General features: G+C 31.3%; 3 long non-coding RNA genes across 3 annotated transcripts; 2 read left to right on the top strand and 1 right to left on the bottom strand.

Moving 5' to 3' along the window:
* Positions 1 to 33,887: 33,887 nt before the first annotated feature.
* On the top strand, positions 33,888 to 36,060 carry LOC115697152 (uncharacterized). Its single transcript, XR_009688758.1, has 3 exons — positions 33,888 to 34,133; positions 34,264 to 34,340; positions 35,633 to 36,060. It is a non-coding gene; the product is annotated as an uncharacterized LOC115697152 (long non-coding RNA).
* A 769-nt stretch (positions 36,061 to 36,829) lies between these two features.
* On the bottom strand, positions 36,830 to 53,000 carry LOC133039830 (uncharacterized). Its single transcript, XR_009688760.1, has 3 exons — positions 52,817 to 53,000; positions 52,587 to 52,674; positions 36,830 to 36,968 (listed from the first exon to the last, which is right to left on the bottom strand). It is a non-coding gene; the product is annotated as an uncharacterized LOC133039830 (long non-coding RNA).
* On the top strand, positions 46,115 to 48,829 carry LOC133039829 (uncharacterized). The gene is made up of 2 exons (XR_009688759.1): positions 46,115 to 46,284; positions 48,604 to 48,829. It is a non-coding gene; the product is annotated as an uncharacterized LOC133039829 (long non-coding RNA).
* Positions 53,001 to 72,089: the final 19,089 nt, after the last annotated feature.

The raw sequence follows: 72,089 nt of genomic DNA, 5'->3' as shown, positions 1-72,089 counted from the left end.
AACATGATAGGATCCATCCAAATCTGTGTACCTGTGTGAGCCTATATGTTTACTTTATATTTATATGCATATAGGTTGTTGCTAAATAAAATGTCACACCATGATAGATTTTATTTAGGCCCATTTAGTTTTTGGGCCTATTCAATTAATAACAGTTGTTCATTTTAAGGTTAAATTCCTCTCTTTTGGGCCTTGTGTGAGAGTTGGGGGCCAATAGAAGTGGGTACGACATACTGAACCCAGCTCCCCCTCACATGAACTACCCCAACTTTGAAGGCCCATTTGCCTGATTTGAATAACTGTACTAGGTTAATTAAATTAGTTTAACCTAATAAAATTGATTAGGAACATAATTAATTTCAAAGTTTTTTTTTTAAATTAATTTAAGAAAAACACATTTAGTTTAATGAATTAATTTCTAGATAAACTATTTGTATTTTTCTTGTATTCAATTAAATAAAGAATTTTAACTAACTAGATTCTTCATGAAACTTACTTTAATTATTTCATTAAATATTCCTATTTAAGTTATAAATTAGTTATTTCTAACTAATTTTCCTTATTAATTTAAATTTGAATATCTTTTGAATTTAATATTAAGTTGAGGAATTCTAAGAATTGGTTATTGAAGATTCTTAAGATATTTTTTAAGTTGATTATTATAGATTCTTTCTACAACAACTTAAATTGGATATTTTCCAAATCTTGAAAAGATACTTAGTTAAATTAATGATATATATTCTAGATAGTTATTTCTAGTACTAATTATATTTTTCTAATATTTAATTAGGAAAATATCATAGATTGTGAAATTAATTGTTCAATAATTAATTTTGGTACAATCTAAGTTAAGTATATTTTTTCTAGTATTAAACTAGAATTAATAATTAAGTCTCCTCTATACTTAATTATTTATTCTTGAATTTAATACATTTAATTAAATTGAAAATTTCAATATCTAAGTTGATTTTCATCATGATACTTAAATATTGTTATTTTCATGATATTTAAATAAATAAAAAATTATTTTAAGTTGGAAATTTTTCTTTAAAATTTCAGAATAACTTAAATTTGAATAATTTTCCAAATATATTTTATTTTATTTTATTAATCTTTTTCCCAAAATTTCGAAATTGCATTTCTTTGATCCAGAAATTTCGAATTTTATTTGAAAAATAGATTAAAGTTGAAAATTGTTTATTTTAATGTTGGACCAACTTAAATCAATGATTTTTTTCATTTAATGATTAATTAAAATAAATGAACTAAAATATATTATAATTAGAAAATAAATTAATTAGTCAATGAAAGTCTAGATAGATATTATATGTTTTGCTTGAAGTATTTTTCTAGTGATATTTAATTAAATAGAAAACTAATATTTAAGTTGATTCTTAATCATGATACTTAAATATTTGAAATTTTTCTTAAATATTTAATTAAATAGGAAAATTATAGTTTTGTTGTAAATTAATTTTATTAATTAATTTTGGGCCAACATAAAATTAGAATAATTTTTTTCAGGATTTATTTTTATTTTATTTTAAAGCATTTTTTGAAAATTGTATTCTTATATACTTCAATTTTCGAAATGTAATATATATTTATAGAAAATTAAATTTGAGTTGTAAATTAATTTAAATTAATTTTGAAACAACTTAAATTGAATATTTTTCTAAATATTTATTGGAATTTATTACTAAGATGGAAATAATTCACGTTATTTTCATATCCATCTAAGTATAATTTCTAAATATTAAATTAAAAATTTATATTTAGAATTTTTCATTATGAATTGGAAATTTTAATTAAATAAATATATATATTTGAAATAAATATTAGAAGAAAATACAACTTTCTTTAAATAATGAGCTTTATTATTATTAGGACATTTGATCTCCATTGTTGGTTCTACATAGTTCTTATATTAGTGAGTAATCCTCCCTAATGGAGGAACGTTCATTAGCAATTTAACGCCATAGAATCTCGAAAGATAATATTATTTGTAAGTGTTTTGTATAGTATTGATCACCCTAATGGTGGCGATTGTATTTGACTTACAAAAGTATGAAACAATGGTAGAAGCTCATAAGATAGAATAGCCTTGACTCTCGCCTAAACGGGACAACGCTGGATTCCAATCTTGATCAAATAAAAGGTTGCTAGAATGTTTATCATTTTAGATGAGCTGACAACTCTATTCAATGAAAGGTATCACTAACTCTCGCCTAAACGGGACACTGATATCAGTTTGTTGAAAACCTTGGAAATTACTTAGGATTGTTTGTTTTAGTATTTTCACTTGTCATTCCTACTTGCTATGTGTTTAATAATTTCTGAATTGTGTATGAATTTATATTGAACCATGTTATTTTTTGTTATTAAATTGTAGTTTAATTGCGAATCTTCATTGTTGGTCTAACTTGGTTTGTTGTTCTAATGGGACAAATCCCTAATGGATTGTCAACATTAGACAAACATAATAGTGTTAGATCTCGAAAGATAAATATTGTAAATGCAACATCTAGTTGTTCATCAATTGATGACACCTTAGACTAGTATTTACAATATGAAACAAGAAGATTGTATAAATAAGATTACTTTGACTCTCGCTAATCGGAGCATCGTTGGATTCTTATTTAAAAACGAAATTATCCTAATTCGTCTTAGCTTATTCATTTCGAATTAGCTCAATAACATATCATTGGATGAATGGTCTATAAATCATTTCATGTCATTCTATATTTTCTCTTAAGAAATTAAATGACGCATATGATTATATTCCCGAAATTCTATCCTAAAATGATATAAATCCTCAATCTTACAAATCTCCTACTTATATGGCAAATCAGACTTAGAGTTAAATTAATAGTGGTGGTTCAAGAACGAATTACTCATTATACAGTTACACTTTCACAAGTGTTTAATAACAATTTTCTATCAATGGATTCAAACTGTATATTAGTATGGAATATGATTTTAGTATTCTGTGACCAGAATCCACTTGCACTATTCTAAGAACTCTTCGATGTAACTAAACCTAAGTCATAAAAAGATACAACCACATATTTTTTAAATCTATGGCATTTGTATCTTGTTCATAGTGGTTTTGACAAGATCAATCTCTGCAAAGAGTTAATATGCCTACATCCACTGAAAATAAGTTCATCTCATTCGCAGATGGATGTACATTCAGGGGTGGATATGAGTTTTTCGTTATATTCTTAAAACGATCACTCTAGATTTTACCTTAAACAAAAGAAATTTGAAATGTTTGAAAAATTTCATGAATTTCTAGTAATGGTGAAAAACCATTAAGGTAAGTGGTTAAAGATCTTGCGAACTGATAGGGGTGGAGAAATAGTTAGTAGATATGCAGTTCAAAGATCATTAAGTTGATTTTTGAATTATATCAAGACTTACCTCCCCAGAAATTTGAGTTGCATATTGATTAGTTACTAGTCGTTACCTAAGTCCTTCTATGGTAATACAATTTCAGAATGATGCAATGGTTGTGTACTTAGTGTAAACTATTACTAGATTCATGGATGACCTGATCGAAATCTTAAGAAAAGCTAGAACTGTTAACCATGGTTTGCATGTTTGTTAGCTATTCTAAGTGATTACGGGTGGACCATCCCATAGTCATTAGATAAGAAAGTTTTTGGTTAAACAAATACAACTCTTCTAAGAAAATGACTAAGTCTGAAAATAAAGTAGCAAATAAAGGAGATATTTTTTTTTTTTAATTCCAAAAGTGTTCTATCATCTTTACATGATGATCCCACTGCCTCTTTTGTCTTGACACAACCGAAGAGGTCAATACCATTTTGTTTTCTTAGACACAATACACGGTACCTTGTCGTAGTGGGAGGATTTCTAGGAACTCACCTTCTTATGACTTGGAAGAAACTAGTGATTAAAATCCATTGTGAGTTTAAACAAGTAATGGATTGTCAAGATAAGAAACTAAGAAGAAACGCCAAGAGAACTATGGTTTGATCCATTCACATGGAGTAACCTAAATTTTTCTATTACAAGGACGTAAAAGGAAATTTTTGTTAATAAGTCTATTCAATGGACTTAACAAAACTTCCTGTTCCTAGTATTATAGGTTTGAGTTTATTTAAACCTATGGCTTATGGTATACCTGGTATTTACTTACTCTAATGCAAGCAACTTACTTTAGTAAGATGCTGAAACATTTTCTTTTTAATGGCAATCTATAGAAGCTTCTCGACTTCTTAGACACAAATTTTATCTAAGGAAAAGTCTCAACTATTCTAGAAAAGATAAAGCCATGAAAGGATTTCTTGAATCAACAGTGAGAGGTCTCAGATATGCTTTAGTATGCCTTAGACCAGACACCTACTGTTGAGTGGGAGTAATGAGTAGGTATCAGATTTATCCAGGAAAGGAACATTGGAAGACAATCAAGTAAATCTTAAGATTAAGAAGAGGAACTATATGTTAGTCGATAAGGGTGTGTTTAAAACTCTTAGACTACACCACATTAGATTTCGAGACTTGCCTTTGTGCTAGAAAGTCTGCTGATAAGATGTTGATTACTCTGGGGGTGGAGTAGTTATTTTGGAGAAGTGTAAAAACCTATCTGAAGTCTCTAGGTCTACCAGAGAGAGACTGAATATTAAAGATGCAGGAAAGGTACTTATACAGTCTAAGAAAAGTTCTATACATTTGTGGTACCGTTCCAACCTGTCTTAACTACTAGTGTTATTTCCTGATTAACCAAAAAGTAGTTGCCAAAAGTATAGAATCCAGTATCCCAAGAGAGTAGACATATAGTGAGGAATTTCACAATATCAAGGATTTTGTGATTAAGGAAGAGTAATGGTGGAGAGAAGGTTGTGTTTAATTCAACCCGTCAGATCCTATTACGAGGAGTATACTACTACTACACTTGATTTGTATATCAAGGTGTTGAGATTATTTGAAATGAACATTTTGTTTTATATTAGTGCACGTGGGAGTTTGCTGGGTTTTGCGCCCTAAATAAAACCCATTTCAATAGAATCAGATTTACTTATTAATAAAGATCAGAAATAACATTTTATGTTGCATGGTTCACATGATTTATTTCATGATTATATACATATGATGTATGAATTCTATTTAAGTCCAGAACATATGAATTTGTTAATGATTATAGTGTTGTCAGCACAGTGGAATATAATCTCAATTATATGTTCCAAAGTTTATTCCCTGATTTGTCAGTTCACTGGATTTAGACTGACATGATAATCAGCAATAGGTACTCTTACACCTTGGATAAGTGTTATGTCCTTTCCAGGGCATTGGCAAAGTTTACCAGTATCGGATGTATGGAGTATACATCGAAAGGGACCGATATTGAACTTTGATTAGATATACTAAAATTTACCGTAATATCTATTCAATTCAATATCACCTGTTGATCCTAGATCAAATGATCTTAATCCTGATATTGTTAGGTTCGATCTCAAGAGTATTATACATGTTCTTTGATTTGTTAGTTAAGCCTACTTTTGGGTCAGGGTGATACGTACATTTTGGGAACATGATAGTATAATTGAGTGGGAGCGCTAACATAAATATGGAGTCTATAACTTCTATAGGAATTTAGAAGTGAAACGATGATATCCTTGGAGCTTGCCTAAACAGAGATAAATGGTGGAGATCTCATTTCACTTCGCTGAAATATCATTTATACGGAGCTAAGTGTTTTAAGGATAAAATACATTGAAGGTGTAACGGTAATTTAGTGCCTATTCAATGTGATCATCTATTAGAGGGTCATTGATCAAATTAGGATTATAACAATGGATAAATAATAGCGTATCTATATCGTGGAACATATAGAGCGTTCTATATGACTGAGAGTGCAATTCCAAGTTCTAAGTGTGGATTCCATAAGGAATTAATAAGTTAGGGAATTTACTTGGTAAATTCGGTTCGACTTATTGGAAGCTCGGTTAATATAGGCTCATGGTCCTCATACTAGTTGAGACCATACTGCTTGTAAGACTCAGTTAATTGATTTTAATTAATCAATTATAATTCTAAAGTTAGACTATGTCTACTTTATGAATTTTCACTAAGTAAGGGCGAAATTGTAAAGAAAAGAGATTCTAGGTTTATTTATTAATTAAGAGACTTTATATGTCTAAATTAATAAATATATTAAATTACAATATTATTTAATAATTATTTTTAAGTTATTAAATAATTATAATTGGCATTTAAATGGTTAAAATTGGAAAATTGGTATTTTTGAGAAAAAGGGATTGAGAAATGACAAAATGGGAAAGTTGCAAAAGTGAGGCCTTTTTCCATAAGTCTTGGTCGGCCACATGCATTTAGTGATGGAGTAGTGCCCACACACATCAAGTGGTATCTCAATGATAGTGTGTAAGACTATGAAGAATCCAAACATCAAGAAGGAGAATCAGCATCAAAGGAAGGAGAGAAAGAGATCCAGGTTCAGATCTTGATTATGTTCTACTACAGAAAGGAATCAAGGGCTAGAGATCTGAATGGAAGGAGTCATTATATTCCGCTGCACTCAATGTAAGGTTTACTAAACTTTATATGTGTTTATTTCATTGTTTTAGAATTCATATTAGGATGTTAATGAAACATACATAGTGGTAAATCTAGATCTTGGTAAAATATTTCCAACAATTTTTTTGACCCTCTGCCCATTGAGAATAGATCAATATTTATAGGGCTTTTGTGGTTGAGGTAAAGTTTTCCTTTTATTTACAATGTCTATAATTGTTAAGATTACACATTAAATACAAAATACAGTGATTGGGGGATTTGGACAGCTTGCCATATCTTTGTGATATGATCCCAGAGTTATAGGGATTGCCTCTGTGATTCACGATGCAAGTGCTGAAGTTGCTAAGTGTTGGCATGCTGTTCGGATTGTCCACTGTTCGGCTAGGAAGACTTTGTCCGTGCAGATATGTGTGGTGTTCTGTTCGAAACATCTTTTTCAGGAAAATATGCGCAGTTGATTCTGTTGGGATTTTATGCCCTAAATAAAACTCATTTCAATACAATCTGATTTGTTATCAATAGAAGATTAGAAGTTATTTGTGTTTACATGTAGTTTTCATGTTTATGGTTTAATGTGTACAAAAAATGTAAAGTCCAGAACATATAGTTATTCACAATTACAGTGATGTCAACACAGTGGAATGTAATTGTGATTATATGCTTCAAAAGATAATGTCCCTTGATTCATCAGTGCACTGGATTTACACTGATGTGATAATTAGCAATAAAGTATACTTACACCTTGGATAAGTGTTACGTTCTTTCTAGAACATTGGCAAAGTATGCTAGTTTCGGATGTATGGAGTATACATTGGACTGGGAACAATATTGATCTTAGTAAAGATATTATAATCTTACCTTTGTATCTTTCTAAGTCAATATCACTGGTTGATCTTAGATCAACAGATCTTAATCCTGACATGCTTAGGTTCAATCTCAAGAGTATTATTTGTGTTCTTTGATTTGTTAGTTAAGCCTTGTTAGCCCAAGATATGTTTCCAAGAGGGGGGGTGAATTGGAAATTTAAACTAATTTCGGAAAATTAAAACTTTTAACACAAAATTATGCAATTAGTCAATTAATCAAGTAAAAGCAAGTAGTATGGCAAGCAATATATTAAGACAAATAACTAAACTTGTAAAGTAAAGAGTTTAAGGATTAGAAAATGCAAACTCTCGATTTTTACAAGGTTCGGTAGAACTATGCCACCTACGTCCTTGGTCTTCAAAGCTATGGACCTAGCTTTGAGTTCCAATATCGAGCCAAGTTAACGGGCTTGACTAACCCTTACAACCGGGAAATTTTCACCAAGGTATTTCCAAACCTCTTACAATAGTTTCGCACCCCCGAGGACTATTAACCTCTTTCTCGGATTGTTAAAGTGCCAATCTCACTATTTCCGGGTTGTTTACAAAACCGGTGCCAACCTCACCTCAATCACAATATGGAAATGTGTTTGATATACAAGCTAAAATCACTCTAGAAATATGATGATACAATGGAAACCTAGAGTGAAAAGCAAGCACACTTAAGATGAATAAAATCAAATTTTGGCTCAAAGTGTGTGAAATGTGTTGGTTTGGATTTCAAACTTAGAAGCTCCTTAATCTCACTTAGATAGGTTAGATATATGTAATAAATGCTCAACCAACTGCTTTTTTGAAAGAAAAATCGAGTTTATATAGTGTTTGATAAAAAACTAGCCGTTTATAGCCGTTAGCACGTTTCCCGAGGTGGGGTCAGCCATGAACCGGAAGTCCGGATGGGAACCGGAATTCCGGATTGATTGCAACCGGAATTTTCCGGATGACTGACCAGTGGCAAAAGTGCCATTTTTCGGGACTTAAACGCGCATAACTTCTTACTCGATTATCCGATTTCAGAAATTCCAACTTTGTTCTCTTAGTTAAACAAAATGTAATTTAGAAATTCAATCAAAAAAAATTTTGAACTATCGTGTGAGAAAACTTGTTGCACAAGTTAGTGAATGGGCCAAAATTCAAATTTATAAAAACTTAGTGTGCTATGCAAATCACTTTAACAAGACTAAAGTAGATTTATACCATTTAATTTTGAGTAGTCTTGATGTATAAGAGCCTCCTAGCTTGATTTGCATGTTTTTGATCCCAAGTTGATTTTTCCCGAGAGTTGACCTTGACTTTGACTTTGACTTTGACTTTCGGGTTGACTTTTTGACTTTGGGATTTTGAAGACCTCTTTTGAATAGGGTCTTGAGTTGTTGATCCCTTGATGAATCTTTTGCTCTTGATATGCTTGTTGAGTCCATTTAGTGTTGCTTTTAAAAGTTTGGTAAAAATACCAAAATATTTATTTTCTCTTTTAAATTTGCTACAAAATCAATAAATCATTAGTAACAAATAATAATCAAATATTTGCTAATCATCAAAACAAGGAGATCTAAAAGTTTGAGTTAACAATCTCCCCCTTTTTGATGATATCAAATATTTGATTATTTTGAAAGGGAAAAAAAAAATTTAAGCAAAGTAAGTTGGATTAGCTCCCCCTTAATGTGTGCAAGAAAAAAAATTTACCTTTTAATTTTACCTTGCATGAATTTGTAAACTCCCCCTCAATTTTTACTTATGATAAAAGGATTAGATACCAAAAAAAAAATTTGAGGTGATGCCAAAAATTAATCAATTGTTGTTCTCCCCCTTTTGATTCATCAAAAAGGGTGGCAAGGAATTCACAAAAAAAATAAAAGAAAAGAGAAAAAAAAAATAATAAAAAATAAAAACAAAGCAACAAGCCAATGCATTAAAAAAAAAAACATAACATCCAAAATAACATTCATCACACCAAACAAACAACAAAAAAAATACCAACTAACACAAAGTCAAAAGGCATGAAGCCTTTGCACACAACCAAAAAAAAATAAATAAAATAAAATAAAAGGAAACTAAATAAGCCAAAAAAAAAAAAATAATGCAAGAACTAGTTTGGTGGGGGGCCAAAGCGATCCATGTATGCCCTCCATTGTGCCATCTCCTCTTGCACATTAGCAAACCCATGAACCATGTCATTCCTCATGGTGTTAATGTCATTGTTGAGGTTGGTGAGTTGTGAGTTGAGATCATTTCGCAAGGTTTGAAATTGGTTGCCAACCGAAGTGTGAAGACGAGTAAACGCTTCCTCAAGGTTGAATTGGGGAAAAGTAGGCATGGGAGGAGCTTGAGGAGGCATCTCTTCTTCTTCTTCTTCTTCTTCTTCTTCACTTTCACTTGCGGGCAAATTAATTTCTTCATCATCACTTTCCAAATCAATTTGCATTCTTTGCCCTCTTTTGGGTGTGAACACCCACTCATTGTTAAGGAATTTGTAACCCATAGCCTTGAAAGTTTTGGATCCTAGAATGTCACTAGAGGTAGGATCATTTTTCTTTTCATGTAGGGTAGGAATTCCTAAGAGAGGAAAAAGGTAGCTAAGAAGAAAACCAAAGGGAAGTGCCTTAATCATATTAGGCTTGTCCACATCAAGTATGAATTTTAAAATAAGATAGCCTAGGTTGATGGGTGTGGTTTTGGCTATAATGAGATGCATGAGTAATTGATCAATGGAATTGATCTCATCTTGGTGGCCACTTCTAGGAGCAAGATTTGCAACAATAAATTTGTGGAGGATTTTAGCCTCTAAAGTGAGTTGGTGTCTTTTTGGTCTCATAATAAAAGGGCCATCACCACAAATATTCCTAGAACACTCATCAAAGTTAAAAATGGCATCATTTTTGAGAGAAAGTTTGGGTTCAAGTAATATGCCACTATTTGGTGCTCCTAACATGTCATTAAGAGATGCTACATTGAGTTCAAAAGCTACTCCTCTAAGGGTTCCTCTAACACCTAAAGGTTCTAATGTAGGTTTAATACAAGCATAAAAACCTTGAACTAGCCTAGGATACAATGGAGTATTAATTTGAATAAAAGATGTCCATCCTAGGGTATCAAAATGATGACTAAAATCAACACAATCAAGGCTAGGGAGATCACAAATTTTACCTTGGAGAATTTTCCTAGAGGAGAAATCATTGACAAACTTGTTGTGATCTTCATCATTGAAGAAGAGAGTGGGCTCTTGCCTTGCTTTTGCCCTTATTTCCCTTTGTTGAATTGCACTAGCCATTCTCTTGGGAGCTCTTGATGAGGAAGCCATTGAAGAACACACTTCTTTTTTTTTTTTAAATTATTTGGAAGATGAGAATGAGGCTTTGAAAGAGAGAAGTTTAGAGAGAAAAAGATGATGGCTGCTGTATTAGGGTTGAAAAAACTGAATGGGGGAAGAAAAATTCGGTGGTAGGGTTTAAAAAGGGAAAAAATCGAATGAAAATGACAAAACTGCCCCCTTTGCTGATCCTGTGCCATCCGGAATTCCGGATGGTACAACCGGAATTCCGGTTGGTACAGGACCAGCAAAAAAAAATTTCGAAAAGTGGGCTAAAAAATCCAATTTTGACCGAAATGACCCCAAACCAATTCTAATACCTTTAATATGATAAAACAAAATTGCTCAAACAAGAAAATCTGAAAAATAATGAAAAATGACGATTTACGGTAAGTTTTTCGAAAATTGCCAAGAAAACTAGAACCGTACCAAAAATGAGTTTTATGCAACGAAATTGAAAAATTCTTTTTCCAGCAGTTTTATAAAATAAAATGTGAGGTGTACAAACTTACGGAATCGAAAGATGTTGAAAAATGAGAGAGTTTGGCGAAAAACACTCTTTTAGGCCTAAAAAGCTAAAAATTCAACAAGTGAGGTACCAAAAATTTGTTTCATGCAAATTTCAATCAAGGCAAACCTATAGGCATACTAAATACACTCTATTTCACATATTCAAGCATATAGACACACAAGAAAATCAAATATGCAAAAATTCACATGTTCACTTGTTTAAAAAAACAAGTCCAAAGTTCACCAAAAATCCACATTTTGACCTATAATTTTAAGTTTTTCAACAAGGATAGTTCATATAGGTCAAGTATCAATAAATTTTCACATCTATGCATATAAATCTCATTAATATCATATTTGGAACAATTATGCATAAATAAGTAAGTAAAGAGATATGAAATTTTTTTCATAGCTAGCAAACCTTATATTTCATCTAAGTTGGTCATTCCTAGCTCTCTTCTAATGAAACTAAATCTCTCATCACTAAGAGGCTTGGTGAATATATCCGCTAATTGGAATTCGGTGCTTACAAAGTCTAGCATAATATCACCTCTTTGGATATGATCTCTAAGGAAGTGGTGCCTTATGTCAATATGCTTGGCTCTAGAATGCAATATTGGATTCTTAAAGAGGTTAATGGCACTAGTGTTATCACACTTTATGGGTGTACATTCAAAATCAATATCAAAATCCTTAAGAGTTTGTTTCATCCAAAGTATTTGTGCACAACAACTACCCGCGGCTATATATTCGGCTTCGGTTGTGGATAGAGCTACCGAGTTTTGTTTCTTGCTAAACCATGACACTAAGGAATTTCCTAAAAAGTGACAAGTTCCACTAGTACTTTTTCTATCCGTCTTACAACCGGCAAAGTCGGCATCCGAGTAGCTAACTATTTCAAAGTTTGAGTTCTTGGGGTACCAAAGTCCTAGATTCATTGTGCCTATCAAGTATCTAAATATTCTTTTAACGGCACTTAAGTGGGATTCTTTAGGACAAGATTGGTACCTAGCACAAAGACCAACACTAAACAAAATATCCGGTCTACTAGCGGTTAAATATAATAAAGAGCCAATCATACCTCGATACTTGGTGATGTCCACATTCTTACCGCTTTCATCTTTGTCCATCTTTATGGATGTGCTCATGGGTGTATTCATGGACTTTGCATTTGCCAAGTCAAACTTTTGAAGAAGATCCTTGATGTACTTAGTTTGACCTATGAATATGCCATCCTTTTGTTGCTTGATTTGAAGTCCAAGAAAGAAATTGAGTTCTCCCATCATGCTCATCTCAAACTCACTATGCATACACTTAGAAAATTCTTCACAAAGAGCATCATTAGTAGCACCAAAAATAATATCATCAACATAAATTTGTACTATAATAATGTCTTTGGATTTTCTTTTTATAAAAAGTGTATTATTGTTGGAATTATTTTACCAGGATCTTAGATCTACTCACAAGTATGTTTATTAACATCCTAAATATGAACTTTCTAAAACGATGAAATAAACACATATAAAGTTTAGGAAACCTTACATTGGGTGCAGCGGAATAATATGACTCCTTCCGTTCAGATATCTAGCCCTTGATTCCTTTCTGTAGCAGAGCATTATCAATATCTGAACCTGGATCTCTTTCTCTGAATCTTTGATGCTGAATCTCCTTTGCTGATGATCTTTCTTCACGATCTTCCTCACTATGATTGAGGTATCACTTGATGTGTGTGGGCACTACTCTAATCACTAAGAGAGGTTCGAAATATTGAGGAAGAAAAGAGAGAGAGAGTGGCGGCTAGAGAAGAGAGTGGAGGCTCAGTTTTTTTCTGATTCAGAAAGTGTAATTTTCCTGAAGCCTTCACTATCTATTTATAGCATTCCTCTAGGGCTTGATTTGAATTATATGGCATTAAAATAATGAAAAAATCATTTAAAAAAGATGACATAAGTGGCCGGCCCTAGGCTAGGTGGACTGGGCCTTGATTTTTGCAATTTTGCAATTTTACCACTTTTGTATCTGTTTTTCTCAAAAATGCCAATTTCCTAATTCAATCATTTAAATGTCAATTCTAACTATTTAATAACTATAAATAATTATTAAATAATATTGTCATTTATCATATTTATTAATTGCACCATACAAAGTATCATAATTAACAAATATGCCCCTATAAACTCTTTCTTTACAATTTCGCCCTTACTTAGTGAAAAATTCACAAATAGACATAGTCTAATTTGAGAATTATAATTGATTAATCAAAACCAATTACATGAGTCTTACAAGCAATATTATCTCAACTAGTGGGGGGACCATGGGTCTATATAACCGAGCTTCCAATAAGTAGATCAAGAATTTAGCACTAAAATTCACTAACTTATTAATTCTTCGTTGAATCCACGCATAGAACTTAGAATTGCACTCTCAGTATATAGAATGCTCTATATGTTCCACCATATAGACACATCATTAGTTATCCATTGTTATAATCCTAATGTGATCAATGATCCTCTATATGAATGATCTACACTGTAAAGGGATTAAATTACCGTTACACCCTACAATGTATTTATTCCTTAAAACACTTGACCCCGTATAAATGATATTTCAGCTTATGTGAAATGAGTACTCCACCATTTATGTTCGTTTGGTCAAGCTCGAAGGAGATCATCCTTTGCTTACTATTCGCCAGATAGAAGCTATAGATTCCATGTTTATGATAGCGCTCCCACTCAATTGCACTACCGTGTTCCCAAAATGTACGTATCACCCTGACCTAAAAGTAGGCTTAACTAACAAATCAAAGAACACGAATAGCCTTTCAAGATTGAGCCTAATCATATCAGGATTAAGATCATTTGATCAAGGATCAACTAGGCGATATTGACTTAAATAGATATTACGGTAAGTTTAATAAATCTAAGTCAAAGTTCAATATCGGTCCCTTCCGATGCATACTCCATGCATCCAACCTGAGCTTTACTTTAACCAATGTTATGGAAAGAACATAGTATTTCTCCAAATACAAGTAAACTCTTGTTGTAGATTATCATATCAGTAAAACCCTGTGTCTGATAAATCTAGGAAACTTTATTCACATAGTCATGTTTACTTTCCAATGTGTTGACGGCACAATAAACAGGATCAAGTATGTGAAAAGGGTTTCAGATGAATTTATACATTATGTACATATAATCATGAAATAAATCATGTGAACCATGCAACATTAAATGTTATTTATGATCTATATTAATAAGTAAATCTGATTATATTGAAATGAGTTTTATTTAGGGCATAAAACCCAACAAACTCCCACTTGCACTAATATAAAACAAAAAGTGCGTTTCAAATAATCTCAACACCTTGATATACAAATCAAGTGTAGTAGTAGTAAACTCCTCGTAATAGGATCTGAAAGGTTGAATTAACCACAACCTTTTCTCCACCATTACTCTTCCTTTAATCACAAAATCATTGATAATGTGAAATTCCTCTCTATATGTCTACTCTCTTGGGATACTGGATTCTATACCTTTGGCAACTACTTTTGGTTAATCATGAAATTAACACTAGTAGTTTAAGGCAATTTTGAATGGTGCTAAAGATGTATAGAACTTTCCTTAGAACGAATAAGTACCTTTCCTGCAACTTTAACATTCGGTCCACTTTACGGTAGACCTAGAGACTTCGGATAGGTTTTTACACTTCTCCAAAATCACTATTCCACCCCGAGTAACCACCATCTTATCGAAAGATTTACTAGCACATAGGCAAATTTCGAAATCTGATATGGTGTAGTCTAAGAGTTTTAAACACACCCTTATAGACTAACATATAGTTCCTCTTCTTTATCTTAAGATTTACTTGATTGTCTTCCAATGTTCTTCTCTGGATTAATTCGATACCTACTCATTACTCCCACTCAACAGCAGTGTCCGGTCTAAGGCATACAAAAGCATATCTAAGACCTCTTACTGTTGATATAAGAAATTTTTCCATGGCTTTATCTTTTACGGAATAGTTGAGACTTTTCCTTAGATAAATAAAATCTATGCCTAAGAAGTTGTGAAGCTTCTATAGATTGCCATTAGAAAGAAAATGCTTCATCATCTTACTAAAGTAAGTTGCTTGCATTAGAGTAAGTAATTACCAGGTATACCACAAGCCATAGGTTTAGATAAACTCAAACCTATAATACTAGGAACAGGAAGTTTTGTTAAGTCCATTGAATGGACTTATAAACGAAAATTTCCTTTTATGTCCTTGTAATAGAAAACTTTAGGTTACTCCATGTGAATGGATTAAACCATAGTTCTATTGGCTTTCTTCTTAGTTTCTTATCTTGACAATCCATTACTTGTTTAAACTCACAATGGATTTTAATCACTAGTGTCTCCCAAGTCATAAGAAGGTGAGTTCCTAGAAACTCTCCCACTACGACAAGGTACCGTGAATTATGTCTAAGAAAACTAAATGGTATTGATCTCTTCGGTTGTGACAAGACAACAGAGGCAGTGGGATCATCATATGTCATATAAGATGATAGAACACTTTTGGAATCAAGAATTAAGTATCTCCTTTATTTGCTACTTGTTTTTCGGACTTAGTCATTTTCTTAGAAAAGTAGTATTTGTTTGAACAAACACTTTCTTATCTATTGACAATGGGATGGTCCACCCCTAATCACTTAGAATAGCTAAGAAACCATGGTTAACAGTTCTAGCTTTTCTTAAGATTTTGATTAGGTCATCCATGAATCTAGTAATGATTTACATTAAGTATACAACCATTACATCATTCTGAAATTGCATTACCATAGAAGGATTTAGGCAACGACTAGTAACTAATCATCAACATGCAACTCGAAATTTCTGGGGAGGTAAGTTTGGATATAATTCAAAAATCAATTTAATGATCTTTGAACTGCATATCTACTAACTATTTCTCCACCCCTATCAGTTCGCAAGATCTTTAACCACTTACCTTAATGGTGTTTAACCATTGCTAGAAATTAATGAAATTTTTCAAACATTTCAAATTTCTTTGCATAAGGTATAATCTAGAGTTATCGTTTTAAGAATACAACGAAAAACTCATATCCACCCCTGAATGTACATTCATCTGCGAATGAGATGAACTACTTTCAGTGGATATAGGCATATTAACTCTTTGCAGAGATTGATCTTGTCAAATCCACTATGAACAAGATACAAATGCCATAGATTAAGAAAATGTGGTAGTGTCTATGGATGATATAGGTTTAGTTACATCAAAGAGTTCTTAGAATACTTCAAGTGGATCCTGGTCACAGAATACCTAACTCACATTCCATACAGTTTTAATCCATTAATAAAAGATGGATATTAAACACTTGAGAAAGTGTAACTGTATTGTATTCTGGAATTAGAAATTTAAGAAAATTTCTATTTGGAATCTAAAATTAAAGTCAAAGACTTAAATTTATACCAAATATAATGAGTAATTCTATCTTGGACCAAAGACTACTAATACAAACTCTAAGTCAGATTTGCCCATACAAGTAGGAGATTTCTAAGATTGAGGATTTATATCAATTGGGAATAGAATTTCGGGATTATAATCATATGCGTCATATAAAATGACATGAAATGATTTATAGACCATTCATCCAATGATATGTTTTTAAAGCTAATTCGAAATGAATAAGCTAAGAGGAATTAGGATAATTTCGTTTAAAATAAGAATCCAACGATGCTTCGATTAGCGAAAGTCAAAGTAATCTTATTTATATAATCTTCTTGTTTCATATCGTAAAAATACTAGTCTAAGGTGTCATCAATTGATGAACAGCTAGATGTCGCATGTACAATATTTATCTTTCGAAATCTAACACTATTATGTATGTCTAATGGTGAAAATCCACTAGGGATTTATCTCATTAGATAAACAAGCCAAGTTAGACCAACAATGAAGATTCGAAATTAAACTACAACTTAATAACAGAAAATAACAAGGTTCAATATAAATTCATACACAATTCAGAAATTATAAGCATATAGCAAGTAGGAATGACTAGTGAAAATACTAAAACATACAATCCTAAATAATTTCCAAGGTTTTCAACAAACTGATACAAAGTGTCCGTAGGCGAGAGTCAAAGCATCATTTATTGAATAGAGTTGTCAGCTCATCTAAAATAGAAACCATTCTAGCAACCTTTTATTCGATCAAAATAAGAATCCAACGTTGTCCCGGTAGGCGAGAGTCAAGGTTATTCTCATTTTATGAGCTTCCACCATTGTTTCATGTTTCATAAGTTTATCTCTAAGTAGTCACCGTAGGGGAGAGTCTAATAGAGACGAAAACTTACAAAACACTTATCAAATGAAATCTTACGGTGTTAAATGCGTTCAACGAATAACCATCCATAGGGGGACGAAGTCTAGCGTCTCGAGGTTATATTGAAAACATTTAACTTTTGTAAGACCAACAATGGAGATCGAATATCTTAATAATAATCAAGCTCATTATTTAAAGTGAGTTGTATTTTCTTTGATTCTCTTTATTTAATCTATTTATTTTAAATATATATTTATTTAAAATTTCCAATTTAGAATGAAAAATTCTAAATATAAATTTTAATTTAATATTTATAAATTTTACTTAGATGGATATGAAAATAACATGAATTATTTCCATCTTAGTAATAATTTCCAATAAATATTTAGAAAAAAATATTTAAGTTGTTACAAAATTAATTTAAATTAATTTACAACTCAAATTTAATTTTCTATAAATATATATTGCATTTCGAAAAATTAAAGTATATAAGAATACAATTTTCGAAAAATGCATATTAAAATAAAAAATAAATCTGGAAAAATTATTCTAATTTAATGTTAGCCCAAAATTAATTAATAAAATTAATTTACAACAAAAAATATAATTTTCCTATTTAATTAAATATATAAGAAAAATTACAAATATTTAAGTATGATGATAAAAATCAACTTAAATATTAATTTTCTATTTAATTAAATACACTAGAAAAATACTTCAAGCAAAAATATCACCTATCTAGATTTTCCTTTGACTAATTAATTCAATTTCTAATAATATACTTTAATTCAATTTATTTTAAATTAATCAATAAATGAAAAAATCATTGATTTAAGTTGATCCAAGAATTAATGAAAATAAATAATTAATTTACAACTTAATCTATTTTTCAAGATAAAATTCGAAATTCTAGCATTTAAGAAATGCAATTTCGAAAATTGATTAATAAAATAAAGAAAAAAATATATTTTGAAAATTATTTAAATTTAGTTGAAAAAATAAATTTCAACTAAAAATAATTTTCTATTTAATTAAATGTCATGAAAAAGAAATATTTAAGTATCATGATGAAAATCAACTTAGATATTTAATTTTTCAAATTAATTAAATGTATTAAATTCAAGAAATAAATAATTAAGTGTAGAGAAGGCTTAATTATTAATCTCTAGTTTAATACTAGGAAAAATATACTTAAAATAAATTGTACCAAAATTAATTATTTAAATAATTAATTTCACAATGTATAATATTTTCCTATTTAATATTAGAAATAATAAGTAGTCTAGAAATAACTATCTAGAAAATATCTTATTTGACTAAGTATCTTTTCCACAAATTTTGAAAAAAATATCTAATTTAAGTTATACTAGAAAAAATCTAGAACTTAAATATTTTCAAATTTAAATTTAATTAAATATCAAAAAATTAAGTTGTAACCACTTAATTCAAAAATATTCCATTTTAAGTTAATATTCGAAAAGATATTAACTTAAAAAATATCTTAAGAATCTTAATAACCAATGCCTAAAATTCCTCAACTTAATTTTGAAATTTGAAATTCAAAAGATATTCAGATTTAAGTTGGTTAGTTGTAGATAACTAAATATCAACTTAAATAAGAATATTTAATGAAAAATTTAAATTAAGTTCCAGAAAGAATCTAGATGGTTATAATTCTATATTTAATTAAATACAAGAAAATACATATAGTTTAGCTTAGAATATAAAATTCCTTAAACTATATTTTTCTTAAATTAATTTCAAAATAAATAAAATTAATTATGTTGCTAATCAATTTTATTAGGTTAAACTAGTTTAATTAACCTAGTACAGTCATTCAAATCAGGCAAATGGGCCTTCACAATTGGGGTGGTTTGTGTGAGGGGGTCTTTGGGTTCAGTATGTCGTACCCACTTCTATGGCTCCCAACTCTCACACAAGGCCCAAAAGAGAGGAATTTAACCTTAATAAGAACAACTGTTATTAATTGAATAAGCCCAAAACTAAATGGGCCTAAATAAAATCTATCAATGACTATGACATTTTATTTAGCAACATTAACCTATATGCATCTATAATAAAATTAAACACATAGGCTCACACAGGCACACTTTGGATGGGTCCTATCATGTTGCTAGGTCATACACAGATGAAAGAAGATTGTAAATATACCTGTTACAAATTATTATCTTGACCAAGGGAGCCATCAGATCATTAGATCTGGCAAAAAGTAACCATGGCTATTTGCAATCAAGTAATAATAGGTTTTAAAAACTTACACATAAGCTAAAACACATACTCCTGCAACAAGGTTAGCTGGATAGTTGGATGTAGGATTTATTTAATTTTAAATAAATATTTAATTTCGAAAATAATTAATTAAATAAAAAAAAAATAAAAAATTTCGAAAATTTTTAAAAAATTTAAAAAAATTCGAAATTTAAAAAAAATTTTAAAATTAAACCTACAATTTTTGAAAAATTAGGTTTCAACCAACCTAAATATCATTTCAAAAATTTGCTAACTACTTTTAAATTTTAAATGTTATTTTATAAATAAAAATTAAATAAAAAATTAGAAAAGATAAATAAATATCTTTTTCAAATTTTTAAATGTAATTTAAATAAATAAAATAACAAAATTTAAAAAATTAGCAAAATATCTTATATCTATTTAAAATTACATGATTATAAATATCTTATTTTAAATTTAAATATGGTCAAAATATCTAAAAAGATTTAATTAAAAAATCTTAAAAGATAAGATATTTTTAAAATATCTTAAAAGATATTATAAATATCTTAAAATATCTGACCTTAAATTTAAAAAAAATATAATCAAATTTAAAAATAAGATAGATTTTTAAGCAAAAAGATAAATACTAATTCTATTCAAATTCAAATTACACTAATATCTTGAATTAAATTAAAAAAAATTTAAATTAATTCAAAATGATAATTAGAATTGAATTAGGAATAGTAATAGTATATATACAAAACCATACAAAAAATTGGAAGTTAATTCCATGAAAAAGTATGAAAAATTGAAGAAAATTGAAAAAATTCGAAACTGTACGGACAGTAGCGATCATGAGGAAACTATCAAGACAAACGGCCGATTTTGTCAAATCTTCAAAAAATCATAACTAATTCAAATAAAATCCAAATTGAGTTCTGTAAAAGGCTAACTTGCTTAATTTTTTCCATACTATCCAATAAAAATAATGCCAGAACCGAAAAAACAATTATTTTTCACGAAAATTTCACAATCATCAATCAATCATCAAATAACACTCAATACAACATGATACCATCCAAAGAACATACAAACAATCGTTTTAAAGTCCAAATTACATGTAAGTAAATCAATTACCATGGCTCTGAGGCCAGTTGTTGGAATTATTTTACCAGGATCTTAGATCTACTCACAAGTATGTTTATTAACATCCTAAATATGAACTTTCTAAAACGATGAAATAAACACATATAAAGTTTAGGAAACCTTACATTGGGTGCAGCGGAATAATATGACTCCTTCCGTTCAGATATCTAGCCCTTGATTCCTTTCTGTAGCAGAGCATTATCAATATCTGAACCTGGATCTCTTTCTCTGAATCTTTGATGCTGAATCTCCTTTGCTGATGATCTTTCTTCACGATCTTCCTCACTATGATTGAGGTATCACTTGATGTGTGTGGGCACTACTCTAATCACTAAGAGAGGTTCGAAATATTGAGGAAGAAAAGAGAGAGAGAGTGGCGGCTAGAGAAGAGAGTGGAGGCTCAGTTTTTTCTGATTCAGAAAGTGTAATTTTCCTGAAGCCTTCACTATCTATTTATAGCATTCCTCTAGGGCTTGATTTGAATTATATGGCATTAAAATAATGAAAAAATCATTTAAAAAAGATGACATAAGTGGCCGGCCCTAGGCTAGGTGGACTGGGCCTTGATTTTTGCAATTTTGCAATTTTACCACTTTTGTATCTGTTTTTCTCAAAAATGCCAATTTCCTAATTCAATCATTTAAATGTCAATTCTAACTATTTAATAACTATAAATAATTATTAAATAATATTGTCATTTATCATATTTATTAATTGCACCATACAAAGTATCATAATTAACAAATATGCCCCTATAAACTCTTTCTTTACAATTTCGCCCTTACTTAGTGAAAAATTCACAAATAGACATAGTCTAATTTGAGAATTATAATTGATTAATCAAAACCAATTACATGAGTCTTACAAGCAATATTATCTCAACTAGTGGGGGGACCATGGGTCTATATAACCGAGCTTCCAATAAGTAGATCAAGAATTTAGCACTAAAATTCACTAACTTATTAATTCTTCGTTGAATCCACGCATAGAACTTAGAATTGCACTCTCAGTATATAGAATGCTCTATATGTTCCACCATATAGACACATCATTAGTTATCCATTGTTATAATCCTAATGTGATCAATGATCCTCTATATGAATGATCTACACTGTAAAGGGATTAAATTACCGTTACACCCTACAATGTATTTATTCCTTAAAACACTTGACCCCGTATAAATGATATTTCAGCTTATGTGAAATGAGTACTCCACCATTTATGTTCGTTTGGTCAAGCTCGAAGGAGATCATCCTTTGCTTACTATTCGCCAGATAGAAGCTATAGATTCCATGTTTATGATAGCGCTCCCACTCAATTGCACTACCGTGTTCCCAAAATGTACGTATCACCCTGACCTAAAAGTAGGCTTAACTAACAAATCAAAGAACACGAATAGCCTTTCAAGATTGAGCCTAATCATATCAGGATTAAGATCATTTGATCAAGGATCAACTAGGCGATATTGACTTAAATAGATATTACGGTAAGTTTAATAAATCTAAGTCAAAGTTCAATATCGGTCCCTTCCGATGCATACTCCATGCATCCAACCTGAGCTTTACTTTAACCAATGTTCTGGAAAGAACATAGTATTTCTCCAAATACAAGTAAACTCTTGTTGTAGATTATCATATCAGTAAAACCCTGTGTCTGATAAATCTAGGAAACTTTATTCACATAGTCATGTTTACTTTCCAATGTGTTGACGGCACAATAAACAGGATCAAGTATGTGAAAAGGGTTTCAGATGAATTTATACATTATGTACATATAATCATGAAATAAATCATGTGAACCATGCAACATTAAATGTTATTTCTGATCTATATTAATAAGTAAATCTGATTATATTGAAATGAGTTTTATTTAGGGCATAAAACCCAACAATTATCCGCTTTACCCATTGAAAAACCATTTGAAATAAGAAAGGTGCTTAATCTTTCATACCAAGCTCTAGGAGCTTGCTTTAAACCATATAAAGCCTTTTTCAATTTGTAAACATGGTTAGGGTATTTATGATTTTGAAAACCGGGTGGTTGAGAGACATAAACCTCTTCCATAATGTACCCATTTAAGAATGCACTTTTTACATCCATTTGATACAAGATAAAATTCTTGTGGCATGCAAAAGCTAACAACATTCTAATGGACTCAAGTCTTGCTACCGGGGCAAAGGTTTCCTCATAATCAATTCCTTCTTCTTGATTGTAACCTTGGGCCACTAATCTAGCCTTGTTACGCACAATGACCCCATGCTCATCTACCTTATTTCTATAGACCCATTTTGTTCCAATCACCGATTGATGTGACGGTCTTGGAACTAACTCCCAAACATTATTTCTTATAAATTGATTTATTTCTTCTTGCATAGCTAGAAGCCAAAATTCATCAACTTCGGCCTCTTTAAAATTCTTTGGTTCAATTTGAGAAATAAAAGCAATAAAATTACACAAGTTTCTAAGGGAGTTTCTAGTAGTGACACCTTGAGAAGGATCACCTAGAATTTGGTCTATAGGATGAGCACTTTTGAATTTCCACTCATGTGGAAGGTTAGAGTTCATACCTTGGCTTTCATTTTCCTTTTCCACGGGTGGTTCCTCTTTGGGAGTTTGTGAAGGAGCATTGGAAGTCTCTCCTATTTCGAGATTTTGAACTTCATCTCCCAAACCTACAACATCATCATCTAAACTTTTGCTCGTAGGCGGGTTAGTCTCATCAAAAGCAACATGAATAGATTCTTCAACAACATTAGTTCTTTTGTTATAAATTCTATAAGCTTTACTATGTGTTGAATACCCTATAAAAATTCCAACATCGGATTTAGCATCAAATTTTCCAAGGTTGTCCTTGGTGTTTAAAATGTAACATTTGCATCCAAAAACTTTAAAATAGCCAATGTTGGGTTTTCTTCCTTTCCAAAGCTCATAAGGGGTTTTATTCATGTTGGGCCTAATGAAAACACGATTCAAAATATAACAAGAAGTATTGACGGCCTCGGCCCAAAAATATTTTGGTAATGAAATTTCATTTAGCATTGACCTAGCCATTTCTTGAATTGTTCTATTCTTCCTTTCGACAACTCCATTTTGTTGTGGAGTTCTTGGTGCCGAAAAGTTATGGTTAAAACCATGATCTTCACAAAACAATTCTAAGGCATCATTGTCAAACTCACCACCATGGTCACTCCTAACGGAGGTAATAGAATATCCTTTTTCATTTTGCACATTTTTACAAAATTTGACAAAGTTTTCCAAAACATCACTTTTAAGAGTCAAGAAAATAACCCAAGTAAATCTTGAAAAATCATCAACAATTACAAATGCATAGTATTTACCACCAAGACTAGCAATTCTAGAAGGACCAAATAAATCAATATGAAGCAATTGCAAAGGTCTAGTAGTTGAAATTTCTTTCTTGGAATGAAAAGATGTTTTAATTTGTTTTCCAAATTGGCATGCATCACAAAGTTTATCTTTAACAAACGGAATAGATGGCAAACCACTAACAAGATCTTTTCTAACCAATTTTGAAATAGAATCCATACTAGCATGTCCTAATCTTCTATGCCACAACCAAGAATTATCATTCATAACGGTTAAACATTTATTTTTACTATCAAAAGAATCAACATCAATAACATACACATTATCCTTCCTTACTCCAAGGAAAATAACTTCATTGGTTGAAACATTTTCAATGGAGCATTTTGAGGATTCAAACACAACACGAAAACCTATATCACATAATTGACTAATACTAAGCAAGTTATGTTTAAGATTATCAACAAGAAGCACATTTTTAATACATGGAGAGTATATGTTACCGATATCACCAATGCCCAAGATTTTTCCTTTTGAATTGTCTCCAAAAGTGACAAAGCCACTTTCCTTGCTTTTAAAGCTTGAAAATCTTGATGGATCACCGGTCATATGCTTTGAACATCCACTATCCAAGAACCATAAGCTTTGGCTCTTTCTTGTTGATTCCTACAAAAACAAATTCATTTGTTGGCTTTTGGTACCCATATAACTTTGGGTCCATTCATGTTAGTTCTAGAACCCTTTGGTACCCATTTAGTCTTGCCTAGATATGAAAATTTCTTTACATGACAATAGGAAATAGTATGACCATCTCGGTTACAATATGTGCATGTAAAGTGAGGTAGACTAGATGATTTCACAAAAAAGTTTCTCAAAAATTTTTGTTTCTTACTAGGATCATAGCCAATACCATTTTTTGAAAAACCACATGATTGGTTTCCCACCATGAGATCATAGCCTTCCTTACCTCTAGTGAAGGTATATATGTCATTTTTTAGGCTTCTCACATGGGCTTTCAAATCAATAATTTCTTTCTTATGTGAAGCACATGTAGCACATTGAGATTTAGCTATAAGTTATTTTTCATTTATTTTCAAAATCTCAATTTCTTTTAAAAGCATGTTGGTCTTCTCTCTAAGGGTTTGATTTTTAACAAGCAATTTACCAAAATCATCAAATAGTTCCTTAAATGAATTAGACAACTCATCATATGACATATCTAAGTTATCATCATCATTTTAACTATCACAATCATTTTGGTTAGAAATGCTTACCCCATCATCAAGTGCCATCATGCACATGTTTGCCACTTCATTCTTTCCTTCTTCTTCGGAGTCCTCTTCGTCACTATTGAGCCAATCCGCCAACATTGCCCTTCCTTTGTATTTGTTCTTCTTTCTCATTGGACAATCCATCTTCATATGTCCGGGCTTCTTGCACTCAAAGCAAATTGGTGGATCATCTTTGCTTTTTCTTTCTTTTGAGTCACTCCCTCTTTGTGGCCTCTTCCCAAAGTTCTTTTTGAATTTCATGAACTTTTTGTATTTCTTAGAGAAGAGTGCCAAGTCCTCCATGTCACTACATAAGCTTTCCTCATCTTCTTCACTAATGGCATGGGAGGAGGAAGACTTGAATGCAATAGTTTTCTTTTTCTTCTCAACTTCCTCTTCTTCTTGAGCACTCATGAAAATTTCATGGTTCATGAGTGAGCCAATTAGTTCTTCCAAGGGAAGTGTTGAGAGATCCTTGGCTTCTTGAATGGCAACCACCTTTCCTTGATAAGCCTTGGTGAGACTTCTCAAAATCTTGGTCACCATATCCTTTTGAGTAAGTACCTTGCCAAGAGAGTTCAAACCATTAGTAATTGTAGTGAAGCGAGTATACATATTAGCAATGGTTTCATCCGATTTCATCTTAAAGTTCTCATATTGAGTGGAATAAATTTGAATTTTAGTTTCCTTCATAGCATTAGTTCCTTGATGAGTAACTTCAAGCATTTTCCACATATCATAAGCGGTAGAGGCTTGTTCAATATTTTTAAAAATATCTCTATCCAAACCACATATAAGAGCATATTTAGCTTTAGCATTTTTAGAAAGCATTTTCTTATCATTTTCATCATATGCTTCATAAGTCTTAATTACTTCAACACCATTTATGACATGTTTAGCAACATAAGGACCACTAGACACAATATGCCACAGATCATAGTCAATAGATTGAAGGTAAGTTTCCATTCTAATTTTCCAATAAGGAAAATCTACTCCATTGAAGTATGGTGCTCTATTTGTGCTAAAACCTTCTAACATGTTATTTTGTGAATTACTTGGAAACGCCATGCTCTAGATTGTGAAATCTAATCAAATAATTTGAGCCCTTGCTCTGATACCAATTGTTAGCCCAAGATATGTTTCCAAGAGGGGGGTGAATTGGAAATTTAAACTAATTTCGGAAAATTAAAACTTTTAACACAAAATTATGCAATTAGTCAATTAATCAAGTAAAAGCAAGTAGTATGGCAAGCAATATATTAAGACAAATAACTAAACTTGTAAAGTAAAGAGTTTAAGGATTAGAAAATGCAAACTCTCGATTTTTACAAGGTTCGGTAGAACTATGCCACCTACGTCCTTGGTCTTCAAAGCTATGGACCTAGCTTTGAGTTCCAATATCGAGCCAAGTTAACGGGCTTGACTAACCCTTACAACCGGGAAATTTTCACCAAGGTATTTCCAAACCTCTTACAATAGTTTCGCACCCCCGAGGACTATTAACCTCTTTCTCGGATTGTTAAAGTGCCAATCTCACTATTTCCGGGTTGTTTACAAAACCGGTGCCAACCTCACCTCAATCACAATATGGAAATGTGTTTGATATACAAGCTAAAATCACTCTAGAAATATGATGATACAATGGAAACCTAGAGTGAAAAGCAAGCACACTTAAGATGAATAAAATCAAATTTTGGCTCAAAGTGTGTGAAATGTGTTGGTTTGGATTTCAAACTTAGAAGCTCCTTAATCTCACTTAGATAGGTTAGATATATGTAATAAATGCTCAACCAACTGCTTTTTTGAAAGAAAAATCGAGTTTATATAGTGTTTGATAAAAAACTAGCCGTTTATAGCCGTTAGCACGTTTCCCGAGGTGGGGTCAGCCATGAACCGGAAGTCCGGATGGGAACCGGAATTCCAGATTGATTGCAACCGGAATTCCGGTTGCCATCCGGAATTCCGGATGACTGACCAGTGGCAAAAGTGCCATTTTTCGGGACTTAAACGCGCATAACTTCTTACTCGATTATCCGATTTCAGAAATTCCAACTTTGTTCTCTTAGTTAAACAAAATGTAATTTAGAAATTCAATCAAAAAAATTTTTGAACTATCGTGTGAGAAAACTTGTTGCACAAGTTAGTGAATGGGCCAAAATTCAAATTTATAAAAACTTAGTGTGCTATGCAAATCACTTTAACAAGACTAAAGTAGATTTATACCATTTAATTTTGAGTAGTCTTGATGTAGAAGAGCCTCCTAGCTTTATTTGCATGTTTTTGATCCCAAGTTGATTTTTCCCGAGAGTTGACCTTGACTTTGACTTTGACTTTGACTTTCGGGTTGACTTTTTGACTTTGGGATTTTGAAGACCTCTTTTGAATAGGGTCTTGAGTTGTTGATCCCTTGATGAATCTTTTGCTCTTGATATGCTTGTTGAGTCCATTTAGTGTTGCTTTTAAAAGTTTGGTAAAAATACCAAAATATTTATTTTCTCTTTTAAATTTGCTACAAAATCAATAAATCATTAGTAACAAATAATAATCAAATATTTGCTAATCATCAAAACAAGGAGATCTAAAAGTTTGAGTTAACAAGCCTAACTTTTGGTCTGGGTGATACGTACATTTTGGGAACATGATAGTACAATTGAGTGGGAGCGCTAAACATACATTTGGAATCTATAGCTTCTATTTGGACATAGAAGTGAAACGATAATTTCCTTCGAGCTTGGCTTAATAGAAATAAATGGAAGAGCTCTTATATCTGTGATTATATTAGTTTACTGAAATATCATTTATAGGAAGCTAAGTGTTTTAAGGATAAAATACATTGAGGGGTGAAACGGTAAATTTGTTTCACTCGGTGTAAATCATCTATAGAGGATTTTTTATTATTTGGATTAGAACGATGGTTAAATGTTTATAGCGTATTTATATCGTGGAACATATAGAGCGTTCTATATAACTGAGAATGCAATTCCAAGTTCTATGGTGGATGTAATAAGGAATTAATAAGTTAGGGAATTTACTTGATAAATTCTAGTTCTGCTTATTGGAAGCTCGGTTGTATAGGCCCATGGTCCCCATACTAGTTGAGAAAATACTGCTTGTAAGACTCAGTTAATTGATTTTAATTAATCGATTATAATTCTAAAATTAGACTATGTCTAGTTTATGAATTTTCACTAAGCTAGGGCTTAATTGTGAAGAAAAGAGATTCTATGGTTTATTTGTTAATTAAGAGACATTATTAAGTCTAATTAATAAATATGTTAAATGGAAATTTTATGTGATAATTAATTTTAATTATTAAATAAATAGTTTTGGCATTTAAGTGGTTGAATTGGAAAAATAACATTTTTGAAAAAAATAAGATAAATAGTTGAAAAATGGCAAAATTGCAAAGTGGTGGCCCACATCCATGGCCGACCACTTATGGGGTATTTTACCATTTATTTTATCAATTTTTTAATTCCAAATAATTCAAACCTAAACCTAGTTGGTTTCCTATAAATAGATAGTGATGGCCTCAAATTAAATATGATGAAAACACTTGCTTTCAGTAAAAATTTTGAGCCATCTTCTCTATGCCATTCGAACCCTTCCTCACTCTTTCTCTCTTCATTATTTCGAACCCTATAGTGATAGAGTAAGTGTCCACACACATCAAGTGGTACTCAATCATAGTGTGTAAGGCTATGAAGAATCCAATTCAAGAGAAGGAGAACCGGGCTCAGATTTTGGTGATACTCTATTACAGAAGGACACAAGGGTTAGAGATCTGAGCAGAAGGAGTCATTTAATTTTGCTGCACCCAATGTAAGGTTTCTCAAACTTTATATGTGTTTAATTCACATTGTTTTAGAACTTTATATTTAGGATGTTAAACAACATACATGGTAGTAAATCTAGATCCTCGTAAAACAAATTCTAACAACTGGCCTCAGAGCCATGGTAATGATTTACTTTCATGAAATATGGATTTAACCGATGTTTGTGTTGATTTGGATGGTTTCATGATGGTTTATGTGTATATTTGATAATTGTATGGAAATCGCAATGTATGTTGTAAAATATTTATTTTTTTTCGTTCTGAAAATATTTTTACTGGAAAGTAGACAAAAAATTAATAAATTTAGGCTTTTAGAGAATTCAATTTGGATTTTTTATGAATTAGTTATGATTTTTTTGAATTCGGATGAAAATATTTGAAACCGAGCAACATGCTGTGCGTGCACGAATAGGGTCTGACACGGCTTCAGACACGCCCTTGTCCGAATTCACTCAGACAAGGGTTGTCCTAAGCCCCTCCTGACCGAGGTTTGCCCCCCAAGAGGCTGCTAGCAGCCCTTTTCTCGCCCAAATGCAGCCTTGTGTGCGCATAATGAAATCTTGTTTTGGTGATATCTTTTGATTCAAAAATTATTTTTCATTGAACAAAATTCAAAATTTGGTAGAATTTTGTGTAGAATCTAAATTTTCAATTAAAAATTTAATTATCAGAATAAAATTAATTTTTATTAATTTTTTAATTAATTAAAATTAGTTTTAGATATTAGTAGCCTTTGAATTTGAATTTTTGTTTCCACAAAAATAGCCTTATGGTTAATTTTGAAATTTTAATTATTTTATTAATTTTAATTATAAGATCAGATATTACTTATTTTATTATTAAAATTTGAAATGATCTTATTTTAATATTAAAATATTAATAAATTTTAGAAATAATTTAGTTTAAATTTCAAAATTTGTTAACCATATTAGTTTTTCAAAATTAGTTATTTTTGAAATATATTTTATTAAATTAAATTATAAGATTTGAAAAATGTTTTTTTTTTTTTTGACATTTTATCTTATTAGATATTTTTTTTAATTAAAATTAATTTTTGGCAAAATAACATGAAATTTTAAAAAAGTTTGTTAATTTAGGTTTGAATCGAAATTTTAGGGTTTCTAACCATAAAATTTTCAAACTTAGGATATTTTGTTTTATTTAATTATTAAATAAAATTAATAATATCCTAACCATCAAACATCTTATTTTTTCAAATTGTTTATTTTGTTATATTTAATTTATTAAATTATAAGATTAAGAATATAATATTATAAATATCTAAATTTTAAATTCAAGATATTATATTATATTATCTTATTAGATATTTAATTAATTTAAATTATTTAAATAAACTAATAATTTGAAAATTGGTTAGATATTTGAATTTAAGTTAGAATTTAGGATATTTGTTAGATTTTAAATATTTTTTTCAAATATTCTCTAACAACTTAAATTTTAAATTCTAGTTAAGATATATTTTAAATATTTTAATTTTAAATAGAAATATCTTAACCTACTTTCCAGTTATCTGTTACATGTTTGTTTATCTATTTATTTATTTATTCAATATTTTTTTTTGACAAACCTATTATTTATTTAATCTAAATTGCTATGATTAACTCATTGACAGATCCAATGATCTGATTTTAATCATAGTCCAATTGTCAATAGATCTTATAAATAATTTGTAACAAGTAAATTTTGCAATTTCTTTCATCTGTGTAAGCCTAGTAACATGATAGGGCCCATCCAAATCATTTGACCTGTGTGAGCCTATATGTTTGCTTTTGGGCTTAGATCCATATAGGATGCCCATTTAAGTTAATTTAATTAATTAAATGGACTAGGTTACTAAAATAAAATTTTACAAGTAATTTTATTTAGGCCCAATTAGTATTGAGCTTATTCAATGAATAACAATTATTTATTTAATGGTTAAATTTCTCTCTTTTGGGCCTTGTGTGAGAGTTAGGGGGCCAATAGTAGTGGGTACGACATACTAAACCCTGCCCTCCCTCACACGAACCACCCCAAATTGTGAAGACCCATTTGCCTTATTTAAATAATTGTATTAGGTTAATTACATTAGTCTAAGCTAATTAAAATTGAATTAGCAACATAATTAGCTTTAAAATATATGAAATTTATTTTTCATTGAATATTTTAAAGTTAATTTTAGAAAAAAATACTTAGTTAATGATATATATTCTAGATAATTATTTCTAGTAACTAATTATATTTTCTAATATTTAATTAATTAGGAAAATATTTTTTTAAGTTGAAAATTAATTATTTCAATTAATTTTGGAGCAACTTAAATTAGAATATTCTTCCTAGTATTGAATTAGAATCAATAATTAAGTTGTTTTTATACTTAATTATTTGATTCTTTTATCTAATACATTTAATTAAATTGAAAATTAAATATTTAAAGTGATTTTATTTTTGATACTTAAATATTAGTTATTTTCAGAATATTTAATTAAATAGAAAATTATATTTAAGTTGAAAATTTTAATTTCAGAACTACTTACATTAGAATAATTTTCAAAATATATTTTATTTTATTTTATTAATCATTTTTTCCACCAAAATTTTGAAATTGCATTTATTTTAATGCAGATAATTTTGAGTTTCTTTTTTTTGAAAAATAGATTAAAATTTAAAATTTATTTTTAATTAATTTTAGATAACCTTAAATCAAATAAATTTTTCATTAATGATTAATTAAAATAAATGGACTAAAATATATTATATTATAAATAAAGAAATTAGTTAGTGAAAATCTAGATTGTTATTTTCTGTTTGCTTGAAGTATTTTTCTAGTTATATTTAATTAAATAAAAAATTAATATTTAAGTTGATTTTATTCATGATACTTAAATATTCGATAATTTTCTTAATATTTAATTAAATAGGAAAATTATATTTAGGTTTAAAATTAATTTATTAATTAATTTTGGACCAACATAAATTAGAACAATTTTCAAGGATTTATTTTATTTTATTTTAAGATATTTCAAAAAATGTATTTATTTTTAAATAAAATAAATTTTCGAATTTTGTTATATGTATTTATAGAAAATTAAATTTGTCTTGAAAATTAATTTGTAATTAATTTTGGATCAACTTAAATTAAGTAATTTTCGAAATATTTATTGAGAATTATTACTAAGATGGAAAATAATTTTTTTTTTATTTTAGATCTACCTATGTATAATTCAACAAATATTAAATTAAAATTTATATTTAGAATTTTCTAAATTTGTAAATTTAATTAAATAAATATATATTATAAAATCAAAAGATTAAAATAAATATTAGATGAAAATACACTTTAAATAATGAGCTTTATTATAAGGATATTCAATCTCCATTGTTTTTTAAAAACAAAATTTAAAATTATAAAACAAAAGTGGTTACAGAACACACTTTTATTTTCTGTTTTTAAAATTATAAAACAAAAGTGGTTACAGAACACACTTTTGTTTTCTGTTTTAAAATTTTAAAAACAAAAGTAGTTACAGAACACATTTTATTTTTTAAAAATAAAATTTTAAAAACAAAAAATCTACTTTCATTTTTCTGTTTTTAAAATTAAAAAACAAAAGCGTTACCAAACGCCACCTATGTAAAACTAACAATCGAGATTGAATATCATTATAATAAAGCTCATTATTTAAAGTGTATTTTCATCTAATATTTATTTTAATCTTTTGATTTTATAATATATATTTATTTAATTAAAATTACAAATTTAGAAAATTCTACATATAAATTTTAATTTAATATTTGTTGAATTATACATAGGTAGATCTAAAATAAAAAAAAAAAATTATTTTCCATCTTAGTAATAATTCTCAATAAATATTTCGAAAATTACTTAATTTAAGTTGATCCAAAATTAATTAAAAATTAATTTTCAAGACAAATTTAATTTTCTATAAATACATATAACAAAATTTGAAAATTTATTTTATTTAAAAATAAATACATTTTTTGAAATATCTTAAAATAAAATAAAATAAATCCTTGAAAATTGTTCTAATTTATGTTGGTCCAAAATTAATTAATAAATTAATTTTAAACCTAAATATAATTTTCCTATTTAATTAAATATTAAGAAAATTATCGAATATTTAAGTATCATGAATAAAATCAACTTAAATATTAATTTTTTATTTAATTAAATATAACTAGAAAAATACTTCAAGCAAACAGGAAATAACAATCTAGATTTTCACTAACTAATTTCTTTATTTTATAATATAATATATTTTAGTCCATTTATTTTAATTAATCATTAATGAAAAATTTATTTGATTTAAGGTTATCTAAAATTAATTAAAAATAAATTTTAAATTTTAATCTATTTTTCAAAAAAAAAAAAACTCAAAATTATCTGCATTAAAATAAATGCAATTTCAAAATTTTGGTGGAAAAAATATTAATAAAATAAAATAAAATATATTTTGAAAATTATTCTAATGTAAGTAGTTCTGAAATTAAGGGTATGTTCGGTAACCATTATAAAAATTGTTTTTTGTTTTTTTAATCAAAAATTTAGAAATACAAATGAAAATTGTGTTTGGTAACTCCATTTCTTTTTTTGTTTTTAAAATTAAAAAACAGAATTGAGTGAATTTTAAAAACACATTTTAGATGATTTTAAAAAATTTTAAAAACACTTTTACTTCTCTCTCTCGTTAGTCATTCTTCAGAGTAGTTTCCATGGCTTCAACTTCACCATTACAGGTAAGTCTCTTCTTCTCGCTCTCTTTCTCTCTCTGTATATTTATATGACTCTCTTTTCCTCTCTCTCTATGTATCTCGCCTCTCTCTCTCTCTCTCCCTATTTTTTTGTTTGTTATTCCTTCGTTCTCAGATTCGAAAATGAAAACATGAGAAGAGCATGATAATGAAAGTTGTTTCTTAGAGAGAAAGATCTTTTTGCTATTACAGGTATGATTTTTTTTTTTTGTATTTTATTTTAATTTTAGGGTTTTATTTGAGAAAAATTGTTCTTAGCTTTTATTAGGATTTTGGATTTAATCTTTCAAATTAGTTTTGGGTTTGATATCTGAAGTGAGATTTTGTTGCTTAATTAAAAAAAAAATAGTGAGCTTTGGGTATGTGAGTGTTTTTTGTCATTAATTGATTCGATTGGTACTCATTCATTGAATTTGAATACATCAATTTGTTTTGTTAGAACCCTCCCTTCAGATGAGAGGAGGCTTCTGAGATAAATTTGGTAGATACTGTTAGGTATGTAAGTGGTGGCGTTGGTGCAATTGTGGTAGAATAGTTGGAATTTCTTTGCCTGTAGCATCAATGAAACTGTGATTAGGGAAACAGGGAACAATTTCTTGGTTTCATAGGTAGCTATGCTAGAACCAACATCCATTCTGCTCATTGTTTTAGGATCAATGAGTTTAAGATAGTGAAATTGACACAATAGATAATCTTGAAGAATTTGGAACTATTTATTACTGGTTTGAAACTGTGATGATTAATGTTGAGTGGAATTAGGATTCACTTAAAGGAGTAATATAATAAGTAACTAGGGTAAATATGTTAACTAATTAACAATCACTACTACATCACTATTTTCATAACGTGTCTAGTTATTATGTTCATGAGACTTAGAGGAATCTAAGATTACTATGCTTAATTAGTTTTGAGTAATGATCTGAATCAATCAAGCAAGATTAGAATAGATTAGTGTTGTTTGATGATAATGATGATTATTGGTTTATAGGGAATGGTGCTACCTTGGACTTGGACTGTTGAGAAATAAGAATTTGTCCATATCAGAAGAGTAACTCTGTAATTCTGATTGATAGAAAAACAAATGATTTTAAATACTAATACATACCACTTTGTAATTCCTTTTCAAAATTATTACCACTACTGAACTTGATCAGAGACATACATTAATGCTATTCAATTTTAAATTTAAATAAAAAAAATGAGTCTTATATTGAGAAAATCATTGTGCAAATTTTTGTTTTGTTAGAAACAAGACAATGATTATATTCTTTTTTTCTTAATTCTATTGTTACTTTATTGGGATGGGATTGGATTAGATTAGTTTCTGCTTGAATGTGTTAATGAGCTTTATATATTGATACCCAACACTTGTTGTCAACACTTGATTATGCTTCATTAGTTTGTAATTTTTTAAATTAATTTTATTGTTTTTTGTTTTATATAAGTTTTAGAATTAGGTTTATAATTACATGTAGATTGAATAGATGACAGGAACAGATAGTGAGGTGGTTATTACTGATAATATCGAAGCTTCTGTTTGGCCTAAAAAACATGAAGAAATTTTTATTGAACTTATGGAAGAAGAAGTTTTGAAGGGAAATAAGAATACTACAACCTTTACAAAGTAATCGTGGAAGCGTATAAAGGAGAAGCTATATGCACAAGTGAAGAAAAGTTACACTGATATGCTGATCATATATGGAGAGCAAATCGACGATGAAGATAATGAGTGAAAGATAATTAACAATTAGAACTTTTTTAATAGTTTTCTTCAAGATTAGACAATTATTAGTTCATATTTTATTATGACTTTGTCGGTTTTGTGTTATAGATAATGAGTTTCGTGATTTTAAATTACTTGAATTTTTGTAAGATGTTAATGAGTATTTTTTATTTATTTTTTTATAATTTTTATATATTTGTTTAAAAATAAAAATAAATGATATTCATAATTTTTTATTTAAAAAAAGAAAAAAAAATCGTAATTTATGTTTTTTGTTTTTAAAATTAAAAAATAAAAATGGTTACAGAACATACTTTTGTTTTCTGTTTTTAAAATTATAAAACAAAAGTGGTTGCAGAACTCTCTTTTGTTTTCTGTTTTTAAAATTTAAAAAACAAAAGTAGTTATAGAATACATTTTTATTTTTTGAAAGTAAAATTTTAAAAACAAAAAATCTACTTTCATTTTTCTGTTTTTAAAATTAAAAAACAGTGTTACCAAACGCCACCAAAAATGTGTTCTATAACTACTTTTGTTTTTAAATTTTAAAAACAGAAAACAAAAGTGTGTTCTGTAACCACTTTTGTTTTATAATTTTAAAAACAGAAAATAAAAGTGTGTTCTGTAACCATTTTTATTTTCCAATTTTATAAACAAAAAACATAAATTTTGATTTTTTTTTTCTTTTTTTAAATAAAAAATTATGAATATTGTTTATTTTTATTTTTAAACAAATATATAAAAATTATAAAAAAATCAAATAAAAAATACTCATTAACATCTAAAAAAAATTCAAATAATTTAAAATCACGAAACTCATTATCTATAAAACAAAACCGACAAAATCATAATTGAAATATGAACTAATAATTTTTCAATCTTGGTGAACAATATTAAAAAAGTTCTAATTGTTAATAAGTTTCACTCATTATCTTCGTCGTATAATCGACAATTTCATCACGAACATTAGCCATTTCACGAATTTGATCTCTTGAAATGCTAAACTCAACACTATCATTCAAAGTTTCATAGTTGCTTTCTATAGTAGTATCTTGTGCTTTAGGAATTTCTTCATCTCCATCAAAATATGTCTTTTTCTGCATTCAAAATTTGTTCATATTTTTGAGGCCAAATATAAGTTTCGTTATTATCGATAATAAACATCACACTATCTGTTCCTGCCGTCTATTCAATCTACATATAATTACAAGACTTAATCCTAAAATTCTTAAAAATAAATAACAATTAAACACAAAAGAAATGCATAAAAATTGTGCAAACCAATTAAATACATCAATGTGACAAAAACATTGTTCAACTTTATATATTAAAGGTTCAATGCAATTACAAATACACAACATTGACATATAGTATTTAAAAAAATAAAATCTGTGTGTGTAATCTAATCTAATCTCCAAATAGAAATTTACTTTTAAAATCAACCAATCTAATCTAATCTAATAATAATAGTTTGGACCAGAAAATATTTGTGGGTATCATAAGAAGATAATCTAAGAAATATAATAACATGTTCTTAAAACAGTGAATTCATTAAATAACACTTGTCTATTACTTAAAAGTAGTAGACCAAAATGATTGTACACCAAAAAGATAGATACATGAGAAAAAAACAATTAAGGATGATTAAAGCCAGTAACTAAAAAAAAGTAAGACTATATTTCAGCTAATCAAACTAATAAATGCTTGTTATTTTGATATGACCAAACAAGAAAAATCTTCAAACGGTTGTCTTGGCCTTTCATAATACGTTTGGGGCTCAATTGCCAATTCAAATATTCTCAACAAGCACATAGAGTTAGATTATGATAGATCAAAAAATAGAACAAGTTACAAAATCATCATCAGTGGAGTAATATGATAGGTTTATCCTATCAATTCAGACCAGAGAAGAAAGTAGATGAAAAGAATTAATGAAAAAAAGAAACTCTGCTATAATTAATCCCCAGGAAAATAGAGAGCCTGGTCTCTCCTTACAAGCCTTCCTTAGAAAAATCCTCTCTGCCTTCCCACTACAAAATTCTATTATTTATATATAATCCCCACGAGACTCCCATGAGCCTTAGCTACACCCAAACAGAATTACACACCCACATTATTCCCTGTGGCAGACCCCATGCTAGACTTCCTACTCCTACAAGCATACACATACGTCACGGGAGGTCTATCAATACCGCCAGCCTGAAGGCGCACCTTGTCCTCAAGGTGAAAATGAGGAAATTGGGTTTGAATGACAGAGAAATCCTCGCAAGTAGCTTCAAAGTCAGGTAGGTTCCTCCATTTGATGAGGGCTTGAGGGTTGGTCTTGCGAGTGCCAGGCCGAATGGCGAATAAGGCTTCAGGTTCGAGCAGCCACTCCAGGTCCGCAGAGAGGCTTAGAGGACGAGGAGAAGCCTGTTGTTGAGGCCCCAAAGCCGCACGCAGTAAGGACACATGAAACACGTGATGGATCAAGGAGTCGGGAGGGAGCTGAAGGCGGTAAGCAGCTGGTCCAATGCGAGCTAAGACGGGAAAGGGACCAAAGAACCGTGGAGACAGCTTTTCATTGGGCCGTTTGGCGAGGGACCGCTGGTGGTACGGCCGGAGCTTCACATACACCAGATCACCCACTGCGAAATGGACATCCCTACGCTTACGGTCCGCTTGGGACTTCATCTGTCGTTGGGCGCGGAGAAGATTTTGCTTCAGTAGGGCTAAAATGGCATCCCGATCAGTGAGGACCTCTTCAACTGCAAAAACACGAGAGCTAGATGGCTCGAATCGGATGATGGGTGGTGGATCACGATGATACAAAGCACGAAAGGGGGTCATCCCAGTGGAGGTGTGATGGGAAGTGTGTTGGGTTTTATGCCCTAAATAAAACTCATTTCATATAATCAGATTTACTTATTAATAAAGATCAGAAATAACATTTTATGTTGCATGGTTCACATGATTTATTTCATGATTATATGTATATAATGTATGAATTCTTTTTAAGTCCAGAACATATGAGTTGGTTAAAGATTATAGTGTTGTCAGCACAGTGAAATATAATCTCTATTGTATGTTCAAAAGTTGATTCTCTGATTTGTCAGAACACTGGATTTAGACTGACATGGTATAATCAGCGATAGGTGTATTCTTACACCTTGGAAAAATGTTATGTCCTTTCCAGGACATTCGCAAAGTTTACCAGTATCGGATGCATGGAGTATGCATTGGAATGGACCGATATTGAACTTTGAATTAGATTTTGAAACTTACCGTAAACATCTATTCAATTCAATATCATAAGTTGATCCTAGATCACATGATCGAAATCCTGATATGGTTAGGCTCAATTTCAAGAGTGTTATTCGTGTTCTTTGATTTGTTAGTTAAGCCTAGTTTTGTATCAGGGTGATACGTACATTTTGGGAACACGGTAATGCAATTGAGTGGGAGCGCTAACATAAATATGGAATCTATAGCTTCTATTTGGCAAATAGAAGTAAAGGATGATTTCCTTCGAGCTTAACCAAACGAAGATAAATGGTGGAGATCTCATTTCACTTAGGTGAAATATCATTTATACAGGGTTAAGTGTTTTAAGGATAAAATACATTGTAGGGTGTTACGGTAATTTAATCCCTGTACAGTGTAAATCATCTATATAGAGGATCATTGATCACATTAGGGTTATAACAATGGATAACTAATGACGTGTCTATATCGTGGAACATATAGAACGTTTCTATATGACTGAGAGTGCAATTCCAAGTTCTAAGTGTGGATTCAATGAGGAATTAATAAGTTAGGGAATTTACTTGGTAAATTCGGTTCGACTTATTGGAAGCTCGGTTATATAGACCCATGGTCCCCATACTAGTTGAGGCCATACTGCTTGTAAGACTCAGTTAATTGATTTTAATTAATCAATTAAAATTCTAAAAGTCAGACTACGTCTACTTTATGAATTTTCACTAAGCAAGGGCGAAATTGTAAAGAAAAGAGATTTTAGGTTTATTTATTAATTAAGATATTTTATATGTCTAAATTAATAAATATATTAAATGGCAATATTATTTGATAATTATTTCCAAGTTATTAAATAATTAGAATTGGCATTTAAAAGGTTAAATTGGAAAATTGACATTTTTGAGAAAATGGGAATGGAAAATAACAAAATGGGAAAGTTGCAAAGTGAGGCCCAATACCCTTTGTATGGCCGGCCCTATGCATGAGAAATACCATTTGTAGTTTCCATTATTTTAATGCCATACAATTCTAACCTAAACCTAGAGGGTTTTCTATAAATAGAAAGTGTTGGCTTGAGGAAACTAAGACACACATCTTTGATCACTTTGTTTCTCTCAGAAAAAGCCTCTCACGCCACCTTCTCTCTCTCTTTTCTTCTTTGTAATTTCGAAACTTTGAGTGAATGAGTAGTGCCCACACACATCAAGTGGTATCTCAATCATAGTATGGAAGACTATGGAATTTCTGCATCAAAGAAGGAGAAAAGAAGATCCAGGTTCAGATCTTGGTGATGCTCTGCTACAGAAAGGAATCAAGGGCTAGAGATCTGAACGGAAGGAGTCATATTATTCCGCTGCACCCACTGTAAGGTTTTCTAACTTTATATGTGTTTATTTTCATTGTTTAGAATTCATATTAGGTTGTTAATCCAACATACTTGTTAGTAAATCTAGATCCTGGTAAAATAATTTCCAACAAAGTGTTGTACCAATATTCGGCCCAAGGCAACCATTTGACCCACTGAGTAGGTTTGAAACTGACAAAGCAACGGAGATAAGTTTCGAGACAGCGATTGACCACCTCCGTTTGGCCATCCGATTGAGGGTGATAAGCGGTACTATGCTTCAAAGTTCTGCCTTGTAAACGAAATAGTTCTTTCCAAAACAAGCTCAAAAATTTTTTGTCTCAGTCAGACACAATAGAGCGAGGAAAGCCATGGAGTTTGATTACTTCTTTGACAAACACCGCTGCCACGGTGATGGCTAAAAAGGGATGACGGAGAGGAATGAAGTGTCCATACTTAGTGAGACGATCCACAACCACAAAAATAGAAGCAAAGCCGTTAGACGTCGGAAGGCCCTCGATAAAATTCGTGGATATGTCTTCCCACATTTGCTCGGGGAAGGGAAGGGGCTGAAGCAAACCCGCCGGCAATTGCGCTAAGTATTTATTTTGTTGACAAACCGAGCATTCATCAACGAAGTTTTGAACATCTTTGCGCATTCCTCGCCAATAAAAATCAGCAGCAAGACGCTGGAATGTTTTGAAAACCCCAGAATGGCCCCCCATTTTGCTGTTGTGGTACTCTTGCAGTAAGAGTGGGATAGATGGGGAGGCGGCCGACAATACTAATCGTCCACAGAAAGTGAGACAACCATGAGTGACAGAAAAACCCCCACAATCTTGACCCCGAGCGATGTCTGACATGATCTTAGCAAGATCGGGATCAGCTACAATAGTAGCTTGTAAATCAGTAGTAGAAAACACACCCGGAACTGAAATAGCAGCCAAGGAGACCTCAGATGAAACATGAGACAATGCATCTACGGTGCGGTTCTCCAAACCAGGTTTGTATTGGATATCAAAGTCATACCCCAAGATCTTAGTGAGCCATTTTTGATGTTCTAAGGAGACCACACGTTGTTCCAAAAAGTATTTTAAGCTTCTTTGATCAGTGCGAACAAGAAACTTGCGGCCCAATAAATACAGGCGCCATTTTTAAATGGCTAGGACAATGGCCATCAATTCTCTTTCGTAGAAAAACTTGGATTGGGCCCGAGGGGACAAAGTGCGGCTGAAATAGGCGATGGGACGCCCATTTTACATCAGAACCGTGCCAAGCCCCATAGCGGAAGCATCAGCCTCAAGTACAAACGGAATGGAGCAATTAGGAAGAGCTAAAACTGGAACTGGCTTCCTTCAATCGTTCAAAGGCCATTTGAGCTGAGGAGGACTAGGAAAAAGCATCCTTTTTAAGCTGATCCGTGAGAGGACGGGAAATGCTACCATATCCTTGTACAAACTTATAGTAATAGCCGGTAAGACCTAGAAAACCCCGTAGGTCCTTAATGGTGGATGGAGTGGGCCATCGAAGCATCGCCTCAATCTTACTTGGATCGACTGCAACCCCCTTGGCGGATATCACATGGCCCAAATAGTCAACTTGAGCTTGAGCAAAAAGATACTTCTTCTTGTTGGCATACACGCGATGGTGACGGAGTCGGTCGAGAACCAAGCGAAGATGAGTTGCATGAGCTGCTAAAGAAGGGATATACACAAGAATATCATCAAAGAAAACCAAGACACAATGACCTCAGAAATCGCAAAATACCTCATTCATGAGAGCTTGAAAGGTGGCCAGGGCATTGGTGAGGCCGAAAGGCACGACTAGAAACTCTTAATTCCCCTCATGAGTCTGAAAAGCTGTCTTTTCCACATCTCCAGGTGCCATACGAATTCGATGATACCCAAACTTCAAATCTAGTTTGGAAAAAACGGTGGCACCATGAAGTTCGTCAAGTAGCTCATTAATAACAGGAATGGGAAATTTGTCTGCCACGGCTGCTCGATTTAAAGCTCAGTAATCCACATAAAATCGCCAACTGCCATCTCTCTTTTTCACCAATAAAACCGGGCTAGAGAATGGACTAGTGCTAGGCTGAGCAATGCCAATACGGAGCATCTCTCGAACCATCTTCTCAATCTCACCTTTTTTAATCTGGGCATAGCAGTAAGGACGCACCGATATGGGCCCTGTGTTTGGCTTTAAGGTGATGGTATGGTCCCGTTGGCGTTGTGGAGGCAGCCCTGGTGGTAGCTCAAAAACATCTTCGTATTGCTCCAGAAGCTGACTAATAGGAGCAGGGATCGGTGAGTGGTGTTGATCCTCAGCCACGGACAATGCCCCGACATGAATCATATATGCCTCGACTCCTTTTTCGACTGTTAACAACATAGCCTTCAAAGAGATGGGTGACTTACATAAGCTCGGGTCCCCTTGCAATGTCACCCATGTTCCCGCCATTTCGAATTTCATCACCATCATTTTCCAATTGACTTGCATATTTCTCAGTTTCCAGCCATTTAATCCCCAAAATAACATCTGCGCCCCCCAATTCTAATGGAAGGAAATCTGTGATGACCTGAATTTCTCCCAAATCAAGCTCCACTTGAGAACAAATTCCCTCAGTTCTCCCCTTGCCACCGGTGCCCAGAAGTATCCCATAGCAAGTGGTGGCCGATATGGGCAGGCCTACTGCCGCAAAAACTTCCATTAAAACAAAGTTGTGGGTTGCTCCGCTATCGATTAGTACAGTGACGGTTTGATTGCCGATTTGGCTAGCCAATTTCATGGTGTTGGCGGTGGAGAGGCCAACTAGAGAATTCAGAGAAAGGGTGGCGAGAGTCTCTTCGGTGACCAGTGTCTCGCCTGAATCTGGTGAGAGAGGAGGGTTTTCATCGGGTGAATCCAATTCTTCTTCGTCTGCAGTAAGAAGAATTTGAAGGAGCTTCTGTTCACATTCTCGGCCAGGGTGAAATTTCTTGTCACATATAAAGTAAAGCCCCCGAGAATGTTTCTCTTGGTACTCCGCCTCGGTCAACCGTTTGTAAGAGGTGCCGGTGGCTGATCGAGTGCTTCTAATCTTGGATGTCATTGAAGCCGTGCTAACTGACAAAGGAGAATATGGTCGCTGTTGTGAAACTGCTGGTAGGATTCGTGAAGGGAAATTTGAGTAATTAGAACGGGCTACTGAACTAGACCCAAAAGAATGCTTGGACGAGTTGGGCTTAAGTAATGGGCCTGAGTTCATTAGTTGATGGCCCTCTTCAATTCTTTGGGCCGTTTCCATGATATGGGCCAATCCCTGGGGCTGCAGTATGTGCAATGTGGCCTTGATTTCTTCTTTGAGTCCTTTTACGAATCCCCCTTCCAAAATATGGTCGGGTACGTCGGGTACCCGAGAGGCCAAGATCTCCCACTGGACACGGTACTCCTTCACCGTACCTGTTTGGACCACCGATAACAACTCCTCTGAAAGAGACCCAATAGGTACCGCTCAGAATCGAAGGAGAACCATTTGCTTGAGCATCGCCCAAGAAGTAATAAGCCGGCGTTGGTTCTCCCACTGGAACCATGATAATGCATCACTGTCAAGGCCAACAATGGTTGTATCAAGTTTCATCGACTCTGCCATTTTCGTAAGTAAAAAATACCATTCGACACGGGAAATCCAACTGTCGGGGTTGTCGCCGCTGAACAGCAGAATTTCAATTCGTGGGAGGCGGTAGTCCAGACCGTTCGGGAATGAGTTTCAAAACGAACCAAGCTGTATCGGAGGTCCTGTTAGGCTGTTCAGGGGAGGTACCGCCATGTTTGCCGAAGCTTTTTGTGTGTTTTGGTCAAGACGAATTCCGATGGAGCTGGGTTCCCCAATCGAAGATCCATTACCGTCGAGGGCTCATCGTTGTCGATCTGCGTTGGTGGCTGCCGCTTCAGGAGTGACTTTGATTTACGGTGCGAGTATTTGGGAAATTTGGCTCATTACAGACTCCATCTGTTTGGCTACGATACTCTCAATGGTGGTCTGAATTTCTCCTTGTAACTTCTCCATACCCTGTGTAACCCTTTGCACATCTTGACGTAGGTCGGAGACCTTAGCCCCAACTTTTTCTTCGATAATCTCGGACATAGCATCCTTCTTTGGCCCATGGAAGTAGGAGCTCTGATACCAATTGATAGGTTTATCCTATCAATTCAGACCAGAGAAGAAAGTGTTAGAAATATTTTACCAGGATCTAGATTTACTAACAAGTATGTTTCATTAACATCCTAATATGAATTCTAAAACAATGAAATAAACACATAAGAGTTTAAGGAGACCTTACATTGGTTGTAGCGGAATATAATGACTCCTTCCGCTCAAATCTTTAGCCCTTGATTCCTTTCTGTAGCAGAGCATCACCAAGATCTGAACCTGGATCTCTTTCTCTCATTCCTTTGATGCTGATTCTCCTTCTTGTTGGTTGATTTTCCACAGTCTTACACACTATGATTGAGATACCATTTGATGTGTGTGGGCACTCACTCATTCACTCAAGGTTCGAAATAGAAGAAGAAAAGAAGAGAGAAGGTGGCGGCTAGAAGATTTTCTGTGAAGGAATTAGATGTATCTTCTTTTTCCTGAAGCCATTACTACCTATTTATAGGTAACCACCTAGGTTTAAGTTAGAATTATTTGGCATTAAAATAATGAAAAAATAAATGATAAAAGCCTACAATAGTGGCCAGCCTGGGCTTTGGATAATGGGCCTCACTTATGCAATTTTGCTGTTTTATCATTTCTGCATCTCATTTTCTCAAAAACGCCAATTTTCAAATTCAACCATTTAAATGCAAATTCTAATTATTTAATAACTAAAAATTAATTATTAAATAATATTTCATTTAATATATTTATTAATTAGATATATAAAGTCTCTTAATTAATAAATAAACCTAGAATTCTCTTTTCTTTACAATTTCGCCCTTGCTTAGTGAAAATTTATAAACTAGACATAGTCTAACTTTAGGATTATAATTGATTAATCAAAATTAATTAACTGAGTCTTACAAGCAGTATGGTCTCAACTAGTATGGGGACCATGGGTCTATATATCCGAGCTTCCAATAAGCAGATCAAGAATTTATATCTTAAATTCACTGACTTATTAATTCTTCGTTGAATCCACGCATAGAACTTAGAATTGCACTCTCAGTATATAGAACGCTCTATATGTTCCACGATATATATACGTCATTAGTTATCCATTGTTATAATCCTAATTTGATCAATGATCCTCTAATAGATGATCTACATTGAATAGGCACTAAGTTACCGTTACACCTTCAATATATTTTATCCTTAAAACACTTAGCTCCGTATAAATGATATTTCAGCGAAGTGAAATGAGATCTCCACCATTTAACTCTGTTTAGCCAAGCTCCCACTCAATTATAATATCATGTTCCCAAAATGTACGTATCACCCTGACCCAAAAGTAGGCTTAACTAATAAATCAAAGAACATGTATAATTTATAAACAAGTGGTAGAAGGCATGCAATAGTATTGCCAACTGCAGCCAAGTGTGAAATCTCTCTTGTTGCCTTTTCATTGGTTCAAACTTCATGACTCTCTCTTTGCTAATACAAAACAAAAATTGAGCGTAAACAACCACTCACGGTCATACCCACACAGTAAAACCATTTATTTTCTTGAGCGTAATGAAGATTCATATCTATCCCAAACGATGAAAAGTGCTCATAAACAACCACTCACGGTCATACCCACACACCGTAGACTACGATCTCTACCCTCCCTCTGTCAAACTCTCTCAGCTTCTATGTGGTGATTGAGGTTAGTCATGCTAAGTTGATTTTTCCATATTATATATATATTTTGCATCTGGATCTGGTTCCATTTTTTTATCTCTTTCTTTTTTGTTGGATTTTTGATTTCTTATTTGCTACCATTAACAAAAATTGACAATAAAAAACTGATAATTGTGACATCTTGAAATTATCTACTGATTGAGTCGTATGCTACTATTCTTCAAATTCAAAGAACAATATTTTTTTGTTGGTTGGATTATTTATTTGATTGTGGAGAATTAATGGAAAAGTATAAGTTTCGCTCTTTGTTGTTATCTTTGTCGTAGAAAGTTGTGTTCTTATTTCTTTGGTTTACTGCTACTTTGATCTGTGGGCTTTTGTTCTTTCATGAACTATGTCTGAATCTGAGTTTGTATTGTTATGTTGATATTAGGGTTTCTTTGTTGTTCTTAGTGTATGGTTTTTCTTATTTCATGTCTCAATCTGTTCTCTAATTTTATGAGACACATTTTATGTAATAGTTTCATTTTTCTTCTTGTACCGAAGTCAAAACAGATTCAGAAGTATTTTATATTTTTAATATTTGATTTGTAAAGCTTTTATAATTTTGTATTTTTTTATTAAGGTCTTATCACTTAAGAGTGTTATATTTTTTTTTTTTTTTTTTTTTTTGATAAATGTAACATTTATCCAATTACAAAAATCCTATCATCTGGTGAAGACTTGGTAGCTACTAGGTGTAAAAATTCCATAAATCACTCACACATGAGCAATGTGGAACAAACAAACAAGTTTTTTTTATATTCCCATTACGCTGGGCCTAACTTTGACTCTTTTGTTCCAAATCAAGAAATAAATTTGACTTTTATTTTTTTATGGTAATTATAATTATAGCATATTTAAAATTTTCTATTTATAAACATATTTACAATTAGTTTTTAATTGTCAGATTATTAGTTTTATTTTTTCTTTTATTTAGTCTTTTAATGTGATAAAAGTCAATTTATTAAGATTAATTTGTTCTCTTATTTTTTAAATAGTAATTATATTCTCTTTATTTACGACTTTTTTCCTATGTTTGTTTTTGACTTTCTTTCAAATTAAAGAGTATAATTACTTTTTTTGTAATTTAATAGCTTTTATAATATATTAGGTTTTACTAGGCTAATTTTACTTAATAGGTTTTTGACTTTTTATCTTTAATGATATATTTAATTTAAGAATTTGATTGCATTTTAATGGTTGAGCCAATTTTATCTCGTGATTGACTTCAATTTTATTTTCAATATCTTAATTGATTTTGATTATTATATATGATACTTTTTTAGGAAAAGATTTACGAAACTCATTAAATTACATTAAATGAAATTTATTTTTACATTATCACTTTATTTTTTCTTACCATTTATAATTCAGTGTAATATTTTAGATCTTCTTACTAGTATTTTTTACTTAAAATGTATGATTTTGTTTTTCATAAAGCTATTAATGATTTAATTTTATTGTTTTATTGTATTTAAGGTTAGTGGATTTTTTGGTCATTAATTTATTAATTATATTTTCTTCTTTTAAGTCCTTATTTATGATCTTTATTATTTTTATTATTTATTTTCTCATTTCTTTTATTTACATTACAGTAAGTTTTTTATCATTAATTTATTAATTATTTTTATCTGTTAAAGTCTTTAATTACAATTTATGTAATTGCTTGAGTGGTGGCTTTTTTGTATTGACCTTTAAATATGATTTAGATTATTTATGATTTTTTATTATCTTAGTTACATGATTTTCTTTTCTTTTATGTACATTACAAAAAGTTCTCTATTGTAGTTGCTCTTTTTATGAGTCAAATTGTCTTTATTAATTTAAAGGTATTGGAATTATCAATATTGTTATTTTAATTATGACTAATATGGTTTTTTAGTTTTTATGGCACGTGTTTTTTGGTTTTTGTAAGGCAATATATCTAGTTTTGTAAATGGTTTGTTTTTATTGTTTTTGTAAGGCCAATGTGGCTAGTTTTTTTGTATGGCCAATGTGGCTAGTTTTCTTTGTACGGCCAATGTGGTTAGTTTTGGTTTTGTAAGGCCAGTATGGCTATTTTTGTTTTGTAAGGCTAGTATGGCTAGTTTTTGGTTTTGTAAGGCCAGTATGGCTAGTTTTAATTTTGTAAGTGTAATCACCGTCAGGAATGGAGATGAAAATAGATAAGTATCTACGTCAGAGAATTCTATGTGACTATTTATATAAAATTTCATATTTTATTTTATTTTATTTATAAGGGAAATTTCATTTTTTTATTAAATATTCATTATGTATTAATTAATTTCTCTTTATTTTGCAGGTGTTTTACTAGTGGTTCGGAAGTGACAACTCTCAGTTTTGAGGTTTTCTTTTCTGATATTATGGTTTTATTGTCTAGCTCTCCTAGGGTATCTCTGCATGCTCTTAGGATAGACAATAAACTATTATAGATGGAAGAAAATTCTCCTCTGGTTGTGTAACTTTGTTACCTTTGTTATTTTAACCTGTATCGGTTACCCTACAAAAAAAAAAAAAAAAAAAAAGAACATGTATAATACTCTTGAGATCGAACCTAAACATATCAGGATTAAGATCATTTAATCTAGGATCAACGGGTGATATTGAATTAAATAGATATTATGGTAAATTTTAATATATCTAATCAAAGTTCAATATCAGTCCCTTCCGATGTATACTCCATACATCCGATGCTGGTAAACTTTGTTGGTATTATATTTATCCAGGATCTTAGATCTATTTGCAAGTATGTTGATTTAACAACCTAATATTGAACTTCTAAAACGATGAACTAAACACATAAAAGTTAAGAATAACTTACAGTGATTGCAGCGGAATTAATGTCTCCTTCCACTCAGATCTCTAACCCTTGATTCCTGTCTGTAGCAGAGTATAATCAAGATCTGAGCCCGAAAGTTCTTCAGTTGGATGTGATCCTTCACAGTCTTCCAAACTATGATGAGATACTGAATGATGTGTGTGGGCACTTCTCTCTCACTAGGGATTTCGAAATTTCTCTCTTGTTTTTCTCTCTTGATTTCGTGTGACACACTTTGCAAAGCAAAGTTTTCTCAAGCAAACACATGCATACAAAGAGAGGAGAGGGGCTGCTATAAATAGGAAAAGGGAAGATCACAACTTTCCAAATAAACAGTTTCCTCTTTTACTCTGTAATTGAATAACTGCCTTATTTAGTGTGATTCACCACTTTCCTATTTAGGCTAGGCTTTGATTAGGAATTAAATGACAAATTAAATTGAAAATAATAATTGGGAAAAAGCAATGATGTGGCCGGCCATGGTGTGAATGGGCCTCACATGGATTTTGCAGTTTCCTCAATTTTATTTCTATTTCTCCAAAAATGCCATTTTTCCAATTCTAATCATTTAAATGCCAAAACCAATTATTTAATAACTAAAATAGATTATTAAATAATATTGCCATTTAAAATTAATTATTAATTCAGACATGCAAAGTCTCATAATTAATAATTAAACCTAGAAACCCTCTTATTTACAATTTCATCCCTAAACTGTGAGAATTCACAAATTAGACATAGTCTAACTTTTAGAATTATAATTGATTAATCATAAATCAATTATAGAGTCTTACAAACAGTATAGTCTACACTAGAATGGGGACCATGGATCTATATTCTGAGCTTCCAATAAGTTGAACCGATTTACCAAGTAAATCCTTAACTTATTAATTCCTCGTTGAATCAACTCTTAGAACTTGGAATTGCACTCTCAGACTTATATAGAGCATATCATATGTTTCACGATATCAATATGCTATCTCATTTAACCATTATTATAATCTTAATGTGATTTAGAGATCCTCTATATAGATGATTTACATCGAGACGGGACCAATTTACCGTTTACACCGCTCAATGTATTTTGCCCATTTGAACACTTAGTTACCTGTAAATGATGTTTTAGTGATCTAATATATAGTCACTGAAACAAGAGCTCATCCATTTACTTCTATTTAACTAAGCTCAAAAGGAATCATCACTTTACTTCTATACACCAGTAGAAGCTATAGATTTCCATATTTATGTTTAGCACTCCCATTCAGTTATGCTATCATGTTCCCAAAATATATGTATTATCCTGACTCAAAGCAGGCTTTAACTAATAAATCAAAGAACAAGAATAACACTCCTGAGATTGAGCCTAAGCATATCAGGATTTAGATTCTCTTAATCTAAGATCAAATTCTGACATTGACTTGGAAAGATACAACGGTAAGTTTACGATATCTTTAACCAAGTTCAATATCGGTCCAGTCCAATGCATACTCCATGCATTCGAAACCAGTATACTTTGCCAATGTTCTGAAAAGAACATAACACTTACTCCAAGTGTAAGTATACTTCATCGCTGATTATCACATCAGTGTAAATCCAAAACACTGATGAACAGGGACCAAATCTTTTGAATCAAATAATCACAATCACATTCCACTGTATTGACGATACTGTAATTGTGAATAACTATAGGTTCTGGATTTAACTGATTTTGTGCATATATCAAGTATATGTATTAAACCATAAACATGTAACATACATGTAAACATACTTCACTTCTAAATTGATAACTAATCAGATTGTAATGAGTTTTATTTAGGGCATAAAACCCAACAAACTTTGCAAATGCCCTGGAAAGGACATAACACTTATCCAAGGTGTAAGAATACCTATCGCTGATTATCATGTCAGTCTAAATCCAGTGAACTGACAAATTAGGGAATAAACTTTCGAACATATAATTAAAATTATATTCCAGTGTGTTCACAACACTATAATCATTAACAAATTCATATGTTCTGGACTTAAATAGAATTCATACATTATAACTATATAATCATAAAATAAATCATGTGAACCATGCAACATTAAATGTTATTTCTGATCTTTATTAATAAGTAAATCTGATTATACTGAAATGAGTTTTATTTAGGGCATAAAACCCAACAGAAAGTAGATGAAAAGAAGTAATGAAAAAAGAAACTCTGCTGTAATTAATCCCCAGGCAAATGGAGAGCCTGGTCTCTCCTTACAAGCCTTCCTTAGAAAAATGCTCTTTGCCTTCTCACTACAAAATTCTATTATTTATATATAATCCCAACGAGACTCCCATGAGCCTTAGCTACACCCAAACAAAACTCCCAAACAGAATTACACAACCACATTATTCCCTGTGGTAGACCCCATGCTAGACTTCCTACTCCTACGAGCATACACATACGCCACGGGAGGTCTATCATAATATTTCATTCAAACCACAGATATAGTTCTTCGATAAATGAAGTAAAAGAACAGAAAAAAAAAATAGTAGTTCATTATTAATAAAACTTATATGGGAAAAACCTCAAAGTTGATACATAAAACCTCTATTGCCATATCATCATAATACAACTTGTCTATTACTAATAATAAGAAAAGATTTTAGCACATATCATCATAATACCACTTGTCTATTACTAAAAAAAAGAAAAGATTTCAGCACATTCATCATAATACCACTTGTCTATTATTAAAAGAAGAGAAGATTTCAACAAATATTATCATAATATCACTTGTCAATTACTAAAAAGAAGATCACGTTGATAGAACAAGAATCAAATTTGGAGATATATGCATACATAAATTTATGCATAGAGAGAAAGGAACAGAGAAAGTAACCCTTTTCAATATGTCAAAATGTCATTTTGTTCACAGGACCTAAATTACAAACTTGTCACCAAAAGCACATGTGAGAGGAGACCAAATAGTTAAACAAGAAGTTAATTTAAATTTGCAATTCCAAAAATCTCAATCGCGTAAATCTTAAACTAATATTTTCAACGGAACAGTGATTCAGTTTCACTTTTCAAGTATGAGTGAACAAGTTCAACTTGATTAATGAATCCATTATTACCCAATGCTCCAATCACAACACCATACAAGAAAACAATAATGAAATATTATTTTGTGATTATGAAAATGGGGTTTGCACTTCCTAAGATTATAAAACAAATTAACCAAAAATACAAACCAGAAATTAAAGAAAGAAAAGGTTTATGGAACAAAAATGGGTTGGAAATGTATTACTCCCAAATAAATTAATGGAAGTTTTTAATAATTTCAATTACCCAAATAGATCAGACCTAAAATAGTATATACATAAATAAATTCATGGTTCATAGAGAATATGAATAAACACTGTCGTACTTGGGAATTAACTAGATAAACACCCAAATCATGTCAGTAGTGAAGTTTCTATTAACTTATGGTACCTGGGAACTAATATTATTGCTGAACTCAACGGTAAAGATGAACTCGACCGCCGATAATGAAGGCCAGTGGCGATCTAGCATGGTGGACCTGAAAAACAACACTCTGAATCTGAGAATGAATGAATGATAAAATAAATCTGAGATACATATCTACATAGAGAGATAAATATATATATATATAGAGAGAGAACACATAAAGATAGATAGAGATAGAGGGAGTTTTGCTTTACTTGCTAAGCCATGGATGATCATCGGACAGTGAAGAGAGGAGGAAGACAAGCCAGAGAGAGAAAAAAAAGTGTTTTTAAAAATTTTAAAATCAACAAAAATCTATTTTTAAAATTCTAAAAAATTTTGATTATGAATTAAAAAAATAAAAAACAAAATTACTTACCGAACACAATTTTAGAATTTATTTTCATTTTTTTAATTAAAAATAGAAATCTACTTTTAAAAACATTACCGAACAAGCTCATAGTTCTTGTTTTAGTGAGTAATCATCTCTAATGGATGAACGTTCATTAGCAATTTAACACCGTAGAATCTCAAAGGATAAGTATTATTTGTAAATGTTTTTATCCTAGTACTGATCACCTTAATGGTGGCTGCTAGGAGTAAGACTTATAAAAGTATGAAACAATGGTAGAAGCTCATAAGATAGAATGGCCTTGACTCTCGCCGAAATGGGACAACGCTGGATTCTCATCTTGATCGAATAAAAGGTTGCTAGAATGTTTGTCATTTTAGATGAGCTGACAACTCTATTCAATGGATGGTATCTTTGACTCTCGCCTAAACGGGACACTGGTATCAGTTTGTTGAAAACCTTAGAAATTTTTTAGGATTGTATGTTTTAGTATTTTCACTTGTCATTCCTACTTTCAAAGTGCTAATAATTTCAGAATATGATTTTATATTAGACCTTACTTGACTTCTATTTATTGATATTTGTAGTATTCAATATGATTGTGAACAATCCCATGGTGTCACTATTGACTGACAACAAGCTCAATGGAGCTAATTTTATCAAATGGAGAGAGAACATTAATATTGCTCTCATTGGTGAAAATGTTGGGTTTTGTGTCCTAAATAAAACCCATTTAAATATAATCAGATTTACTAATTAATAAAGATCAGAAATAATATTTTATGTTGCATGGTTCACATGATTTATTTCATGATTATAAATTCTATTAAGTCTAGGACATATGCATCTGTTAATGATTATAGTGTTGTCAGGACAGTAAAATATAATCTTGATTATATGTTCGAAAGTTTCATTCCCTAATTTGTCAGTTCACTGGATTTAGACTAGCATGATAATCAACGATAGGTATGCTTACACCTTGGATAAATGTTATGTCCTTTCTAGGGTATTAGCAAAGTTTACCAGTATCAAATGTATGGAGTATACATTGGAAGGGACCAATATTGAACTTTGATTAGATATGATAAATTTACCGTATTATCTATTCAATTCAATATCACCTAGTTGATCCTAGATCAAATGATCTTAATCGTAACATAATTAGGTTCGATCTCAAGAGTGTTATTCGTGTTCTTTGATTTGTTAGTTAAGCCTACTTTTTGGTCAGGGTGATACGTACATTTTGGGAGCACGGTAGTACAATTGAGTGGGAGCGCTAAACATAGATATGGAATCTATAGCTTCTATAGGTATTTAGAAGTGAAACGATGATTTTCTTCGAGCTTGTCTAAACAGAGATAAATGGTTGAGTACTCATTTCACTTCGCTGAAATATCATTTATATGGAGCCAAGTGTTTTAAAGATAAAATACATTGAAGGGTGTAACGGTAATTTAGTCTCTATACAATGTAGATCATCTATAGAAGATCATTGGTCAAATTAGGATTATAACAATGGATAATTTATAGCGTATCTATATCGTGGAACATATAGAGCATTCTATATGACTGAGAGTGCAATTCCAAGTTCTATGCGTGGTTGCAACAAGGAATTAATAAGTCAGTGGATTTACTTGGTAAATTCTTGATTTGCTTATTGGAAGCTCGGTTATATAGGCCCATGGTCCCCATACTAGTTGAGACCATACTGCTTGTAAGACTCAGTTAATTGATTTTAATTGATCAATTATAATTATGAAATTAGACTATGTCTAGTCTATGAATTTTTCACTAAGCACGGGCAAAATTGGGAAGAAAAGAGATTCTAGGTTTTATTTGTTAATTAAGAGACTTTATATGTCTAATTAATAAATATATTAAATGATAATATTATTTAATAATTAATTTTTAGTTATTAACTAATTGGAATTGGTATTTAAGTGGTTAAATTGGAAAATTGGCGTTTTTGAGAAAATGAGATGAAAAAATGATAAAATGGCAAAATTACGAAATGGGGCCCAATCCAATACACATGGCAAGCCACTTGTAATGCAATTTACCATTTATTTTTTTTCATTATTTTAATGTCAAATTAATCTAATCTAATCCTAGTGGTTACCTATAAATAGATAGTGATGGATCACACTTAACAGTTTGGATGAAATTTCTTGCCTTCAGGAAAAAGTTGAGCCTCCTATTCTATACCTATGGCCGAAACCACATTCCCCTTCTTTTCTTCTTGAAATTTTCATACCTTGAGTGATAGAGTGAGTGCCCACACATATCAAGTGGTATCTCAATCATAGTTTGTAAGCCTGTGAAGAATCCAATTAACAAGAAGGAGAATCGGGCTCAAGAAGGAGAGAAAGAGATCCAAGTTCAGATCTTGATAATGCTCTGCTACAGAAAGAAATCAAGGGCTAGAGATCTGAGCGAAAGGAGTCATTATATTTCGCTGCACCCAATGTAAGGTTTTCTTTAACCCTTATGTGTTTATTTCATTGTTTTCTAATTTATATTAGGATGTTAATGAAATATACTTGTTAGTAAATCTAGATCTTGGTAAAAGATTTCCAACAATTGGTATCAGAGCCACGGTAATGATTTATTTTCATGAAATATGAATTAAAACGATGATTTGTGTTGATTTGGATGGTTTCATGTTGGTTTATGTGCTTATGTGATGAAAGTATGTGTTGTACGAATTTTTTCCATGAAAAGTATTTTTCAGTTTTTGAAAATATTTTATTTGGATTCCTTGTGAAAAATTAAGCAATTTTATTTTTTACGGAACTCGATTCCGATAAAAATTGAAAAAGTTATGAATTTTGGAAAATCGGGTGTCCATGGGTGCTCAATCGCACGCATCAGGCTTCGGACAACAAAGCCGTGCGCGTGCGTGTGCCTCGGACAAACTCTGTCTGAAGCCGTGTCACGCCCAGCCTTTAGACACGATGGGCCGCACGCTGATGCTGCAAGTGACTAAGATTTCTCGGTCAGACACCCTGCAGCCCTCAAGCTCCGCGCGCGTCCAACCCCTTTTGCAGCCTCTCTTGGTTGCAAATACCAAAAACGCGAAAGTTGTGGGATTTTTTTTCCCAATTTCGATTTTTTTTTTCCAATTTTCAAACCCAAATTTAAAATAAAATATTATTTGTTTAATATATTTGAACTTAAATATCATATTTTAAATTAATAATATTTATTATTCAATAGATTATTATTAATTTTGATATTTTGTGGTTTAAATTTAAAAATTGATTATTTTATTTTTAAATTATGGTCAGATTTAAAAATTTGTTAATTTCTTTAATATTTAACATATTTTAAATTAAAAGATAACTTTATCTTTTTTATTTTAAATATTATATTAAAATTATCTTATATGACAAATTAAATAACTAATAAATTTAAAATTAACATAGATATTTTTATAGATATTCTAACCATAATATTTTTAAATTCAAAATTTTTTTATTTTGTTAAATATTTAATTATTTATAAATTATAAGTTTCAAAAATGATATTTTACTATTTTATATCATTTTACTTATTAGAAATTTATAAATTATATTTTAAATATTTAAATAACTTAGATATTTTTGTAGAAATTTGAATATTGCTTAATTTAAGATATTTTGACATATAATTAAGATAATTATTATTTATTTATTATTTTATTCTTAAAATAATAATTATCTAACCACATTTATTTTAAAATTGGTTTATTTTATTATTTTAATTTAATTAAATTATAAAATTAGAAGATGATATTGTAGATTTTTTTTTTCAAATCATTTATCTTATTTGACATTTAATTTGATTTGATAAAAATAATTCAAAATAAACCCAGATATTTTAAATTTGTTTTCATTTTTGAATTTTAAATTTTGATGAGATTTTAAGGGTTGGTTTTTAACAACCCTAAATTTTCAAAATTTAGTTGGTTAGTTTAAAATAATAATTTAATTATATTAATATCTTATTTCACATTTGTTACATGGACAATGTTTGTTTAATTTTATATTATTTATTCAAAAACTTTTTCTTAACAAACTTACTATTTATTTGATCTAAATTGCTATGATTAACTTGTTGACAGATCCAATGATCCTATTTTAATCATAGTCCAATTGTAAATAGATCCTATAAATAATTTGTAACAGGTAAATTTTGTACTTCTTTCATCTGTGTAAACCTAGTAACATGATAGGGCCTATCGAAATCATTTGACCTATGTGAGCCTATATGTTTGCTATTGGTCTTAGATGCATATAGGAAACCCATTTAAGTTTTATTAAGTAAATGGACTAGGTTGCTAAAATAAATTTTGACATAAGTAAATTTATTTAGGCCGTATTAGATTTGGGCTTATTCAATGAATAACAATTGTTTATTTAATGGTTAAATTCCTCTCTTTTAGGCCTTGTGTGAGAGTTAGGGGCCAATAGCAGTGGGTACGACATACTGAACCCAACTCTCCCTCACATGAACTACCCCAATTGTGAAAGCCCATTTGCCTTATTTAAATAATTGTTTTAGGTTAATTATATTAGTCTAACCTAATTAAAATTGAATTAGCAACATAATTAACTTTTAAAATATATGAAAATTATTTTTCATTTAATATTTTAAAGTTAATTTTAGAAAAACACTTAGTTAATTGAAATATATTCTAGATAGTTATTTCTAGTGACTAGTTTTTTTTTCCCTAATATTCAAATAGGAAAATATTTTAAGTTAAAAATTAATTATTTATTTTAATTAATTTTTGACCAACTTAATTATAGAATATTTTTCCTCATATTAAATTAGAATTAATAATTAAGTTTCTTTTATAATTGATTATTTAATTCTTGTATTTAATACATTTAATTAAATTGAAAATTAAATATTTAAGTTGATTTCATTCTTGATAGTTAAATATTATTATTTTCAGGATACTTAATTAAATAGAAAATTATTTTAAGTTGGAAATTTTATTTTTCAGAACACTTAAATTTGAATAATTTTCAAAATATATTTTATTTTATTTTATTAATCTTTTTCCCACAATTTTGAAATTGCATTAATTTAATGCAAGAAATTTTGAATTTTTCTTGAAAAATAAATTAAAGTTGAAAAGTATTTATTTTAATTTTGGACCAACTAAAATCAATGATTTTTTTGTTTAATGGTTAATTAAAATAAATGAACTAAAATATATTATAATTAGAAAATGAATTAATTAGTCAATGAAAGTCTAGATAGATATTATCTTTTTTGCTTGAAGTATTTTTCTAGTGATATTTAATTAAATAGAAAGTTAATATTTAAGTTGATTTTCATCATGATACTTAAATATTTGAAATTTTTTTTTAAATATTTAATTGAATAGGAAAATTATATTTATGTTGAAAATTAATTTTTAATAAATTTTGGACAAACATAAATTAGAATAATTTTTCAAGATTTATTTTATTTTATTTTAAAAGCATTTTAGAAAATTGTATTCTTGGATACTTTAATTTTTGCAAATGCAATATATATATATATATATATATATATTTATAGAAAATTCAATTTGAGTTGTAAATTAATTTAAATTAATTTTGAAACAACTTAAATTGAATAATTTTCTAAATATTTATTGAAGATTATTACTAAGATGGAAATAATTCAATTTATTTTCATATCCATCTAAGTATAATTTTTTAAATATTAAATTAAAATTTATATTTAAAATAAATTGATTAAAATAAATATTAGAAGAAAATACGCTTTAAATAATGAGCTTTATTATTATTAGGATATTGGATCTCTATTGTTGGTTCTACATAGTTCTTGTTTTAGTGAGTAATCCTCCCTAATGGAGGAACGTTCATTATCAATTTAACGCCGTAGAATCTCGAAAGATAAGTACTATTTGTAAGTGTTTATTTTAGTATGGATCACCCTAATGGTGGAGACTTTAATAGGGCTTGCAAAAGTATGAAACAATGGTGGAAGCTCATAAGATAGAATCGCCTTGACACTCGCCTAAACGGGACAACGCTATATTCTGATCTTGATCGAATAAAAGGTTGCTAGAATGTTTATTATTTTAGATGAGCTGACAACTCTATTCAATGGATGGTATCTTTGACGCTCGCCTAAACGGGACACTGATATCAGTTAGTTGAAGACCTTGGAAATTATTTAGGATTGTATATTTTAGTATTTTCGCTTATCATTCCTACTTGCTAAATGTTTGATAATTTCTGAATTGTGTGTGAATTTATATTGAACAATGTTATTTTCTGTTATTAGTTGTAGTTTAATTTCGAAACTTCATTGTTGGTCTAACTTGGCTTGTTGTTCTAATGGGACAAATCCCTAATGGATTGTCATCCATTAGACAAACATAATAGTATTAGATCTCGATAGATTAATATTGTAAATGCAACATCTAGCTGTTCATCAATAGATGACACCTTAGGCCAGTATTTACAATATGAAACAAGAAGTTTATAAAAGTAAGAATAACTTTGCTCTCGCTAATCGAGACACAGTTGGATTCTTTTTTTAAATTTGAAATTATTCTTTATTCCTCTTAGCTTATTCATTTGGAATTAGCTTAAATAATATATCATTGGATGAATGGTTTATAAATCATTTGCCTATAATGTCATTCTATTTTCTCTTAAGAAATTGAATGGCGCATTTGATTATATTCCTGAGATTCTATCCCGAAATGATATAAATTCTCAATCTTAAAATCTCCTACTTGTATATGCTTACTTTAGGCAAATTAAACTTAAAGTTAGATTAGTAGTGGTGGTCCAAGAAAGAAGAATTACTCATGTATATTTGGTATAAATTTAAGTCTTTGACTTTAAATTTTAGATTCCAAATAGAGATTTTATATTTCTATTTCCAGAATACAATACAGTTACACTTTCACAAGTATTTAATAACCATTTTCTATCAATGGATTCAAACTGTATGTTAAAGTATGGAATATGAGTTTAGTATTCTGTGACCAAAATCCACTTGGCCTATTCTAAGAACTCTTTATTGTAACTAAACCTAAGTCATCAAAAGACACAAGCACATTTTAGTATCTATGGCATTTGTATCTTGTTCATAGTGGTTTTGACAAGATCATTCTCTGCAAAGAGTTAATATGCCTATATCCACTGAAAGTATAATCATCTCATTCGCAGATGGATGTACATTCAGGGGTGGATATGCGTTTTCGTTATGTTCTTCAGACGATTACTCTAGATTTTACCTTATGCAAAGAAATTTGAAATGTTTGAAAATTTTTATGAATTTCTAGAAATTGTGAAAAACCATTAAGGTAAGTGGTTAGACATCTTGTTACTGATAGGGGTGGAGAAATATTTGGTACATATGCAGTTCAAAGATCATTAAGTTGATTTTTAAATTATATCAAAACTTACCTTCCTAGAAATTCGATTTGCATTTTGATGATAATATAAGGTCTATAATTAGTTACTAGTCGTTGTCTAAATCCTTCTAGGGATATACCCTATAGGGATATAACCTAGTGATAGGAAAATTTCAGAATGATGCAATGGTTGGGTACTTAGTATAAACCATTACTAGATTCATGGATGACCTAATCAAAATCTTAAGAAAAGCTAGAACTGTTAACCAAGGTTTGCATGTTTGTTAGCTATTCTAAGTGATTAGGGGTGGACCATCCCATAGTCATTAGATAAGAAAGTGTTTGTTTAAATAAATACTACTTTTCTAAGGAAATGACTAAGTCTGAAAACAAAGTAGCAAATAAAGGAGATAATTTTCTTGATTTCATAAGTGTTCTATCATCTTATTCTTCATAAGATGATCCCACTGCCTCTGTTGTTTTGACACAACCGAAGAGGTCAATACCATTTAGATTCTTAGACAATAGTCACAGTACTTTGTCATAGTGGGAGGGTTTCAAGCAACTCACCCTTTTATGACTTGGAAGACACTTGTGATGACATCCATTGTTATTTTAAATAAGTAATGGATTGTCAGAATAAGAAACGAAGAAGTAAAGCCAAGAGAATTATGGTTAAAACCATTCATATGGAACAAGCAAAAGTTTTCTATTACAAGGACAAGAAAGGAAATTTTCGTTTGTAAGTCTATTCAATGGACTTAACAAAACTTCCTATTCCTAGTATTAAAGGTTTGAGTTTATCTAAACCTATGGCTTGTGGTATGCCTGGTAATTTACTTACTCTAATGCAAGCAACTTACTTTAGTAAGATGCTGAAGCATTTTCTTTTCTAGTGGCTAAATCTACAGAAGCTTTTCGACTTCTAGACATAGATTTTATTCATCTAAGGAAAAGTCTCAACTATTCCAGAAAAGATAAAGCCATGAAAGAATTCCTTAAATCAACAGTGAGAGGTCTCAGATGTGCTTTAGTATGCCTTAGACAGACACCTGCTGTTGAGTGGGAGTAATGAGTAGGTATCAGATTAATCCAGGAAAGGAACATTGGAAGGCAATCAAGTAAATCTTAAGATCAAGAAGATGAACTATATGTTAGTCAATAAAGGGTGGATTTTATACTCTTAGACTACACCAAATCAGATTTCTAGACTTGCCTTAGTGCTAGAAGGTCTGCTGATGAGATGGTGATTACTCTGGGGGTGGAGAAGTGTAAAAACCTATATGAAGTCTCTAAGTCTACCAGAGAGAGACTGAATGTTAAAGTTGCAAGAAAGGTACTTATTCAGTCTAAGGATAGTTCTATACATTTTTGGCACTGTTCCAACATTTCTTAACTACGAGTGTTATTCCTTGATTAACCAAAAAGTAGTTGCCGAATGTATAGAATCCAGTATCCCAAGAGAGTTGACATATAGAGAGGAATTTTACAATATCAAGGATTTTGTGATTAAGGAAGAGTAATGGTGGAGAAAAGGTTGGGTTTAATACAACCTATTAGATCCTATTACGAGGAGTATACTACTACTACACTTGATTTTTATATCAAGGTGTTGAGATTTTTTGAAATGCACATTTTGTTTTATATTAGTGCAAGTGGGAGTTTGTTGGGTTTTGTGCCCTAAATAAAACTCATTTCAATATAATCAGATTTACTTACTAATAAAGATCAGAAATTACATTTTATGTTGCATGGTTCATATGATTTATTTCATGATTATATACATATAATGTATGAATTCTATTTAAGTCCAGAACATATTATTTGTTAATGATTATAGTGATGTCAGCACAGTGGAATATAATCTTGATTATATGTTCGAAAGTTTATTCCCTGATTTGTCAGTTCACTGGATTTAGACTGGCATGATAATTAGCGATATGTATTCTTACACCTTGGATAAGTGGTATGTCCTTTCCAGGGCATTGGCGAAGTTTACCAGTATCAGATGTATGGAGTATACATCAGAAGGGACCGATATTGAACTTTGATTAGATATGTTAAAATTTGCCGTAATATCTATTCAATTCAATATCACCCGTTGATCCTAGATCAAATGATGTTAATCCTGATATGGTTAGGTTCGATCTCAAGAGTATTATACATGTTCTTTGATTTGTTAGTTAAGCCTACTTTTGACAGTCAGGGTGATACGTACATTTTGGGAACATGATAGTATAATTGAGTTGGAGTGCTAACATAAATATGGTGTCTATAACTTCTATAGAAATTTAAAAGTGAAACGATGATAACCTTCGAGCTTGGCTAAACAGAGATAAATGGTTGAGATCTCATTTCACTTCGCTGAAATATCATTTATACGGAGCTAAGTGTTTTAAGGATAAAATACGTTGAAGGTGTAACGGTAATTTAGTGCCTATTCAATGTAGATAATCTATTAGAGGGTCATTGATGAAATCAAGATTATAACAATGGATAATTAATAGCGTATCTATATCGTGGAACATATAGAGCGTTCTATATGACTGAGAGTGCAATTCCAAGTTCTAAGTGTGGATTCAATAAGGAATTAGTAAGTTAGGAAATTTACTTGGTAAATTCGGTACGACTTATTGGAAGCTCGGTTATATAGGCCCATGGTCCCCATACTAGTTGAGACCATACTACTTGTAAGACTCAGTTAATTGATTTTAATTAATCAATTATAATTCTAAAGTTAGACTATGTTTAATTTATGAATTTTCACTAAGCAGGCCAAAATTGTAAAGAAAAGAGATTCTAGGTTTATTTATTAATTAAGAGACTCTATATGTCTAATTAATAATTATGTTAAATGACAATATTATTTAATAATCTATTTTAGTTATTAAATAATTAGTTTTGACATTTAAATAGTTAGAATTGGAAAATTGGCGTTTTTGAGAAAATAGAAATAAAAATTGTGAAAACTGCAAAATTCCAAGTGAGGCCCATTAACACCATGGCCGGCCACTTGAATAGCCTTTTTCCAATTATTATTTTCGTTATTTTAATGCCAATTAAGTACTAACCTAAACCTAGTAGTTTCCTATAAATAGAAAGTGATGACTCACACCAAAAAAGAGTTTTTTTTTCAGTAATTCAGGAAACTGCCTTTCAGAAAATTGAGCCACTTACTTTCTCTCTATAGCCGACCCCTCTCTCTCTCTCTTCTCCTCTTCCAATTTCGAAATACCCTAGTGATAAAGTAGTGCCCACACACATCAAGTGGTATCTTAATCATAGTGTGGAAGATTATGAAGAATCCAACCAACAAGAAGGAGAATCAGCATCAAGGAAGGAGAGAAAGAGATCCAGGTTCAGATCTTGGTGATGCTCTGCTACAGAAAGGAATAAAGGGCTAGAGATCTGAACGGAAGGAGTCATTATATTCCGCTGCAACCAATGTAAGGTTTTCTTAAACTCTTACGTGTTTCTTTCATTGTTTTAGAATTCATATTAGGATGTTAATGAAACATACATGGTAGTGAATCTAGATCCTGGTTAAATATTTCCAATAGATATCAAGGTGTTGAGATTATTTGAAATGCACTTTTTGTTTTACATTAGTGCAAGTGGGAGTTTGTTGGGTTTTGTGCCCTAAATAAAACCCATTTCAATATATTCAGGTTTACTAATTAATAAAGATCAGAAATAACATTTTATGTTGCATGGTTCACTTGACTTATTTCATGATTATAAATTCTATTATGTCCATGACATATGTATTTGTTAATGATTATAGTGTTGTCAGCACAATGGAATATAATCTTGAATATATGTTCGAAAGTTTCATTCCCAGATTTGTCAGTTCGTTGGATTTAGACTAGCAAGATAATCAGCGATAGGTATGCTTACACCTAGGATAAGTGTTATGTTCTTTCTAAGGCATTGGCAAAGTTTACCAGTATCGAATGTATGGAGTGTACATTGAAAGAGACCGATATTGAACTTTGATTAGATATGATAAATTTATAGTATTATCTATTCAATTCAATATCACCTAGTTGATCCTAGATCAAATGATCTTAAACCTGACAGGATTAGGTTCGATCTCAAGAGTGTTATTCGTGTTCTTTGATTTGTTAGTTAAGCCTACTTTTTGGTCAGGGTGATACGTACATTTTGGGAACACGATAGTACAATTCAGTGAGAGCGCTAATCATAGATATGGAATCTATAGCTTCTATAGGTATTTAGAAGTGAAACGATGATTTCCTTCGAGCTTGGCTAACTAGAGATAAATGGTTGAGTACTCATTTCACTTCGCTGAAATATCATTTATACGGAGCTAAGGGTTTTAAGGATAAAATACATTGAAGGGTGTAACGGTAATTTAGTCCCTATACAATGTAGACAATCTATAGAGGATCATTGATCAAATTAAGATTATAACAATGGATAATTTATAGCGTATCTATATCGTGGAACATATAGTGCGTTTTATATGACTGAGATTGCAATTCCAAGTTCTATGCGTGGATGCAACAAGGAATTAATAAGTCAGTGGATTTACTTGGTAAATTCTTGATCTGCTTATTGGAAGCTCGGTTATATAGGCCCATGGTCCCCATACTAGTTGAGACCATACTACTTGTTAGACTCAATTAATTGATTTTAATTAATCAATTATAATTCTAAAATTAGACTATGTCTAGTTTATGAATATTTCACTAAGTAACGGCAAAATTGTGAAGAAAAAAGATTCTAGGTTTTATTTGTTAATTAAGAGACTTTATATGTGTAATTAATAAATATATTAAATGACAATATTATTTGATAATTAATTTTTAGTTATTAAATAATTAGAATTGGCGTTTAAGTGGTTAAATTGGAAAATTGGCGTTTTTGAGAAAATGGGATGAAAAAATGACAAAATTGCAAAATTACAAAGGGGGGCCCAATCCAATACACATGGCCGACCACTTGTAATGCAATTTACCATTTTTTTTATTATTTTAATGCCAAATAAATCTAACCTAAACCTAGTGGTTACCTATATATAGATAGTGATGGCTCACACGTAATAGTTTGGATGAAATTTCTTGCCTTCAGGAAAAAGTTGAGCCTCCTATTTTAAACCTGTGGCGGAAACCACATTCCCCATCTTTTCTTCTTGAAATTTTCATACCTTGATTGATAGAGTGAGTGCCCACACACATCAAGTGGTATCTCAATCATAGTGTGTAAGACTGTGAAGAATCCAATCAACAAGAAGGAGAATCGGGCTCAAGAAGGAGAGAAAGAGATCCAGGTTCAGATCTTGATAATGCTCTGTTACAGAAAGGAATCAAGGGCTAGAGATCTGAACGGAAGGAGTCATTATATTTCGCTGCACCCAATCTAAGGTTTTCTTTAACCCTTATGTGTTTATTTCATTGTTTTAGAATTCATATTAGGATGTTAATGAAATATACTTGTTAGTAAATGCAGATCCTGGTAAAATATTTCCAACAGAAAATTCCCTGTTTGTGTTAACTGAAGAGGCTCCTGAGCAGACAAGTGAGAATGCGACCAAGGCAGTTAAGGAAAAGTTCGAGCATTGGCATAATGCTAACAACAAAGCTCGATACTTTATGCTGTCTAGCATGGTCGACACCTTGAAAACAAGGTTTGCCAATACTCTCACGGCTGCAGAAATCATGAACTAATTAACTGAACTGTTTGGGATGGCATCAATTCAAGCTCGTTTTGAGGCGACCAAGAATTTCGTCAATGCACGGATGAGACCTCATCAGAACGTGCATGATCACCTTCTCCAGATTACTACTTACTTCAAGAGGCTGCGAATCATGGAGCTGTTATTGATCAGACAACTCAAGTGAGTTTGATCTTGAATAGTTTGACTCCAACTTTTCTTCCCTTAACATCAAATTATGTCATGAACAAGTTGGAGCTTGACTTCCACGAGTTAATCAATAACCTTCAGACATTTAAAAATTTGATTGGAGGACCACAAAAAGGAGGAACTAAAGCTCCTTGTTCTGGCACTGCTAATAGTACGGCCAAGGCTGAGCCTGTTGACTTTGCTTTTAGCCAACGAAAATGAGTCTTTTTGATAAGCGATAAACGATATCTCGTAATGAGAATATATATAAGAAAGCAATAATAAGACACAGGAAATTTATAGAGGTTCAGCCCCAAGCAGTTCGGTAATAGCCTAATCCTCGTTATTTGTATTGACTTAAGAACAAGGGAGAAGTTTCCTTTTCTTATAGCTCTTACAAAAGTATCTCTGAATATATAATTCTTAGATAATAATATGGCCTTAGCTTAACTGCGTATCGACTTATAATTTTTCGGTCCTTTGCCCAGTGAACATTCCTCACTATTTATAGGGCTGGGAAACTTGAGGAGGAAGAGTTTCCTCTCTCGTTACAATGCGCATAAACAGAAAGATCGTGTGATCAATGCTGAATGCAAGGATCGTGGGATTGAGGCTGAATACACTGATAGTGGGATCGTGTGTATGTCACATCCATGTAAGTTGATCCCTGAGTTGTAGGGATTGAGCTCATGACCCATGATGCGTCAAGCTGAATTCGCTAAGTGTTGATCGCCCTGCACGACTTATTGAATATTTCATTCTGGATGTGCCAGCGAGGCGTCCTGCTAGGCTTATCGTTCCGAGCAGATACTCCAAGTGGAGTCCACGTGTCACCATTCTCGTGATGCCACGTCAAAGTGCCAAATTTGGGATAACATTTGCCCTCCAAGTCTGTACGGGACCTCCGAGGTTGCGTGTAGACTTATTCCGAGCTGGCTCTGCCTTTGGATGGGGACACGTGTCGAGCATGACTGTTCGAGACTCGATGTGAAGCTGACTAGGCGTCCCTTCAATTTTTGGCTAATTAATGATCTGACAATTAACATTTTGAAAATCTGAATTTCTCTCTCCACGGCTGACGGTTGCACTTGATTACTTTTGATTTCCCATATTAGCTTTTGAGGCGGGAAGTCGAGGCGTCTAAGGTTCCTTTGTATACAGTTACCCTTCTGCCTATAAATACTCATCGTACTGGCATGCAACTCATTTTATCACCCTTCGTTGTTGAGTAAACTCTAGAGCAAAAAGAGAGAGTTTTTTGGCTTCAAAGTAGTCGAAGTGCCTACAGACTATTGCTGGTTTGCTTAAACTCAGACATTCGAATCTTTGAGTAAGTTTCTGACTCCCTTTATGCTTTTCTTTGCATGTTTACGCTTTGAATGTAACTATGCTGTAGAAAGAATGCTTAGGAAACCTTAGGACGCTGAGGTCCATAAGGTTGAGGAGCTGGACGAGGTGCATCCGGGCAGTCCTTCCAAGGCGGAGGGAGAGGAAGAGACTGAACACCCTAACTTCGGGGAGTACAATGAGGCTCGGCAGCCAGTCGATGTTGATGAAGACGTCCTGGTTGAGGGCGTGGACTACGTCAGTGAGGAGCTTGTTGAGGCGGTTCCTCATAGGAGGCAGGGTGCCTTGGGCGCCAGGTGGGTAAGTCCTCCGTCAAAGATTTCAGAGGCATGCCTCCGAACTCTCGACTAGGACGGGTACCTGGGCGAGCTGGACTGCAATATTCCTGCCCACAACAATCGCGCCACAAATCATGATAAAGGAATGTGCTCCTGGTCGTGGGCTCACGGCCAGCAAGTGGCGCTGATGCCCTTGCACAAGTACTTCAGGGATGTGGCAGACTTCTTTGGCCTTTGCCCGGCCCAGATTACTCCAAAGGCCATTAAGTATTTGTTGGGTTTTATGCCTTAAATAAAACTCCAATTTAATGAAATCCATTTTATTCATTATCAATAAAGAAACAGAAGTATTTTTCATTCATGTGTGTATGTTTTGGTTCATGTTATCAATTGCTTGTCTATTTGATTTATAAATCCTTCTGAAACCCTTTTCACATACTTGATTCTGTTTATTGTGTTGTCAATACATTGGAAAATAAACATGACTATGTGAATAAAGATTCCTAGATTTATCAGACACAGGGTTTTACTGATATGATAATCTACAACAGAGTTTACTTGCATTTGGTATAATGCTATGTTCTTTCCAGAGCATTAGTTAAAGTAAAGCTTAGGTTGGGTGCATGGAGTATGCATCGGAAGGGACCGATATTGAACTTTGACATAGATTTAGTTAAACTTACCGTAATATCTATTCAACTCAATATTGCCTAGTTGATCCTAGATCAAATGATCTCAATCCTGATATGATTAGCTTCAATCTCAAGAGTGTTATTCGTGTTCTTTGATTTGTTAGTTAAGCCTACTTTTGGGTCAGGGTGATATGTACATTTTGGGAACACGGTAGTGCAATTGAGTGGGAGCGCTAACATAAATATGGAATCTATAGCTTCTATCTGGTAAATAGAAAGTAAAGGATGATTTCCTTCGAGCTTGACCAAACAAAAATAAATGGTGGAGTACTCATTTCACATAGCTAAAATATTATTTATACGGAGTTAAGTGTTTTAAGGATAAAATACATTATAGGGTGTTACGGTAATCTAATCCCTTTACGGTGTAGATCATTCATATAGAGGATCATTGATCAAATTAGGATTATAACAATGGATAACTAATGACGTGTCTATATGGTGGAACATATAGAGCGTTCTATATACTGAGAGTGCAATTCTAAGTTCTATGCGTGGATTCAACGAAGAATTAATAAGTCAGTGAATTTAGGTTATAAATTCTTGATCTGCTTATTGGAAGCTCGGTTATATAGACCCATGGTCCCCCCACTAGTTGAGACAATATTACTTGTAAGACTCATTTAATTGGTTTTTATTAATCAATTATAATTCTCAAATTAGACTATGTCTATTTGTGAATTTTTCACTAAGGGCGAAATTGTAAAGAAAGAGTTTTTAGGGCATATTTGATACTTTGTATGGTTCAATTAATAAATATGATAAATGACAATATTATTTAATAATTATTTATAGCTATTAAATAGTTAGAATTAGCATTTAAATGGTTGAATTTGAAAATTGGCATTTTTGAGAAAATGAGATGCAGAAATGATAAAACTACAAAATTGCAAAAGTGAGGCCCAAATCCATAATGCCATGGCCGACCACTTTTATAGGGTTATCATCTGATATTTTCATTATTTTAATGCAAAATAATTCAAACCTAACCCTATATGGTATGCTATAAATAGATAGTGAAGGCTTTAGAAAAAAATACTTTTCACATCTGGTTTCCTTCAGAGAAAAACCTGAGCCTTCTCTCTCTATACCTAGCCGCCACCTTCACCTCCTTCTTCTCTCTTGTAAATTTCGAACCTCTTAGTGATAGAGTAGTGCCCACACACAGCAAGTGATACCTCAATCATATTGAGGAAGATCGTGAAGAAAGACATTAAACAAGAAGGAGATTCAACACTAAAGAAAGGAGAGAAAGAGATCCAGGTTCAGATCTTGATAATACTCTGCAATAGAAAGGATACAAGGGTTAGAGATCTGAACGGAAGGAGACATATTATTCCACTGCACCCAATGTAAGATTTCTCATACTTTATATGTGTTTCATTTTAGAAGTTCATATTTAGGGTGTTAATCAACATACTTGTGAGTAGAACTAAGATCCTTGTAAAATAATTTCCAACAACTGGCCTCAGAGCCATGGTAATTGATTTCCTTGTAAGAAAATTTGGAATTAAAACGATTTGTTTGTGTTTTGGATGGAATCATGTTGTTTTGTGTGTTGTATAATGATTGATTGATTTTTGTGAATTTCCGTAAAACATTTTTGAAAATCTGTTTCTGGAATTATTTTTAGTGGATAGTTTGGGAAAAATTAAGCAATTTACTTTTTTACAGAACTCAATTTCGATTTAATTTGAATTAGTTATGATTTTTTGAAGTTTCAAAAAATATCGGGATGGTGTCACTGCCACGCGCGCGCGCATGAGGGGTTTCCTGCTGGGTTTTATGCCCTAAATAAAACTCCATTTCAATGTAATTAATTTTATTCAACATCAATAAAGAAACATAAGTATTTTTCATTCGTTTGTGTATGTTTTGGTTCATGTTATCAATTGCTTGTCTATTTGATTTATAAATTCATCTGAAACCCTTTTCACATACTTGGTCCTGCTTATTGTGTTGTCACCACTTTGAAAAGTAAACATGACTATGTGAATGAAGTTTCCTAGATTTATCAGACACAGGGTTTTACTGATATGATAATCTACAACAGAGTTTACTTGCATTTGGAGAAATGCTATGTTCTTTCCAGAGCATTGGTTAAAGTAAAGCTCAGGTTGGATGCATGGAGTATGCATCGGAAGGGACCGATATTGAACTTTGACTTAGATTTATTAATCTTACCGTAATATCTATTCAAGTCAATATCGCCTAGTTGATCCTAGATCAAATGATCTTAATCCTGTTATGATTAGGCTCAATCTCAAGAGGTTATTCGTGTTCTTTGATTTGTTAGTTAAGCCTACTTTTGGGTTTGGGTGATACGTAAATTTTGGGAACACGGTAGTGCAATTGAGTGGGAGCGCTAACATAAACATGGAATCTATAGCTTCTATCTGGCGAACAGTAAGTAAAGGATGATCTCCTTCGAGCTTGACCAAACGAAAATAAATGGTGGAGTACTCATTTTACATAAGCTGAAATATCATTTATACGGGGTTAAGTGTTTTAAGGATAAAATACATTGTAGGGTGCTACAGTAATCTAATCCCTTTACAGTGTAGATCATTCATATAGAGGATCATTGATCAAATTAGGATTATAACAATGGATAACAAATGATGTGTCTATATGGTGGAACATATAGAGCATTCTATATACTGAGAGTGCAATTCTAAGTTCTATGCGTAGATTCAAAGAAGAATTAATAAGTTAGTGAATTTATGTTATAAATTCTTGATCTGCTTATTGGAAGCTCGGTTATATAGACCCATGGTCCCCCCACTAGTTGAGATAATATTGCTTGTAAGACTCATATAATTGGTTTTGATTAATCAATTATAATTCTCAAATTAGACTATGTCTATTTGTGAATTTTTCACTAAGTAAGGGCGAAATTGTAAAGAAAGAGTTTTAGGGGCATATTTCTTAATTAGGATACTTTGTATGGTTCAATTAATAAATATGATAAATGACAATATTAGTTAATAATTATTTATAGTTATTAAATAGTTAGAATTGGCATTTAAATGGTTGAATTTGAAAATTGGCGGTTTTGAGAAAATGAGATGCAGAAATGATAAAACTGCAAAATTGCAAAAAGTGAGGCCCAAATCCACATTGCCTAGGCCGGCCACTTTTATAGGGTTTTTCATCTGATATTTTCATTATTTTAATGCTATAAATAGATAGTGAAGGCTTCAGGAAATTTACACTTAACTTTCTACTTTTTCCTTCAGAGAAAAACCTGAGCCTTCTCTCTCTATACCTAGCCGCCACCTTCTTCTCTCTCTTCTTCATTATAAATTTCGAACCACTTAGTTTTAGAGTAGTGCCCACACACAGCAAGTGATACCTCAATCATAGTGAGGAAGATCGTGAAGTAAGACATTCAACAAGAAGGAGTTTCAGCACTAAAGAAGGAGAGAAAGAGATCCTGGTTTAGATCTTGATAATACTCTGCGACAGAAAGGATACAAGGGTTAGAGATCTGAACGGAAGGAGTCATATTATTCTGCTGCAACCAATGTAAGGTTTCTAATACTTTATATGTGTTTATTTCATAATCGTTTTAGAAGTTC

The sequence above is a fragment of the Cannabis sativa genome, chromosome 7 (genome assembly GCF_029168945.1).
Source record: "Cannabis sativa cultivar Pink pepper isolate KNU-18-1 chromosome 7, ASM2916894v1, whole genome shotgun sequence".
NCBI lineage: Eukaryota > Viridiplantae > Streptophyta > Magnoliopsida > Rosales > Cannabaceae > Cannabis > Cannabis sativa.
The sequence above is the reverse complement of the archived record's forward strand: the minus strand, read 5'-3'. Positions and strand labels throughout refer to the sequence as shown.